This window comes from Passer domesticus, chromosome 4, assembly GCF_036417665.1.
Source record: "Passer domesticus isolate bPasDom1 chromosome 4, bPasDom1.hap1, whole genome shotgun sequence".
Lineage (NCBI taxonomy): Eukaryota > Metazoa > Chordata > Aves > Passeriformes > Passeridae > Passer > Passer domesticus.
The window spans coordinates 78,487,910-78,557,574 of NC_087477.1; the positions used below are offsets into that span (position 1 = coordinate 78,487,910).

At 47.9% G+C, this 69,665-nt stretch overlaps 3 protein-coding genes across 7 annotated transcripts; 2 read left to right on the top strand and 1 right to left on the bottom strand.

The window, feature by feature from the left end:
- Positions 1-1,711: 1,711 nt before the first annotated feature.
- Positions 1,712-28,956, top strand: SMYD1 (SET and MYND domain containing 1). Of its 2 annotated transcripts, XM_064419003.1 has the most exons (10): positions 1,712-2,120; positions 11,075-11,251; positions 12,471-12,684; positions 14,078-14,208; positions 15,921-15,959; positions 18,645-18,837; positions 22,415-22,507; positions 23,504-23,667; positions 25,168-25,336; positions 26,760-28,956. In XM_064419003.1, exons 1-10 carry the CDS (start codon positions 1,984-1,986, stop codon positions 26,916-26,918), a joined length of 1,476 nt encoding a protein of 491 aa, XP_064275073.1. In that variant the 5' UTR covers positions 1,712-1,983; the 3' UTR covers positions 26,919-28,956. The 2 variants fall into 2 exon arrangements, with proteins under 2 accessions (XP_064275073.1, XP_064275074.1); XM_064419004.1 differs by lacking the exon at positions 15,921-15,959 and having other exon boundaries at positions 1,714-2,120; positions 26,760-28,952.
- An 81-nt stretch (positions 28,957-29,037) lies between these two features.
- On the bottom strand, positions 29,038-32,142 carry FABP1 (fatty acid binding protein 1). Its single transcript, XM_064419009.1, has 4 exons — positions 31,985-32,142; positions 30,786-30,958; positions 29,684-29,776; positions 29,038-29,152 (listed from the first exon to the last, which is right to left on the bottom strand). The coding sequence occupies exons 1-4, from the start codon at positions 32,049-32,051 to the stop codon at positions 29,102-29,104; spliced, it is 384 nt and encodes a 127-aa protein (XP_064275079.1). The 5' UTR covers positions 32,052-32,142; the 3' UTR covers positions 29,038-29,101.
- Positions 32,143-41,766: 9,624 nt separating this feature from the next.
- On the top strand, positions 41,767-50,372 carry THNSL2 (threonine synthase like 2). 4 transcript variants are annotated; one of them, XM_064419007.1, is made up of 9 exons: positions 41,767-41,881; positions 42,542-42,766; positions 43,411-43,605; positions 43,855-44,007; positions 44,716-44,946; positions 45,760-45,908; positions 48,563-48,688; positions 49,615-49,754; positions 49,877-50,372. In XM_064419007.1, the coding sequence occupies exons 2-9, from the start codon at positions 42,544-42,546 to the stop codon at positions 50,109-50,111; spliced, it is 1,452 nt and encodes a 483-aa protein (XP_064275077.1). In that variant the 5' UTR covers positions 41,767-41,881; positions 42,542-42,543; the 3' UTR covers positions 50,112-50,372. The 4 variants fall into 4 exon arrangements, with proteins under 4 accessions (XP_064275077.1, XP_064275076.1, XP_064275078.1 ...); XM_064419006.1 differs by lacking the exon at positions 41,767-41,881 and adding an exon at positions 42,075-42,207; XM_064419005.1 differs by lacking the exon at positions 41,767-41,881 and adding an exon at positions 42,106-42,407.
- Positions 50,373-69,665: the final 19,293 nt, after the last annotated feature.

The following is a 69,665-nucleotide window of genomic DNA, read 5'->3' on the forward strand; positions in this document are numbered from 1 at the left end:
CTCCAAAACTGGTGCTCTTCTCCAGCTGGCTCTGAAATTCAGTGTTTTTTTCAAGGGGCTCAGAGTAGGTTCACTGCTCTAAATATGGATTGAAAAAGAAGAAATCCTTGATAGCCAGCATCTATTTTGAAAATATAGATTCTTTGTTGTAATTTTATTATCCTGTTATTCTATTCTGTATTATTTGTTATCTGGAACCAGAAACAATGCTTGGTGTGATTAATGACTGTGTTCAATATAGCCATACTCCAAGCTGTATGAATTTGGAGGAAAAACCAATCAGCGCTGATTTTGAGGTGCTGAAGTCCTTCTGGCAGTTTCTAAAAGATGCCTAGAGCCAAGGGAATAACCTTTGAACAAGAGATGAGAGCAGAGCATCCTGACATCACCCACCACACATGTAGAGCATTGCAGCTGAAATTGTAATTACTTGTAGGATTTAATTGCCTGTAGTGGCTTTTCTGGGCTGCACAGGATGGGGTGGGAGGCAGTGCTGATGGCTCTGGGACAGCTCTGGCCTTCCTCAGGAGCAGGGGAGCTGTCTGGCTGTTATGGAAATGCTGCTCACAGCACATGAGTAGCCAGATCACCCTGAATTTATGGAGCTGTGGATTGATACTGTTTGTGCTTAGCACAGGCAGGCAGGCTATAAGGCAGGGATTTGTTATGATACCAGACTTCATCTGCAGGCAAGAAACACTGCCAGAGGCTTTTAGCAGAAGCTGCTGAGCAGTCCTGTGTCTCAAAAAGCCCAGTGATACTTCCCACTGCCTTGGAAATGTAAAGGATTTATTTTACTGCCACAGGACACACAGGATTTACCCTCTTTATTTCCCTGCATCTCACTTTTGCTGTTAACCAGGCAGATTTTCCTGTGCAGCACAGAGATGTGGGAAGAGGACTGCAATCACTGTTATCTGCACAGTGCTTAGAGCAGGAAACATCAGGTTTGGAGGGAGAGATTAGCAGGAACCAGCCCTGTGAAGTGCTGTTAAATGATAAAGAAATGCTGAAGGGCAGTGTGGGCTGGGTTCAGTTCTCACAGTGAGTTCACTCTTATACATGAGGGCTTTTTCTTGTGTCCCCTGAACTTGCACTGGTGCAGAGAGTAAACCCAGGGCCTTGCTGCTCCTGACTTTAGTCTCTCCTTTGGACTGTCCTTTTCCACTCAGGAAGATAAGATTCTCTTTCACAGCTAAGCACTGGAGGTGGGGACAGCTCTCAGGTGCTGGTTCTAAGAGGTTTAGTGCATCCAGGGTGGTGAGAGTATCTGGGATGTCCTGCTTGCTCCAGCAGCCTGTGCTGAGCTGTTGGTGTCCTTCCAGCTCCTTCCACACTGCTCTGTACACACACTGCCCCTGGCATTTGGGACGTGAATTCCTCTTTTCCTGGTGGTGACAGGATGCTGAGAATGTCAAGGCACATGTTTCTCTGTTATCCCTGCCTCTAAACTCGCTGTCCATCTCTTGGAGGGTATAAAAATAAAGCAGCTTTGTGTGATTTCTAGAAAAAGCCAGACGGCAGTGCAGGGGTCAGAAATAGGCATCCCAGCCCTCCCCATCCCACTGTCTCAGCTGTTGCTTCCTGAGAGACAGAAGCATGTGGTGGCTAAAAATACCCTGTGAAGAGAATACACTCTCTCTCCAATGGGAGAGCATAAATTAAGCTGAGTTGTAATATATACAACTTCTTGTGCCTGGGAGAAACACCTCCCAGTGTCACTTTTGGAGAGGGTTTTCCTAATGAAGCAGAAAGCCCAGCCCTGTCCCGTCCCTGCATAGTTCAGGGATATTGAGCAGAGGATCTCCTGCCTCTCCTGCTCCCACCCCCTGGCCCTCCTAAGGGAGTCCATGTGGCCAGGGGAGGGGGCAGACCAGCCCTGCTTTTATAAGGCTGGACTCGCAGCACATCCAGGTTGGCAGGAGTGACAGGAGGTTTGGCTTGCTCTGAGATACCCACCTCCCAAAGCCTGGGGTCCCTGGCATGACCAAAGGAGGAATGGAGTCAGTGGAATTGTTCACAACTGAAGGCAAAGGCAGGGGTTTGAAAGCCCAGAAGGAGTTCTTGCCTGGGGATGTCATCTTCGCAGAGCCAGCCTACGCAGCCGTGGTTTTTGACAGGTAAGAGAAAAGCGCTTGGAAAACTCAGACCAGAAATAATCCCGCTGCAAAATTCCATCTAGGTGGTTGTATAAAAGTTTGGAGGTGCCTGGATGACATCAGAGAAGGGATCAGAGGGAAGTCAGAAGTGCTCCTGGGAAGACACATTGACAGCTTGTAGGGAATGTCCTTCCCAGGGCTCAGATCAGCTTGCTCACTTGCACTAGGTGCAGTTTGTTTCCAGGATGTGACCTTGCAAGGTGCTTGGTGCTGTAACCTTTCAGAAAAGCAGTGAAAGTTGCATGGATTCAGTGCCTCACAGCCCCCTGCTACACTGCAGAGAACTGCCTGGAGTCAGGGAAATTCAGGTACAGGAGTCTCAGATCTGGCTTTGCTGAAGTCTCTGATGGGTTATACATGATAAAAGTGAGTTCTGCTGTGCTCTGCTCACAGTACCATCCCCTGCTGCACTTCCAGCTTCATCACCCACTGCCCTGGAACGAGGAGCTGGTGGGGATCAGCAAGTGACACTGTTTCTGTTAGAGATTTAATATTTACAGCTGGCTGAGCTAACTGGAGACAAACGTCTGCTGTTGCTCTTTCACAAGACTGGTTTTAAATTTATGTTCACACTGATGTAGCCAAACTCTGAGTTCTGGTGTAAGGATATTTTTCTTTTCTGCTGCTTGTTTTAAACACAACATTCACTCAACCTGCACTGCTGGTGTGGCTGTAGATGTCCATTTCTGCCCTTTGGATCAGTGGAAGATTCACTTAAATAACCTGAAAGAGAAAAAATGCAAAGAATGGATTTCTATGTTGATTTCCGTTGGGTTAAATCTAAATTAAAGCCTCTGACACAAATGAAATTTCTTCAGCCTTATAACATGGTAACTGAGAAAAGAACGTGGCCCAGATTTTTAAGCTGAGGACTTAGATGGCAGCTGAAGGTTTAATTCTGACCTTAAGAAAGTCTTGAGTGCTCTTCAAGGGCATCATGGTGAGTCCTGAGACTGAATTTTTAGCCCCAAAAAGCCAGTGACTTCTGTAAATACCCTGCACACTAAAGAGGGCTGTGAGCAATTCTGCTCAGCTGAGTTTGTCTAATTAAACCAGCTCTGCTAACGAAGTCTGGGGCACAAGCAGAGGTTGTGCTGCTGTATTAGCCCTGGTCATATTGTAGCTGAAGCTGATCAGTGCCACTGTGTGATCTGGCAGTAGCAGAGAATTGGATATTAAATAGGCAGAGGAAGAAATAAGTTTTTTATGTGTCTTTCATTCACTGTTGCTTTGTCCTTTAACTGTCACTGGGTGAAAATTATTATGAATCTTTGCCATAGCAGGAATGACACCTTTAGTTTTTATTTTAATATGTCATTGCAAGAGCTCACATTAAAAATGTTGTTTTTCACTTTAAAATGTTGAGTTCTTGAAGTCTTAACCCTGAACTCAATTACAGGAGTTGGTGACAAAATAATTTCTCCTTGATGTGTCCTTTTAGCTCTTGAGTCAGTACTTCAGTTTCACTCGTGTCACTAGCTGGAATTTTCTGGTGATTTGCTTCAGAAGTGCCTATGGACAATTATTTCTCTCATATGCCTTATTAAAAATACTTTTTTTTTTAACCACTGACTTTTGATGGTGGGTTAAAAATATTTTTTCTTCCATGTGCAATGTTCCACCATGCACAGAGCAGAGCTGCCCGTGTTGAAGAGCTGCGACTTTGCTGCATTTTCAAATGTCACTGGTGTAATGTGAGATAAGGGCAGAAGCTATCACTGCACAGCTCACACTGAGGCTGTGTCTTAGGCTGAGCTTTCCAACAGAAAACCTCAGATGTGTTTCCCTGCTTCCCTGCCTTCCTCCCCAAGCTGGGCTTGTTTAGCTCCCAGAGGGCAGTCCAGAGGTTGAGCAGTAGAAGTCAAGGTAAACACAGCCCTTCTCTGCAACTGTTGTGCAATAATAATGGATTCTTATCCTCCCGTGGCACATTTCATCTCAAAGCACTGAATATGGGTCAGAGGTGAAACACAGTCCCAAAATCTCTGAAACAGACTTGTTGATTAGAGCTTGGCAGGACATAGCCTGGGTGTAAGATATAATGGAAACACACATTTTTCTTGTGGAAATTACCTTGATGCTTCGCTTCCACACCCAGGGCTTTGGTTTTAGAGGTCCCTTCTATTCAGCTGCATCAAACTCCATTTAATTAATTGCTGTCAAAGAAGGGCTGCCTGCATCCTCATATTCCTTATTCCTGCAAGATTAAATCCACGCCTGGCCTTGGTAGCTGGTTTTGCCCTGTAGGAACTGCTGTTGCCTCTGCACAGATGAAGAGCCCAGTGAAGAGGCATGTGCATTACCCAGCCCACAAACACAGGTGTATAGGTCCTAAAATTGCTGTTGAGTCTACACTATTAAAAAAGGGTCTCAGCCTGCACAGGGAAACCCAAAATCCAGAGTCCCTCATCCTAATTCAACTCAGTATCCCCCATGCCTTGCTGAAAGCACTGTGTATGTGTACTATGGAAAAGGGACTCAGATATGACAGATTGCTGGGTTTAAGTTTTTGGCTCAGGCCTTACCAAATAAGTGACCAGATTTTCCAGAGATCTGAGCTCTCTTTGTGCATAAAGACCACACAGATCCACAAGAGTGCAGAGCTGATCTCTATTTTCCAGCCCTTTGAAGAACTCAGTCCTTTGGGAAGTGTATTCCCAGTCTGTGGGTGTTGAGACCCTGAAATCCTTCCCCTGATTTTGCTGCTGAAAGGTGTTTGGAAGGCAGCTGTAGTGCAGAGGCCACACAGTGATTTCTGCACGGCTGCATAGGCTGTGCAGGCAAAGCAAAGATCTGTCTGAGCTTAGTAGGAGCAGCTCTGCAGAGATACAACACCATTGTGCTCTCCAGAGCACAGCTTGGAATGGAGACCACACTGGGATATCAGCCACCATTTACCTGGCCAATGACCAGATGGTCAAGTTTAAAGTCAGTAACAAGTTACACGTGGGAGCTTTGACAAGCTGCCAGGCAGATCAATGCCCTTCCTGTACTTACCCAGAAAGTCAGGGCTGTTATCACTGCTGGTTACCTCCACCACTGCTGGGAGATCTTTGGAGAGGCTCTTCCATCAGCCCACTGTGGATCCAATCAATATATATATATAAAAATATAGAAATAAATAAATAAAAAATATATATACAGTGGATATCACAGTACAGACTCCCACCTGACTTATATATGTAGACAGAGATGGACACCTAGACAGATACAGTCTGTCTAAGTAATTTGTCACCCAACTGCACTTTAATGATGTCTTTCAGTAGGAGGCTGTTTGAGGAATTGTGGGGATTTTGTTTGGGAAAAAGGACAAATGTTTCCTTTGACAAAACTCTATCATCGGGTCTCCCTGCAGAGCCTAACACTGGAATTCTGTGTCCAGACAGGTGAATCCAACACTAAATGCTGATATAATCAATGGATCTCCATATGTGCAGTGAACAGAGACATCTACCTTTGAGCTGAATGGCTTTCCAGACCCCACTGAGTGTGGTGAGGAATCTCTACTCACACACAGGGGGTACAGATGAGCACATTTAGGTGTCTAAATCTACAGGCTGTATCACCCTGGAAGCCTCTGAAGGTCACAGGGACCCTGAGAGCCCCTAAAGTTGTTTTAGTTGGTGAGGGTTTGTACTCTTCAGCCTCAGATGGTCATCTGAGCAGCAGTTTTTTACACAGTGCCAGAGACTTTTAATCTAGAAGTACGTAAAACTCAAAGAAAAATGAGGTTCCTATAAACACCAGCCAGCTCATAGTCAGATTTTAAGGTCAGAGTATGACTCACTAGGATAACTCTGTTCATTTCAGGGGGGTTGGACTAGAACTAGGTGACCTTTAAAGGTCCCTTCCAACCCAAATCATTTGGATTTTATGATTTTATAACTTAGTTGCTTAATGCAGTGTATACTTTGCATTGACTCCTGTATCAAGCCTGCTACTTCTACCTGAATGAGAGCAGGCTGCTTAAAGAGATGGTGAATACTGAGGGCAAAGGGGTGCAAAAGTCTGTGTGATTTCCAGGATAAAGTGTAGACACAGCCTGATCTCTGATTTAGCCTTGCTGTCACCAGCTGAAATACCACCCAGAAAACACCACTGTCAGGCCTGCTTTGCCCTGACATACAAGCAGAAAGCTGGAAATGCATCCTCTCAAGGGATTCTTTGCTTTTGTTGGGGTAGTTTTTCAATTTTCAAAGGCTCTGAGCCTCTCACTGAAGCTTTCTCTAATCCTCCCTCCCTGTTTGGTTTCTCCTTGAAGACCCCAGGTCTCCTTTCCTCCATCACCTTCATGTCCACGGCATTCCCAGTGCCTGGGCTCCATGCACTGTATGTGACCTTCTCCTCTGACACATCACTTGGCTCTCAGGCCTGCAAGAGTTTACATTTCCTATAAGCAAGGGGATGCCTCATATGTCTCTGTCAGCCTTTGCCAGGAGAAGGTTTGCTCTTTAACCAGCAGGATTTGAGGGGCAGTAGCCAAGGAAAGCAGCGTCATGTGGTGGAAAGTCGAGATCACCTGAAGTTCTGCTTGATGAGGGATCTGCAAATTGATAAAAACCTGAGATCATGCAAATTTTGCATGTCTTTTGATGTACAAAGAGGTTGAAAATATTTTCCAAGGAAATGTGGGGAGCTCTGCTATTGTAGTTAGGATGACCTAGACATATAAGAAATCCAAAATTTTCCATAACAGCATAACTGAAAAGATTATGGGAACAAATTCTTTGAGCTGACACCGATAAAAACTGAGAGCTAATGTGATTGTATTCATATTTTTAAAAAATGTTCTGGGGTTGGATTTTTTATTACTATCTCATTTGTTCAAAAGCCTAATTAAAACCTGGGAACAAATCTAGATTTTTAAAAGAAAATCTCACCCACACCTCTAAGAAAAGGAAATCTTGTCATGAAAGACTAAAAATAAAATAGTCAAAAATTAATCTAAAATAAATCCTCCTCTCAAATCAGAAAAACTAGGATATATCATCCCTGACATTTTAAAGATGAAAGTACTAAGCTCCAACTCCTTTTAAAAAGAGCAAACCCATTCTTATGCTAATAATTCATCTTTAGGTAACAGGTGCATTTTCTTAGGCTGTTGTCTTTAATGAAGTGTTACAGCCTCTGCTTTGAAAACCCAGGAGACTTTGCCCTACATCCTAGGTTGTTCTTATGCTGTTCTCTCCATCAGACTGGGGAAAGAGATGCCCTGCCAAGCAATAATAAATAGGATTTAGGTGTAAGTTGGGCCATCTCTGTGTATCATCTGTGGTGTACAGGATAGCAAGGACCCATGTTTAACAGTTTGGGAGCTGCTCACTGTGTCCATCAGCTACTCACTGAAATCCTTCTCTGTTCTTTGCACTAAAGCCATCTCACCTGGCTTTTCCAGGCCACTGAATGAGATGTTTTCTGTGCTGGATGGCAGATGTTTGGGCTTGCATGTCTCTGAGATGAGGTTAGTACATTTCCTGTGACAGTGCTCAACCCTGGCAGGTCCAACAGACCTTAATCTGTCTGAATCCAATCCAAGAAGTCACAAGAGTTATTTGTTTCTTGTGCTTTCACTGCAAGCTGTGCTTGCAGGAGCCATGGTTTAGTTGTCAGTGCTGTGTTGCCTCTTGCATTTGTTGGCTGGCACGTTGAATCACTGTTTTTGTCACGTAGCTGCATTCAGGATTAGTTGTAGTTGTGTGTCCCACCTAAGTAACACCAGAGCACGTGAGCCCTTCAGAGTTCAGCTCGGTTGATGCTGGGGTGGGAGGCCAAGGAAACCTGAGGCTCCCCAGAAAGTCATTCAGTGAGTCAGTCAGTGGCATCTGCCCTCTAAGTCAGCCCTAAATCCTGACCTGGCAAGCTTGTGATGGCCTGGAGGCATCACTGTACTAAAGAAGATCCTGCTTTTGGGGAGGGTGAGAACCAGTTCTCACTATGTGTGGAAAAGGGCACTGATCACCTCAGAGGTTGTGGTGTGCACTGAGCAGAAATCAGTTGTGTTATCCCTGTGATGAAGCAGGGGAAGCTGAGCAGCAAGACCAAAAGGGTTCAGACCTCCAGGGTTCCTTGGTGGGTGCCACAGCAGAAGACAACTCCCCAGGGTCCTCTCCAGGAACTTTTAGTGCTGCCTTTGTGCCTCAGGGTTTAGCTTTTATATTTTTCAGATTCTGTGCTGCTTTAGTGTGTAATTCTGAGCTTCATATCAGGGGATGGTGAGCTCCTGCACAGAGCAGGGAGACAAAGCAATTCCTGCTCCAGCTGGGCACAAATGATCCAAATCTCAGCCCCAAGAGCACAAAAAACATGGACTGAAGAGAGAAAAGCAAGGATGGGACTGCATGGGCTAAACTATAATTGGACAATTAACTCCAATATGCAAATGGAGCAGAACTGATGAAAGTGAGAGACTCTGTGAGCGCTCATGCATTTTGTGACCATTTTGGTTCATCTTGGGTGCAGCCCTGGCTGGGCTCTTGTGCTGCCCAAGGTGGATCCATGGAGGCCTTTTAATAAATCCCTGCTTTATTCTTTAACTCTCTCCAGCCTCTGTTCTAGGTCAGCCTTCCCAAGGCATCATCCTGGCCATGCAGCACACTGCCCACATGGGCTGCTCTCTGTACTGGAGAGGCGATCTGGGGTACCTGGACCATTTTGGGTTGTGCTAAACACTTTCTAGGCCAGACAGAGAAGGTTTCATAGACCAATGATTTCCACAGGCTGAGAGGCTTAATTTTAATCTCAGGCTGCTCCACTTGAAGAACTTTAACCTTGCAGAGGGGATGAGAGAGGAGCCTGTGAACCACTGCAAGCCTTTGGAGTCTGGGTGTTGTGTGTCTCCAGGACAGGTGGAAAAACCAGAATCCAGCCAAGGGAGAGCCCCACTTTGTCCTTCCCTTTTGGGGCATCCAGCTCTGAGCTCCTCTGAGCTCTACAACAGGAGTTTCACAACTGCCAAGGGGCACCTGGGGGATTTAGGTGCTTGCAGATGCTTAAGCAATGCTAGTTGAAGTTTTATGGAATGGATCTCAAATACTTGCGTCTCCTGATTTTTTTACTGTGTCAAGAGTTGAGCCCAGGCCTCTGGAGTACTGATAACACAGACTATCCACAAATCCAGTCTTTGAAACCATTTTGGGGCACAGAGGATCCCACAATGGTTTTGTAAGAGCTGTAGTATTTCTTACACTTGCCAGTCAGATTACTTGGGAGTAACTGTCTCTACAGTTTCAATACCACAAGGGCTGATCCTTCTCTTTCTCAGAAAGTCTTGTATTACATTTTTGGTGCATTTCTGCATCTCCTCAGAAATGAGGGATTTCCAGAGCCCTGGAAAGTTCTGCTAGCCAGGTTTGCTTTGGAAAATCTGGACACCCCATGCAATAAACAGCAAAACGCAAAGTCAGCACTTCAATATTTTTTTTATCCTCAGGGAGCAAACTGAGGGGAGAGAAGAACCTGTTGGAGGACTCGGATTTTTCTGCACCATGTTCCCTTCCAACCTGTCATTCCTCTCTACAAGGAAACCTTTTTTTTTTTTCTTTCTGACTGCCCTTAAAACACCCGGGTGGCAGGAGGGACCCCCATTCCCCACGTGAGATATCTCCCTGCTTCCTGGCACGATGTAACCATGTGGGTTTATCAGCTCTCTGGCTCTGCTTTGCCTTACAAGGAGTGTAATCTCTCTTGCACCTCTCTGCCCCCTGACCTGACAGCTGACAGAGCACAGCCTCACATTTCTCACCAGCTCCCAGCTCTTCCATTGGACACAGTGGAGCTGGCTGCATCCCCCTTCCCAGACACATTTCCCCCTGCCCCATCCCGGGTGCTGGCCTTACACTGGGCTCCCTCCAGCACTGCTCACTTTCCTAAACCTTTTTATCCAAACCTCATTTTTGCACATGGTTTTGCCTGATGTGTGTCATCCTGCTTTTAAATCTGTGTCCCTCTTTATCCTGCAAGAGACAAGGCACAGGGTAGATTATGCCAGCAGCTCACACAATATTTTCAGAGAAAAGAAAATGCATTTAAAATGTACTGTGATATAAATATAAACATGCATATGTATGTGTGTACCTATATATAGGTATAGGTGTAGTAGAGAGCAAGGACAATCTTTGGGCTGGATTCTCTGGGGCTGTGAGTCTGATTCCTGCTTGTGGCACATCCTCCTTACAGGCTCATCAATAATTTTTTTATTTCCCTGTGCCTCAGTTTCCCCCCTCTGCGCTGTGCACAATTATAAATGTTCCTTTGATCACAAAGCCTCTGTGGCCTCTGAGCTTTTTGCAGTGAGGAGAACCTCCCTTCTGGCACCAGCAGTGGCTGAGTGATGGGAATTTAAATTCTCCTGTACTGTCAAGCCTGGCTGGAGGCCCAAATAAAGTGGGTGGTTGCCTGGAGAAGCAGACAGCTGCAGACACCAAATCAGGCAGTGAAAAGCCTTTTCTAGCAGCAAGGGGAAAGTCCCAAAATTTTTTGGACAGGAGACCAAAGTGTCTCCCCCTCCTTCTCAGTGAATTAAGTTCTAGGAGCAAAAGCTGGACACCTGAAGGGGGATATGGGGGAGGTTTTCCCTCAGTCTGGGACTCTGGACACTCTCAGAGGGAGGATGTGAAGTCAGACTTCTTCATCAGTATCCTCCCCCAGCCTTGGTTATGGCTACATGCCTACAATTGTAGGATGCTTCTTGGAAATCCTGTTTTGAATCCTTCAAAGATGAAAGTCATTCCATTTAACAATTTAACTTACAGCAAAAGCACCAGGCAAGAACACAACCATTCAGCTGGGTGGGACCTTTCTCCATCCTCCCCAAAAATCTTGAGGGGGTCGTTTCTGTGCAGGGGTGCAAAACTGGCAGGACCTTGACTGGGCAGAGCTGGGCCTCGCTGACCCACGGTGTCCTTCTGTCCTTCCAGCCTGACACACGTCATCTGCCACACCTGCTTCAAGCGGCAGGAGAGGCTGCACCGCTGCGGGCAGTGCAAGTTCGCGCACTACTGCGACAGGACCTGCCAGAGAGCAGCCTGGCTCAGCCACAAAAACGAGTGCTCGGCCATCAAGAGGCACGGCAAGGCACCCACAGAAAACATCAGGTGAGAGCTGGGCCCTGCGGCCTGGGAGAGGACAGGGCAGGCCTGGGACACGCTCTTCTCATGGCAAAGAACAGCTGGGTGGCCTGATCTGGGCAAGGTGGAGGTGGGAGAAGGTTTGGGATAGGCCAGGAGGATCTCTGAGACAGGGAAGTCTTGGGAACTCCCCATGTGTGGAGGCTGGTTTATTATATTATGATATATATTATATTAAAATACTACCTAAAAACGATACCAAAAGAACAGAGAGAAAAGAATGATTAGAAGGCTTGAAAGAACAAGAATAGAACGCATAACAAAATCTTGTGACTCTCAGAGTCCGATGCAGCTGCATCTGCGATTGGCTCTTAATTAGAAACAACCAACATGCATCAATTGCACCTGTTGCATTCCACAGCAGCAGATAGTTATTGTTCACATTTCTTTCCTGAAGCCCTCAACTCCTCAGAAAGGGAAAATCCTGGCAAAAGGATTTTTCATAAAATATCATAGCTACAGGGAAGATATGTGGAGGAGCATCAGTTGTGCAAGAGGTGTGCTTCTGTTTGGTTTTTTTGGTGCTGGGCCTCAAAAACTCTGAACATGGAGATGCAAACCTACCCTGCATGGTTTAGGAAGTGTGGGAAACTGGGAAATAGGAGGAAAAGTGGAAGAAGAGATGGGTTCTTCCTCAGTTTGCCTATAGGATACATTAACTTGTCCACCATAAAAAATGAGAGGAATCCTCAAGGAAATGGGAGCAGCTGTGGAGGGCTGGGGACCTGGGGATCTGCAGAACTTCTCCAGATGAGAGCACAGGTGCTGGGACAAACCCCTGCATCTCCCTGTCCTTCAGAAGGCTGGGCATGCTGACCATCCATCACCCATCAGATGCTGAGCCTGCCTCAGCTGATCTGCCTGCACGCCATTTCCCCCCAGGAGAGGAATTTTGATGAACTTTGTGTTCTCCATGATTAATTTTGATGAATTTTGTTCTCTCCATGACGAATTTCAATGAATTTTGTTTTCTGCATGATGAATTTTGTTCTCTCTATGATGAATTTCGATGAGTTTTGTTTTCTCCATGATGAATTTTGTTCTCTCCATGATGAATTTCGATGAATTTTGTTTTCTCCATGATGAATTTTGTTCTCTCCATGACGAATTTTGTTCTCTCCATGATGGATTTTGATGAGTTTTGTTCTCCCCACGTGGTGCTGGTGCCGTGGCTGTGCCTGGCCAGGCTGGCTGCCCGCATCCTGTGGAAGATGGAGCGGGAGGGCAGCGGGCTGTCCGAGGGCTGCCTGGTGGCCATCGAGGAGCTGCAGAACCACGTGGACAGCTTTGGAGAGGAGGAGAAGAAGGAGCTGCGTGCTGACGTGGAGAGTTTCCTGGAGTTCTGGCCGCCCCACAGCCAGCAGTTCGGGATGCAGCTCATCTCCCACATATTCGGGGTGGTATGTCCAAGGGATGGCAGTGCACGTGGGGAGGGTTTGTAATGCCAGCTTGGGGAGAAGCTCTCCAGCTGGCCTCATGAGAGGATGGCTGGCTTCATCCCATTCTCCACCCGCTTCTCCTCTGCACTGACTGGGAAACTGAGGCATGGCAAGGGCTGAGACATTTTGTCAGTGTAAATGTGCAGACAAGTGGTTTGCTCAATCATAGGTGCTGCATTTTCATCACAAGTCCCACTGGGCATCTCTCTGCACCTGGGAGAGCTGAGAAAATATATTTTTAGTAACTACATCTAGAATGTATTTGAATATAGAAGATCTGTTTTAGTAGATTTAGATTTAGATGTCTATTAATATTGTGTGCATTCGATTTTTTATATTGACATAATATATACAATAAAACCAGTAAAAAATGGAAATATATTTAATAATATCAATTACAAAGTTGTTAACTACAAATTTTTGCTCTCAGTGTAGCAGAGAAGGACATTCCGGTTCAGGCTGAGCTGCTCTGTTCCCAGCCCTGGGTATCCCTGCCCTACCCCCTCAGCTCCCAACACTGCCAAGAGGGGACACAGGCTCTGCTCGCCCCTCTGCCAGTGGCTGCTGTGCAAGGCAAGCTGGCCTTTGCCACTCCCAGTACAGGAGAGGACACAGCATGCTTTGGCACCCACACCACAAAGAAAACCCAGTCCACTGGACACAGGGAGAACCTGTGCTAGTGACCAGCACAGCTTGTCTGTGCAGGAGCAAGGAAGTACAGAAAAACTGCAGAATAAGTTCACAAAGGAAATAAAACTATTAATGGGGTAAAATAATCAGCAGCTGAGTTAATTATTTCCTTTGGTTTATCCTATCACGTATCCTCTTTGCAGATATTGCCATTATTTATGCTTGTGACTAAAAACTGCTCTGTTCATAATAGTGTATCATATAGAAAAGTTAAATAATTAATTCTTGGAATATATGCCATGCAAAAGTAGTAATTCTGAAAATTCACAGCAAAGAATAGTAGCTGGCTTTAAGAGCTTTGAGGGCAACCCAGCAAACATGACCAGGTTCAATACAGCAGTCAAGGTTAATTTCTAACTGATACCTGTTTTCATAAGTGTGAACTTTGCTTTCTGCTTGAATTGCCTCAAAGTCATTTTCCTGTGACCTTTTTCTGAATTATTTTCAGGAACCAAATATAAGGAAATCAATGCATGGCCAAACCAAGTTTATCTTAGGCATCCCAAGTGAACACTGACAGCAAATATTCTGTAACACTGACTCAGCTCTGGCCTGCTCCCTCTGCACGAGCCCTGCATTGTTTCTCTTCTGATGTTTTATCCCAGCTGGAGTGTTTCAGCTTTTTCTCCTTTAATGCTTCTTCCTGCCTGTGTTTTGGGACTAGATCAGCTGCAATGGCTTTACCCTCAGTGACCAAAGAGGACTGCAGGCTGTTGGTGTGGGAATCTTCCCCAACCTCTGCCAGGCCAACCACGACTGCTGGCCCAACTGCACCGTCGTCTTCAACAATGGCAAGTGAGTGGATTTCTTTCCTTTGGTGCAGCAGGGATGCATGCTAACAGCCAACTCAGCAGGCTCTGCCACCCTCAGTGTCAGGTCCCTGCCAGAAAATCCATCCATTCTTCTTTCCTTCTCTAGCTCAGAAAAAAATCCCAAGCAGTACTTTCTTCCTGAAGACAAACTGGTTTTCCCCCTCGTTATTTAAAAAAATTTCATCTGATGCACTAACAAATATACAAGATTTGGACCCCAAATCCAGCAACCAGCAAAGAATTTTTCCCTGGTTTCTTATGAGTTTTGTAACTAGACTCAAAATAGGTAGCTAAAGTAGTAAATAGCTGTTTAACTCACACCTTATACTGAAGTCTCATTTATAGACAGCTAAGGAGTAATTCTACTTGCAAATTATCAAGGATTATGCTGAGTCTACAACCCAAGAGTTTCTCCTAACCAAAGCTTGCAATCAGTGTGTTTATAACCATCCCTAACACAACCCCCATCTGGTGAGTGTGTGACATCTCAATTAATCACTGATTAACCCTTTAGCATCCGGACCTTAGAGAAAGATTGTTATCTGCAAGCAGAGTCGCCTGAGGGTGCAGAATGCTCTCAGTCTCTGGGCATTCCCTATTCCCACCCCAGTCCTGTCAGAAAACCTCTGCAGGACGAGTGAGATGGAAAAAGATTCAGGGGGAAATGGGAGATGTTTCACCAGAGCTGGGAGTGGAGGTAGCCCACAGGAGGGATGCTCTGCCCTTCCCAGTTTCCAAGCCATGGCAGGTATAAACTGCTGTTGATTCAGAAAGTTGCAGTGTGTGCAAAACATTAACTGTGGGAAATTGCTTGCCAAAAACTGCACAGTCACAGGATTTTCTCTGATCTTTCTTCTACTATTTTACAGCTATCTGTCCTCACTAAACTTTACTGCTATAACTTAACCACCCCTCTTCCCCCAGCCTCTCCTTTTTTAACTAACACATTGGTTCTGCACTCCAGTTATCACTGCTGGTTTTCTCTGATAAAACTGCACCAGCATTTACCAAACAGCTGGTAAATGAGCCAAGAGAAAACAAAACTGGATTATTACTTTGGTGGGAAATAGGGTCTGATCCAAAGTCAGGCTGGAGTCTGTACTATGATATCCAGTTGCCCTGGATTGGATCCACAGTGGACTGATAGGAGAGCCTCTCCAAACAGCTCCCAGCAGTGATAACAGCCCTGACTTTCTGGGTAAGTAAGGAATGGCATTGATTTTCCTGGCAGCTTGTCAAAGCTCCCACATGTATCTGGTTACTGACTTTAAACTTGACCATCTGGTTATTGGCCAGGTAAATTGTGGCTGATATCCCAGAGTGATTTCCATTTCAAGCTGTGTTCTAGAGAGCACAACTGCTGATGTCAGTGGAGACCTTTCTGTGCAGGAGATCCAGTCCCCTTGTTCCTGCCAAACATCATGAGCAGGTTTTGCACATTCCCTGACCAAGACCACTCCCAAAATCACAGTGCCGGGGCAGTTCTCCACCAAATCCTCTGTGGCCCAGTGATGGACAATTTGCTCCTGGCAGCTGCACATCAAAAGGGAAGCTCTCATGCAGTGCCACATGAGCCAGGCACAGGCAACCCCCTTGTCTCCTGTCAGTACAGTGTCCAGTGCTATGCCATGTACCCATTTTTTTGTTGTTGTACTTGTACATGTGTAAACTGCAGATGTTTGTTTTGTCTTTCAGTCATGAGGCTGTAAGATCAATGTTCCACACACAGATGAGGTGGGTTGGTCTTGAAAGCATCATTCTCCTCCATTACCCTGTACCCCTCATGCCCCATGTCTAATGGAAAAGATGCAAAGACCCCCAAGGGGCTCCCTCTGTTTACTCCAAATTCCACTTTTCCCGTTTTCTAAACTTCTCCTCTTTCCCTGTGTAAAGCTCCACTAAACCCAAACCTCACTTAACTCTGCATTTTGTAGTAAATTAAAACAATAGTGGTAATAGACTGTCTTCCCCAGGGTGAATTCCCTCTCTGCCTTCCCACCCTCTCCCTTGGCTTCCTCCCTGTCAGTATTTCCCCTCTCCACTTCTCATTTCTCCTCCCCTGACCATGGCAAGAGCATGAAAGTCAGAACAAGGTCTTGCTAATCTTGTACAGCCCAAAATAAAACCTTGCATATTAGGAGATGAGAAATGACTGTGTTACTGACACACTAAATACTCCATGTTTCTCCTGCAACAAACTGTGCCCAAGGAATGTGTTGCCTACAGTAGCAGTACCATGAGATGTAGATTTCAATTCCTTTTTATCATAATCCATCATTAATGTCCCACCTTTTAATGATGCCACTGTTACCTGATCCAAACTAAATAAATTTAAAAAATATGTTCAAAAAAAGTCTGCTTAACTCACGGCATTTGGTATATTATAGTCAGTGTTGTTAAGGGGACACTGTTGTCTTTAAATTTTAATTTCAAGCAGGCATGCATTTTCCTCAAAGAAGACGTGAAATACATTTGAAGTGCTCTTCTTCACCACTGAATCTTACTCAGTACATTACAGATAGGGCCATAAAAAAGGGGGAAAAGACTTTCACTTCTGATTAGAGTTGCTATTTGGGGCAATTTGAGTTTTGAGCTATCAGGCACTCACTGTGCCTGTGCATGCAGCTATCAAGGTCCCTGCTGCTCTGGCAGACGCTGGGGAAAGAGCCCTTGACAAGCTCAGTGGCGTGCTCCTGGCTGACAGTGTCCCTTTAACTACAGTATTTAAAGTATGCCATGTGTTTCCTGGCTTACCCCAAAGGCTATCAACCCCCTCCACACAAGGGATGGCTGCTTAAAATACCCCCACGGTGCTTGGGCTATCAGGGGCATCATGAAAGTCAGAGGCTTGATTTCGCTTCTCTGGTTGCATGACTCACTTTGACAAGGATCCTGTGAAGTGTGAACAGGAATGTTTATATGTGTAAACTTCTCAGATGGGAGTTGCTCTTTTTTGTGCACTTCCTCCTGGAGTAGCTGGTTGCACCTTTCTCTGTCTGGCACTTTCCTGTGGTTGTGACATAACTAATAGCTGCCCTTCGTGACAATGGCATGTTTGGTGGTAAATTGTGTATGGAATTTGTTGCTGATATGGCAACACCAAGAGAAGATCAAGACCAGCCTCGGGGAAGAATTTTGACAGCAGCTTTAGCAGAGCTGGAAGACGCAGAGCTACGCCCTTGGTACTGAGAGCCTGTAACAGGAATTCCAAGGGAATTTTAGAAGGAATTACAGGAGAATTACAATCCCTTTGCAAAACATGATGACACAGAATAAGGCATGTCCTCCCCAAAAGGCTAACTTCTAAAGCACCTGGTGATACCTGTGAGTCCTCTGCCACCTCTGCCTTTAGTGAGGCTTTTGTTGGGTTTCACCTAGAGCACCTCATGTTCAGGTGGGAGCCAGCAGGTCCCCCCCAGCTCCATCTCAGGGCAGATACGTACATTAAACACACTGTTGAGCTCACTAGTAGTTGGGAGAGGAGGTGGATACAAAAGAACCACCTCACTGTTGGTATTTGATGGATTTTTTTCCCCATTCTGGCCAAATTCTCTAGCCAGTGTGCCTGCTTAGCCCCCACATCTGAGAGGTGGCCCAGAGTAACTGGGACATTTAGTATGTAGAGTGAAAGAGCAAGGGAACACTTCTAAATCTCCACATTATTTAAGACCTTTTGCAGGGAATGACATGAGGGAAAGGCAGGTACAAATGTCTGGATTTCCAAATCCCATCATCAGGGGCTTGCCATGGATCTCAGTAATAGAGATTGGCAATTGAACTGTGGTAATAGGTCAAAAGAGCTATTTAAAAATAGACTCTCTCCAGATAATTACTTCTAAGCTTTTATGTGGAAATGTGTGAACAAGGTGAGGGCATCTCTTATGCAGCACCCAGAGGGAATTTGTCTTAACTTTTCAAAGTGAAAATGATACCAAAGGCAGCAGAGCTCAGGATCTGGGAGTATAGCCAGGGGTGTGTGGGCAGCATGCAAAGCAGCACTTAAAAAAAGATTCCAAATCCAAACTCAGCATTTTGGTGTGTATTTCTGATCTCAATTTTTTTTTTTTCTTCTGGTGAGATCTCCTGCAACAACCTAAAAGTTGATGTCCAGGTTGAGCTCCCATATGAATAAATTAATGGAGCCATAACCTCTTTATAGCTCAGACCTTTACATATTCCTACCAGGGACTTACAGAGGGGCAGGGAAAACTGATGTGACAGTGTTGTTGCTCTGTATTCAGTTAACCAGCCTGCTGTTCACCTCTGCACTGCCTCCCTGAAGACTTAAAGCAGTGCCTGAGGGCGAGGGCTCACCTCTGCAAGGCAGGGCAGGCTGCAGGATTGTCCCTGCCGGCTCTGTGGCTGCACTTCTGCTTCTGCTGCTTCTCCAAACGCACCTCCCATCTCCTGTGCCCCCAGGATCGAGCTGAGGGCCCTGAACAAGATTTCCCCGGGGGATGAGCTGACGGTTTCCTACGTGGATTTCCTCAGCCTGAGCGAGGAGCGGCGGAAGCAGCTGAAGAAGCAATATTACTTCGACTGCACGTGTGAGCACTGCAAGAAACAGCTCAAGGACGACCTGATGCTGGCAGTGAAGGCAGGGGAAAGCAAGGTATGGTTTGTTCTGCAGTCTCCAAACCCAGTGGTGGCCGCATCTCCTCCACCAAGGCATCTGTGGGTCTCTAGGACTGTGGTTTCTCAGCAGTCTCAGGAACGTATTCAGATTTTGGCAAAAGCATGACCAATGCCAATGTGAAAAAAATGAGAACAGAACTGACCCTTGATTGGGCACAACAGTAATTCAAGCCCAACACGCAAGGCCAGCTTAATCCTTATTATGCAAGATAAGTACAGTTTTTAATTTTAAAAAGCCCCCAGAAGTTGTCTTTAACCTAAAAGTCCAACAATAGAGAGGAAGTATTGGAAAAATATTGGAAAATTAGGTCCAGAGCTGAGAAAAGAAAAATGCTGACATTTAGATTGTGGAATGGGGTGTTTTTTTTGTGTTTGGTTTTGTTTTTTTTGTTTTGGTTTGGTTTTTTTTGGTTTTTTTTGTTTGTTTTTGTGTGTTTGTTTGTTTGTTTTGTTGTTGTTGTTGTTGGGGTTTTTTGTTTTGGTTTGGTTTTTTGTTTTTTCCTGAAACTGCAAGGGAATCTACATTTTGAGTGCAGAAAGAGAAATGTGTTGTAGGTGATCCATGGTGACAGGACTAATGAGAGCTGCTGAAGCTCTGTGGTTTGTACCATCACTTCAGTTCCAGGAATGTGGGGAGCCTGAACTTCCAGTCCCTCTTTGCAAAGGCCTGTCACAAGGAGTTTGCACCATCGCTTGACATTTTTGCACACTTGCTGTGGGCAGACTGACTGTGAGGAATTAACATGTTGAACTGCTCATTTCTAAGTAATCTTTCTTTTCCTTGGAGGTCTCACAAGTCATCCAGCAGGAGGGTATAAGGCTGTGTCTTGCTGTTGGCAGTGGGATGTGTTGCTTGGCCAGCAGCTCCAGTTTATGAGTGTGCTGGCAGCTCTTATTAGTTCCACGGCCCAAGGATATAATTCTCATAGGTTTTGTGATCTCTGGCAGTGTTAGCTTGGGGATTTCTGCTCCTGGAAGCCTTATAAAGTGAATAAGGGAAGGTAAAGCAAGGCAGAGCAATAAGTGCATCATCAAGTCACTGGTCTGCAGTGTTGAGCAGTCCCACCATGAATCAGAGAGTACAGCCCAGGGGATGATGTGGAGCAGCTGGGAAACAACACAGAAAAGCTGGGATGAGGAAATGTGACCTCCCAGAAGCAGTGCCACCAGGAGAGGCCCAGTGAGATGCATCTTCCTGGGAAGGAGCACAGAACTCTCAGCCTCCCTCTCAGGAGGTGCCAGGAAGCCAAGCCCAGTCCTGTAACTCTTCTTTCAGAGAGATGGAGCCAGGAAAGGCTGGATACTGCAGAGTGTAAATCTGTCCTTGAGAAAGGCTTAGAGAATTAGTATTGAGCTGATATAAGGGAGCTCCCTTATGGGAGACAGGAGATGGGACTAGAGGAGACCCTTTCCTTGCTGGGTCAAGTTCTCCTCTGCTGCAAAAGACCCTGCTATAAACACATTTTAAATTATCAAGCTTCATCTCACAGATAATGCTGACAACCACACCTCTCCACTTGTAACATAGAGCTCTTCCACAGCTCCATTCTCTGATGCAGAAGGATTTTTATCTGGCTTTCTGCAGGAGTATTTTTGAACACATGCTCCAGTAGACAGCATTAAAAAAATCTCATCCCTCATTCAACACCTGCTACCGAGTCTTGTCTGAACAGTGAGACCATGAATCACAGAATGATTTGGCTTGGAAGGGACCTTATAGATCATCTCATTCCATCTGCCCTACCATGAGCAGGGACTCCCTTCCACTAGGCATGCAGCATCCCCTTTTTGTGAGCATCAGAGGTGCTGTGCAGCACACAGCAGGAGAACGTGCACTTCTGGGGGAAAGTCCTCCACAGGCTGAAGTGCTTGTGCAGAAAAAGCCTGTGAGTATGCAAGGTGCATGATTTCAGCTATTAAAAATACACCCCATCCACAGACAATAAGTATCCAGGCTGACCTCACCCGCAGAGCACGTTGGCTGTGTCACATTTCCTGGGCTCAGGCACACTTGCCTGGGGGCAGCAGCACTCACAGCTGCATGGAAAAAGTGCTAGGAATACATGGGAGATGGACAGCTTCCATCCTCAACAGCTGCTCTGACCTCCAGTCCTTCACCCCTTCCAAAGAGTAGCAAAGCTCCCATTGTTTTTAGTGGCAACTGACTTAGAAGTCTAGTAAAGGCAAGGGAGGTTTTTTATTAGACAAAGCCACAGTGGAAATGCTGTTTGAGGTGCTTATTCTGGGAGTCTTGACTCAGACAGCACAGCAATGTGATTTGTACTGACATTAACATTGCCTTTGGATGTGCTCTGTGCCCCAGAACACCCTGTGTGCTGCTCAGACAGCTGCCCAAATGTGTTTAGCTGCAGTGGCTTCAGTATAACGCAATAGAATAATAAATCAAAACACAAATGTTAACATAATAACATCTGTAACAGATAGGGGTAAATGGATATGAAAATTATGGGTTTTCCTTCAATACGACACTTTGAAGAGGATCTCCCAACTAGATGAATTTCAGATTCCTCAAAAGTCTAATTGACCAGGTGTGGAAAAAAGACAATAGGACAGTCCTACAGTCCTGACTCCCAGTCTTTGCATCCTTCATTGCATTATTGGGACTCTGCTTTTGATCTACACCCAGAGATCTTTCTTGGCTGCTGGCTCTGCTGTGTGTTTCCAGACCAGGCTCTTCCCAAAAACTCCCAGAGTCACATGACTATGGGCTGTTTTCAGATTTCCTCATTTATGAAAAGGAAGGTCATGATAGCTAGAATAGTTGGGAAATGCAAATTTGAAGGGCTCAGAGAAGCAGAGGATGAATGGTTGTGCTGGATATCATGTTATATTTCAGTTTTAAGGGAATAAAGAAGTGGCAGCTAATTATGAGCTCAGTAGTGTTTTGCCAGGTGTTCCTAGATGTGCTTCATGTCTCTAAATGCATGGTGAAACACAAACTTCTTTGAGGTGTGCAGGAAAACACATTTCCCTATCGGGGTGCAGCTGAAATCTGAGCTCAGCAATCTTAGGTTATTTGGAACCAATGACAGCATTTCTCAGGGTAGGTAAAATTCAGGGTTCTTTCCTATTCCACTGAGCTCTCATTCAAGAGCCTCATTTCTCTCTAGCAGCTGCACTAAGAGCACCTGATTCTCACCAGCTGGTGGCTTTCACAGCCTCTTTGGTATCTCACAAGACCTCCCAGTTGCAGGGTGAATTCTGCCCCTTCTCCAGAGGGGAAGAGTGGTGGGGAGGGTTGAGGACCCTACTCATGCATGTCAGAGGCACATGGCCACTAGCCTGATGGGCAACACTCTCACTGAAGTCAGCAGGACCTTCACCTTGTGACCTGGAACTGGGACATGCAGCCCATTGCAGCCCTAGCAGGTCTGTAGGGCACACTGGGATTTGCAACCAGCAGTAGGAAGTGGTGATGTGGGAAAAAAGCACCCCACCAAGCTGATTTGGACCGAGCATTCTTTCAACCAGCTCCTCTTGGCATGTGTGAGGCAGTGCCTTTGCCTCACTGGTGTTCCCACTGCTGTCCCCAGCCCTCTGCAGACACGGTGAAGGAGGTGATCCAGTTCTCCAAGGACACGCTGGAGAAGATCAACAAAGCCCGCATGGAGGGACATTACCACGAGGTGAGTCCTGGCACTTTGCTCTCTTGCTGCACACACACTGCCCAGGAAAGGAGGCCTTGTCCCCCTCTACACTCACAATTTATGGATGAAACTGTAAAGCACAGCCATGTCTGAGGCATCCCAGACTAATTTCTTTTGATGGCACAGAGAGATTCAGGTGACTTCCAGCACCTCTGACCGACACAGATGTTGAACCCAGGGCTCCTGGGTGAAACTCATGAGTTACAGGGCAGGTGTAACAAGTCAACTCTGCCAGGTAGCCTCAAAAAAAAAAGAAGGACAGTGTGTTTGGAAGTGGAACAAGACCATCAGGGGTCTTTGTGTTGATCTCTTCAGTGTTCTGTGTTGCTCATTTGTGGGGTGCTGAGGATAGGTGTGTGGTTTGGGTGAACCATGTCCCACCTTGGGCCCCAAGCTGCAAGGGCAACGGGTGAGAGAACTCAAGTAATTTCTTTTTTTCTCCCTCTTCTGCTCACCCAGGAAATATTTAATTGTTCTCCTGAGAGAGCACTCCAGGTTGAGTAATGACCTCTGGGTTTTAACTGTCTGGGAAAAGGCTGAAGCTCCCTGGAACAGAAATCTGGGCACTGACTCATGGCTAGAGCAGGCATGGAGCAGTGCAGCTGTGTCTCCAGCCCCAAGGGGTCATTAAGAGTATTCCTTGCATTGAATATTTTCAGGAGCCTGGTGGATGGCATTGGGGTGTGAGTCTATAGGCACTTGGTGTCTTTCTTCTCCTGAGCAGCAGAAATCACATTTTCCTCACCAGTTTTAGGAGTGTAACCATGGGAGAGAAAGCTGTGAGTTCCAATAATTCTCCTAGGCTGATGTTTCTCAACAAATCAAAGCACATCCTCTCTTCCCCAACCTTCACAGAGGCTGGCTCAGCCTCTGGGGCTGGTATGGACTGTACAAACCACAGGGTCTTGGGGTGGCAGCTTCAGGCCCAAAGGTGCTTGGACTCACCCTTCCTGTCCCTGCTTCCTCCACACTCAGGTTGTGAAGCTGTGCCGTGACTGCCTGCAGAAACAGGAGCCTGTGCTGGGGGACACGAACATCTACCTGCTGAGGATCCTCAGCATTGCCTCCGAGGTGCTCTCCTACCTCCAGATGTTTGAGGAAGCAGCTGACTATGCCAAGAGGATGGTGGATGGCTACCTGTGCGTCTGTGCCCTACTCCTGGCAGCTCTCTGTGCTCTCTGTGCCATGTTCAGCAGTGTGTTACAGCAATAATTTTCTCAGTCTGCTCCCATGAGGGCAGTGGTGGTAAAATTCATATGGGAACCTTTTTGTACCACCAGATTGAGAGGGGTCCCTTAAATCCACAAGCGCTCCCAAACATCTTGATTTACTAAACTGGAACTGGCAAATGTTTTAGGAACATCTTTCACCACCCTTTTTGTTTTGTCTCAGAGGCATCTCAGGGCTGCCCTGATAGCAAGACACAGAGCCTGGCCTGTGTCTGCAGGAGATGCCTGCTCCCTGCACCCTGCAGGAAGGAGAGGTCAAAGAGAAACTATGTGAAATGGCTGTCACTCAATATATCCCCTCACTCCTGAATATTACATGGATTTTGTCTTGGCTCACTATATAGTCCTGTAGTAAAAGCTTAGTGAGAATAAAGAGATTCAGTTTTAGATCCAGGGTAAACCTCACATTAAAAATTATGTACTTTATTATTACTGAGGTTTTATAACAGGAATGATGAGTATTTAACGGGAGGGGGAAAAAAAGAAAAGACAGAAAAATAATGGAAACTGTTGAGTAGAGAGAAAAGCATAATTTATCATCTCATTCACCCTCCTGATGAGGACATCTTACACTCATTGCTTGTCTTTCTGGTCAGTTCTACCCCAAAGGCCTGTTATATTTTGTCCTTTTGCAGAGGGGTGACAGAGTCACCTCCCTGGCTTGCAGGCCTGACAAGAAACTTCAGGTCCTAGCCCTGGTGCTGAGCTAATTGACTGAGAGAAAATTCTTTCCCCTCTGTGTTCCTCAGTTTTTCTGACCATAGTGAGGATCTCAGTAGTTTCCTTTCTTGCTTTAAGTGCAAATTCAAAATTCAAAAGAAGCCCTTGAGGGCAGGTTTCCAGCTAAGTCTAAGCAGCTTCTAACTCTGCTTCAGCTTTCAAAGTTGCATGGAGAGGAGAGGTTTCATTTTTCCCATCTTAGGCACTGAAAATTCCCAGATGAAGGGATGCATCTGCAGAGGGTGAGATGAACATTTCTGGAGGTTCTGGAACCACCTGTTTCTCTTCCTGCTTTGAATGAGGAGCTGGTGGTTGTTGCATTTTACCCCACTAAGTGTGTCAGGTTAAGCTGGTGCCAGCTGAGCTGTAGGGTCAGATCTGTGCTCTGCTTGTGTCAAAATATTGACAGAGTGTGGTTTTCTCTTGGCATGAGATGACAGAGCTTGGCTTTCTCCAAGCCAGGAGTTGAACTTTCCCAGTTCACATCCCATCTTGCATAACTCACGTCCCTGTACAGCTCTGTCCTTGAGTAATGTGTCCCAAATCCCTTCTAAGAGGGGCACAAGGGCACTGGCTGCAACAGACCCTTCACCTGAGTAAACAATCTGCTCTTTGGCAAACACATCATGTCAGTGACACTTTTGGGAACCCAGATTTCTCCTGAACTAAAATTACCCAATGTTTTTCCAGGAAAATTTACCATCCCAACAACGCGCAGCTGGGGATGGCCGTGATGCGGGCGGGAGTGACACACTGGCACGCTGGCCTCATTGAAGTTGGCCATGGCTTGATCTGCAAAGCCTATGCCATTCTCCTGATAACCCATGGACCTTCCCACCCAATTACCAAAGACCTGGAGGTAGGTGCCATCTCCTGTCTTGTCTCTGCTCTCTATCTCGGCAAGATTACAGCCAAGCTGTAGAAACAACCGCCCAAAAGAGCTGAGAGATGTAGTAAGTGCTGGCTGCTTCTTACCAGTGCTGTGGTTTTATCTAGATTATGTTACATTCTGCTGAGAAATGCATCTCCTTTCTTACTGGAAATTTTCATCCCTGGAAAACAGCTTTTATTCTGCACCAGAACATACATGAGAAATGGCAGCCGAGCCCCTGAATCTTCTTTGAAATTGCTGTGCCAAAAGACAGAGCCCCCATTCTTCCAGCAGGCTGATTTCACTACTCTCAGATGGATGACATTGCAATTTCAGTATATCAAATTACACGTGGTGGATGTGCCCAGTTTCCCTCCTGATTTTCTTTATTGGTGTCCATTCTTCTGTATTTACCACCCCCCACTCCTCCTCAGCAGCAGTGTGTTTTTTCCTCAGATGACTGATAGGTGCATTTCCTAGCAGAGTCAAGAGTGGAGATCCCAGGGAATTGCATCTGCTCAGATGTGAGGAATTATTTACAATTGCAGCTGGGGATCTATTATTTCTTTAGCCCCTAATTCACTTCATGTGACCTGGTTGCTTTATAGCATTCTCCTTTATTACCCCCCCAAAAATTATAGGATACCAGATGAAATCCTTTATTGATGTTTAGTCCCCATATAGCAGAGCTATAACCTTTACTGGTGCAATTTTACATGTTCAGAAAAATTAATATCTACTACCTAAAGCAAACCTGTCGACTGCTTCCATATGTGTAGCAAAGGATGAGATACCTCCATTTTTTTACTTCCCTTCACATTTTAGGAAGAAAATAGCTGATATATGATGCATGCTTATCTCTGTGCTGCTAAATAAAGGGTTGAATAAATACCCAGAGAGGTGTAAAAATACATCCTAGAATCCCTTCTGATTCTCTGCTATAATGCAGCACAGGTATGACTGCTGCTGATGAATCCTGGGGTCTAAAGGGTGCAGCTGTGGGACTGAGCAACTCTCTTCTCCCACTTGAGGTGACCCCACCCTGGTGCTGGGCCACCCCAGGGGCCTGGCCCAGGGTGCGGATGGGAAGTGCACTCATTTCCTGGCTCTGCACAGCATCACCTCTAGGTCCTGCATCACTTTTGGGAGCGTGAGGCTTCCCAGTGGCCTCTGGAAAAGCTGGATGTGGGACAGGCTGATGCCTTCTTCAGCACAGAGGCAAATGAGAGTGAGAAAGGAGCAGAGTATCTGTGTCCAGCCTGCTTTGGTCCTGCTGGTGGGACACCGAGGGCAAGGTGCCTCAGTCACTGCATGGCCTAGGACATCCCTTGGGGACAGTGCCTGAAATTTGGCACATGTTTTGAGGTCCCCTGAGTCACAGGGTTTGTAACCTGCTGTGTGTGTCCCGCAGGTCATGCGCGTGCAGACGGAGATGGAGCTGCGCATGTTCCAGCAGAACGAGTTCATGTATTACAAGATGAGGGAAGCTGCCCTCAAGAACCAGAAGATCCAAGTCATGCCTGAGCCCAGCAATGAGAATGCACCGAGCCTCTTCCACAAAAAGGAATAAACCCAGAGCTTGACACCAATTCGTGCCTGCAGGGTAACATCACCCGTGGCACTTCCAAACATTGGGAATGTGATACAGCAATGGGATATATCCACAAGGATTGTTTCCAGTGGCACAAGTCTGACAGCGTGGACCTGCTGTGGGAGCATCCTGAAAACTCTTCTGAGGGCTTAAAGTGGAAGAGGTCCTGGCAGAAACAACATCCCTTTTTCTATCACTAAGGCATTAAATAATCAAAGAAAAAAACCCTGTCATAAAATTATTTACATTTTTATTGGAAGTGTGTTTCTCTCTACACACGTCCTGGTTCTGAATTCCTTTGTTATATTTTGATGGATTTTTCCTAAGGGGTTCTACCACTTCCTTGGCATGACATAATTTCTTTCCCGTGGTGTCCAAGGGATGATAGAAGCGGGAAGCCAGTTCCAAGAAGTGTCATGTACACCTATGGGCAATGAATGCAAACTGAACAAGACCCACAGACGGTGTTTTGTGATAAATGATATCTTTTTCTGATGAAAAACTGCTGGAAAATTATTTTGCAGCTGGCACAGGTGCAACATCAAACTGTGGGCGATTTGCAAGTGAGACTAACTGGAATCCTTACATCAAGATAAGTTAATTGAGATAAATTATTCTTCTTAGTTACAAATCAGAAAATGCCCAAAGTGATGGATGGTCATGGGGCCATGCCAGAAACCAGTTGCTATAGTTTGGTGCACTGGCTCTGTGGATTGTTCTAACTGCACAAGCAGTTTCCAGGGAGGGGAATCCACTTTTCCTCATCTTTAGGGTGAGCTGGGGGCTCTGTGCCTTAAAACACCTGCCTTTTATCTTAGGTGTTTAATCAATTTTGTGCTGAGAAATAAGGGATAGTCCATAAATGAGCTGCCAGTGGACTGCCAACAGAATTAAGGAGAAGTCTAATGGCTGAAGTTGGATTTCTAGATAAAAAAATGTATTTGTTGTCTGCCCATATGTCTCAAAATCCAACTGATTTCCTGCAGACTTTCAGTGGCAGCCAGGAGAGGAAAAGGTTTATTCAAGAATCCCCTACTTGCTCCTAAGCACAATAGCAAGTAAAAAAACCCAGATCTTTTCCTCTTTGACATTTCTCAGTAATTTTGCTGATGTTTCTCCAGATCTGAGTTCACTAAAGACCAACACCTGATTTCTAGGCACTATTTAGCTAAGCCCTCCCATTTGTCTGTGAGGTGCCTCTGCTGCCTTGTGTGACAATTCATATTGGTTCAGTTCCTGGCATGAGGATCAATGTTGATCTGTAATATCAAAACTTTTCCTGGGCACAGAGGAGTCCTGGCAGCATCCTTGGAAAAGGCAGATAAGAGGAAAGAGTTTCCTTTCCTGTGTGCAGCAGAAAACCACCTCTCCATTTGGCCTGAAGTGCCAAGCAAGAGTACAGGAGATGACTTTGGTGCTCCCTCTGTCTAGACTGTGAACACCCAGCCCAATTCTCCTGCCAGGAGAGAAAACCTGTATTTCACCCTGGAAGAAGTGTTTAATTCCCCTTCAACCCAATTTATCAGTCTCAGCTCGGGGTGAAACACACACTGGATACCTGAAGGGAGTTGTGACCCTCCTGCCGGTGGGAAGGGGTGGGGAGGAGAAGGGGATGGGGTGGCCAGAGCTATAGGGATGGGTCCCACTGCAGAGGTGTGAGGATGAAGACAGCAGCTGGTAGCCCATGCTGCTTCTTTCCCAAGGCAGCTTTCCAAACAGGATCACTGGCACTTCCTTGACTCCACTGAAACCACCCCAAATCCTTTGGCCCTGCTGGTCACTCTGATCACTTGGGCCATGTCTGAAAGGAAAGGGAACAGAGCCCTCTTCCTGCCCAGTGCTCCCCAGCCCAGATCTGCCGTGGGTGCAGGACCCACCAGGGCATCCCCAGCAGCACCTGTTCCCAGGAAAGGGCTGGAAGAACACTCATCAGCATGTGTCCCTCAGTGGCTCTGAGCCTGTGCCTCGCCTCAACTCCATTCTCCAATATCAGTACCAGCCTTAGATCAGTTTGTTCCCCAATTTCTACCATTGCTTCCACGAGCTTTGGAGGCTTGTGTCTATTTATAGTAGCAATGAAGAGGTTGATGACAATGAAGAGGATTCAATACAATTTTTATTTTAATGGCCACATTGTACACTGTAAACTGTGTGTAATGTTTCTAGATTCTCTTGCTGACTCTCTTCAAGGTGAGGTCACCCATGGTCATTGTCTGAAAAAGAAATGGAAAGTGTTAGCTTTTTATGAATTTGTAGAATCATTGAATATCTCAAGTTGGAAAGCACACATAAGGATCACCATGGTTTTTAGCTCCAAACTGTACTTAGGATCTGGTCTTGCAAATCAAAACAAGACTGATCTCCAGTCTATCTCTCATAAACTGGATTTTTAAAGCTTTGGATTTTTTCATTAATACCCCAAAGCACATAGGGAGAAGCTGGCATCCCTCAGCTGGGATCAGTTTGCCACATTTTCTGCTCTAAGAGTGCCAAGCCCTGGCACATACCTGTTCCTCTGGGTGGCTGAGAACATGCCCTCACTACCCAAAACTTTGAAAAGCTGTGCCTAAACTGGGGTCCTAAAAAGTACTTTCTGGATCATACTCTAATGAGAAACTGCCTTCAGCTGCTGGCTGCAGAGCCTGTGTGCAAGCACGTGCTCTGCTCCAGCACCTCCCAGTGCCTCTGTAGGGCAGGCTCCTGAGGCAGCCCTGCTGTTCCAGCCATTGCCCTTCTACACTTACGTAGGTGATGGTGTCTCCGTTGAGCTCCGTGACGGATTTCATCCCTTTCACCTGTGTGACCAGTTTGTTGTTACCCTCCATCTGCACAACAGCCTGGTGGAAGACAGAAGCATTCATGTTATTGCTGGAGACCACCTCGACCCCTGCATGTTGTCCTTCCCCTGCCACAGCAGGAGGGGACTGCAGAGACACCTGAGCTGCACATCTGAAAAGGCTACAGACAGCACCAGCACCCCCAGGGCAGATGTCACTGATCAATGAAATTAATCAAATAAATAAGACAGCAAAGCCCATTTCTGTTTATCTGTCTTGCTCAGATATAAGATGTGTTCATTTGCCCTTGAGCTGCTGATGTACAGAGGCTAAAAGTCTTCTAATAACTGCTTCCCCCTGGTTTATGCCAAAGAGAGTGCAGTGATGCTGAAAATCATGATGCAGCTCATAGTGCTCTCAGGGCATTTATTTGGTGATCACCCTCCTGCTTTCAAAAGTCCCTGCAATTCCATCTCCTCCTGAGGCAGCGATGAGAGGCAGATTTTGCCAGTGCTGTTGCCTTGACATTCATTGGAAACTAATGTCCAGGAAAGGGAGCACCCAAGTTCAAGGGTGGTAACTCCTCACCTTGCCAAATCATCTCCCCCAGGGTAACCTGAAGCAATGGGAAAGGCTTGCAGAGAAGCTAACAGCTACTGGGACTTAAAAGGAGAGATTTATTGGTTTATGATTGATTATCTGATTTTCTTGCACTACCATTGAGTCAACAAAATTAAGGCAGAGGTATATTTTATGTTGCATCATGACACAAAGTCAATCCCTTTCCACCTCAAATCTTTCAGAACTCTTCCTGTCAAAAATTTTTACCGAAGCATCTCTATCCCCCTTTTCCAAATGGGATATTAAAACACTGGTTTTTAGTGTTTTCCAAAATTACTATTGAAATAGATTCAGAAATACAAGGCTTCTTCTTCGGGAAGTGCAGTGCATTAATTAATACCTGTGGTATGGTCAGTCCCTTTGCTCATATGCAGAGGGAATGGCTGGAATGGAAATTTAACATCCCTGAGCACCCATGGCCCTGGCAGAGGAGGGGCTGCTCACTCACCTTCACTTTCTCTCCAGTCATCAGCTCTATCTCACTCTCCTCCCCAATGGTGAACTGGTTTTTCATCACTTTGGAGCCAGTGGTCACAGTAACCGTGAACTTTTTCCCATCCTGCACAATTTCTGAGATGCTCTTGAGGTCCTTGCCCTTCTGGATCTGGTCCTCAGGGAGCCCTGCCCAGGAACAAGAGACATTTAGTGAACGGTGGAGCCACCTGTGGGCAGATTGCTGCTGCTGAACAAATCAATGTAGCAGGATTTGGGGATATACAGCTGGGAAAATTCCTATTCTAGTGTGGAAAAACCTTTCAATGACGGTGCTTCTCCAAGAACCTGAGTCTGCTGGGGAGGAAGATTAATACTGTCATCCTGAATTTTGTGTGGGAACTAGACATGTCCCGTGTCTTGCTGACCTGACTGGGAGCACAAACACCACCTCCCTGTCTAAGAATAAATCCTGCTTTCCTTCCTTCACTGACAGGCAAGGAAAAATGGATTAAATCAAGATGAAATAAAGGAACAAAGTGTTTTTTTTTTTTTTTATGAGATTCAGGGTTACTCAGAACCAATTTATAAAATCTTTTCCCAAAGCTGAAGGTGATCTGACAGGTAGAGCCCTTCTGGCACATAACTGTACAGAAATAATGCAAAGCCCCTGGATCCCTGCAGGACCACCTTCCCTGTCACAGACACAAGTGAAAATCTATCAGACACATTCATCATCCAGCATTTAAACAACACCAGCTATTTTTCTGATGAAGGGTGGGATGTGAGGCTTTGCAGCATCGCAGCGCAGTGGCTGAGCAATGTCCTGCTTTGCTCTCAAATTTCACAGCCTGATGGAGCAGGTCTGCAGTGCCCCTAAGCCACCAAGGTCCTGCTGGCTTATCACGTGTGTGCAGCACTCAGCCACACTGGCCAGTGGCTGCAGAACCTGCCAGGACTGACTTCCTGCAAGCCATAAAACTTCACCCATCATCTCCTGACCCCCCGCCCCAGACAGAGATGCTTTCTCTTCTATTTGAGATCACATCTCCACACAAACGTATTTAAAATCCCAATAATTACAAGGTGACAGACAGAAATAGGAAATCTCAGAGATGTCTCAATCTACATCATCAGCACATCAGCACAGCTGGCTCCCAAAAATCAGTGGGATCTGCAGAGACAAAGCAATACATAGCACATGCAGGCACATACCAAGGGCTCTCATAAAGGGCTCAAAGTTTTCCTGGTGCTGAAGCTCGTATTTTCCAGTGAAGCTCATGGTGGAAAAGCTCTCTGTGCTCCTAACACAAGAGAAGGTGCCTTGTTGGTGCACAGAGCTTGGTTTTATATCATCCTTCTGCCTTAAAAGTTGGCCAGAGGTAAGATGATGTAATTGGTTTATTGGCATGTTCAAACATTAACGTAAAACTGGGCAATGGTCAGTGATAAATTGTTCTACATCTTACAGACTACAATTTACAACGTGGGGGCAGGGAAAACCCCATAAAATACATTTTATGGAGGTTGCAATATGGCATCCATAAACAAATGATTAAAAAAAATAATAATTGTGCAAAGAGGCTCATTATCAGAGGAACAAGCCAAATCATCTAATGAGTTTGCAGTCTGGAAGCACGTATGCGGAGGAGGAGAATGGGGTGACTGCGTGTCCCCTGGAGCTGACACTGGGGGATTTCTGCTCACTGGTGTGTGCATGGTGGGTCATTAGCCCTGGCAGAATAGTGGCTGCACACTGGCGGGGACTGACTCACTCACAGACCTGTGCAGCACAAACCCATCGCTGTCCTCTAAGAAAAATACTCCAAATCAATTCCTGGCCTTGCACTGGCCCACCTGAAGACTGCAGTTTGAATCAGGCTCCATCTCTATGGTCCTGTGTGGAAAGGGAGCTGGTGCCATTAGTGATCTACCAAATCACTTTCATCTCCTTTTTCCACAGGAGCCACAGTCACTCGTGTTCTGAAAAAGCATTCCAGCCCTTGGAGCTGCAATTCTCCCAAGTGCCACATCAGAAGGAGGGCCAGCAGTAGCCTCCAAGCTGAGCCCAATTCCTACCTCCAAAGCAGGACTCAGAGCTGGGCTCCTCTTCCAGCCTGTCCCTTTGGCTGAGCACCTCAGGATTGCTTCATGGCATCTGAGCATCCATCCTCTGGATCTGAACTCCCAGGCTGGGCTTCTTGCCTCAGTAAATTCCTCCTCCCTCCCAAAGTCAGCTCACATCTTTGTCCTTTTTTGAAGTGAAATAATGTATAAGAATGAAAAAGACCTATCTTCTTCCAATTTGGAGATGCAGTCAGAGCCTTCTGCTGCCGTCTGTCCTGCTGCTGCCACCTCAGCCCCGCTCTCTGGGCTGCAGCAGTGAGCCTCAGTTTCTGGTTAATTAGTCCAGGCAAGATGAGGCAAGAGAGGGAAAACCTTGGCTGGTGGGACGGATAGTGGATGAAGTTGGCTGGGAGGGGGGAAAATCCGCAGGGACATCATCCCTATGCACCATGGAGGGAGCCAGGCAAGTTCAGAGAGCATTCATGGAGGGGTGGATTGACTCAGTAATTTCTCCAAAAAGCTTTTTGTTTTCTTTTTTTTCCCATTTTACCCCTTCAGGAATTATGTCACGTTAGGAACTGCATTTCATTTTTATGCCTGCCTCAGGTGAATAACCCAGTGTCACATGGGGCTGTGCTGACATGTCCCTTTTCGGTGTCCTCTTCATGGGGACAGAGGTGACTGACCTCTTTTGCTGTGTCCTGGCACCACCCTGAGCTGCCAGATCCCTGCCTCCTGTCAGCCAGCATTTTCTGGCCATAGGCTACCTGGAAGCACATGTGTGCCTCCCACATTTTCATGCCCTGGACCTCCAGCTGCTCCTCCAGGCAATTCAGGTTCCCTCTCTTTGCATGATGGGGAGAGAGATTAGGCTTGAAAAAACTGCAGAGTTCCCAAGCCCACAGTGTCCACGGAGATGAAGATCCTAAGGGCTGGATGTCACTCATCAAATGTTAAAAGGGGAATATAATTCTCCAGGACTCTTGGTAACAGGGCAGAAATTTTTCCATTCACAGAAATGGACAACTCATGAGAGAATTCACCCCATTTGGAACCCAAGTTGTTTTCTGTAGGTATCCTCTCCTCCTCTGCTTGCTGTAAATAGCTATAACAAACCTGTGCTCCTTATTTGCTATTGCTAAGTGGGGTCACTGTTAGAAAGTTTGGAAATGTGACCAGCTGATTTTTGATCAATGAACAAAATTAAAACCTCTTTGTGTTCTGTTGGACTCAACGTTCTTTTATTTTCTTTAGCAAAGATATACAGTTCTAAAGAAAGGAGAAATGTTTATTGAATGAAATTTGGCCAAGGTAATTATTATCTAGCCGGGCCTGCTGAGCAAATGGCAGGTGAGATAAACTTAATCTCAATAGCAAAGTTCAGAATACTTGTACATCTCCCCAACAGAATATAGCATCTTTTAAAATATGATATCATTTTAACTTTCCAGGACCAAGAAAATGCACTTGATTTGCATTAACACAAGGCCATGTCAACTGATAATTTGATTAAAATAAATCCATACCCTAAAACCTGAATCTGGTTTGTATAAAGGGAAAAGGCATAGATCATTTTCAAAAATTTTTGAAGAAGCTACATCTTGAGGGAAGCCAGCAGGTACTTCTGTCTTTAAGGTGCTTTGAAAATAAAGCAGATGGTCTTAGAAGCTTGTCAGGAAAAAAAAAAAAAAAAGAAAAAAAAAAGAGTGAAGTATCTTATTTTTGCACCTGAAACAGAGATAGGAACATGCAGAATGTCTTAGGCAAGAATATCACCAGTGGATCAGCCACGGTTTTGGCCAAATTTTAAAAGCCACCTCCTCTGCCTACCTGGGCACTTATTCTGGCTCTCCAAGACCCACTTCTTGAAGGAGAGGTGCTCAACCCAAACCTCCCAAACTGCAATTTGTGGCTGCTGCCTCACGTTACATCTTCCATAATAAAGAAGAGTTTGTCTCTGTCACCTCTGCAGCTGCCTGTGGAGCAGTTGCATCCTTTTATGACACCCACTCAACCATTCCCTGGGATTCCTGAGCTCAGCTCTCACTTTCACTCAGTGTCTGGGAAGCCACCCTCCTACCCGCACCCCTTGGTGAGTTGGACATTATACCTAGATTTTGAGGTTTATGGCTCCTAGAGAAGAAAAAAGTCTCTCTGCCTCTTCCAGTTCAAACTGAAACTCTTAAGTTGTGAAGTACAAAAATGACTTTACAGCCAAAGTATGGGGAGAGGCACTTCCTGTAGCCCAGGGCAGGGTCCCTGGCAGCCTGGAAATGTCTTCATGCATCTCTCCTCTATCACCTCACTTGCTTCTCTTATCTATCCCACCAGTGACTCCCCAGACTCCAGTAAGCCCAGTGCCTCAGTGCTTTGGGAAGCCAGGGTTGGGCTCTACACCAAGATTTTCTTGGCTCAAATGTGAAAGACTACAAGCAAGGACCTTTGATGATTCAGTCCTGGATTTTTCTAGTGCAGGTCCAGTTGAACACCTCAAAACCCCTAGCCATTTTTTAAAAAGCTTGGTCTCAAGCTTGACAGTCACGGATCCCCAGGTGGGCTCCCCTCTGTCTCAACCTGTAGTATTCTTGGGTAATTCTAATTCTGCTGCCCTTGAACCTGGAATCTTGGTCTGCTGCCAGGTTTTCACATCTCTGGTATGATTATTTTGAACCTTGAGGAACAAAGGTTTCTTCATCAGGCCACATGACTGCATTGCTTTGAAAGGTTGGATGGGATGGAGAAGATGCTGCTGCTGCTGCTGCTGAGAGCCCTCCATCCCTCTTGGATTTCCTTGTGCTGTGCTACCAAGACAGCTCTGAGATTAAATACAGCATCTTTCCCAGATTCTTCTCTTTTTAAAATGGCCTTGGCTGTCTGCTGAGATTCCTGCCTCCAAGCTGCAGATATGCAAGCGCCATTTCCTATAGGTTTAGATTAGATATGTCATTATCAGAGCCTTGATAAGAATGCAAAAGCAGTAGCTTGTGCAGAGAGCTGCTGCTTGAGAAAGCTTTCCATCCATGCTGATATTCAGAGAAGAGCAGCCCTCAGCCCTCGTCATCTTATTGCAAAGATGCCAAAGAGAGCAAAGGGTTTGTATTGCTTCTTCAAGGTCAAGGTGGCTCTATCACTGATAGCACAAGAGCCTAAGCTCTGCTTATCAATGATCACCTGGGGACCAGAGCTTACAGAAGAGTTGGACTTTGCTGCTGGGATCTTGCTTTACAATAGGAATAAATCTGCTGGCTCTGCCACCCACTTCTCATTTTCTTGCCTCCAACAGTGGTGTAGAGCTGTGGCCTCTCTCCAGGCACAGGGACTCTCTGTTTATGTCCTCAGAGAATGGGTATTGTCTCAGCAGGTTTGGCTTTGGTGGGGTGAGGCTGCCCTCCATCCCACAGCACAGCTGGTGGAGTCAGGGTAAAGGACTGAAAATGGTGCTCATTGCTTATGGAACTAGTTTGTGCCAGGACAAGGAAAGAAAATGTTGGGATAAAAATGGAGCCATTAGCAGTCAATGTTCTTGAGTGAGGAAGGTCTGGAAGAGACCCCCAAAGCAGAGCCAGTGAAGATTTAACCAACAGTGCATCTTACCCCACCACATATCTACAGTGCAAACATTTCCCTCTGATCCAGGCACATGAAGAGCCCCTGAGACACAGTGGGGACAGGAAACTCTTATCTGAGCAAGTGCAGGAGACTGGAGTGTTGGCATGGAAAGGGCAGCAGCCTCCAGGTGCCCACAGGTGGTCAGATGAACTCCAGTCCTGGAGGGACACCTGGCTGTCACTGAGGGCCAGTACTCACCTGTCCAGCTGTGCTCCCCTTTGTCCTGATTTATCAAGCACAGTGGCTCCCTCAGTGCTCCTCACAGAGGGTTGCAAGTGATTAGTCAAGGAGAGCATCTCAGGGCCAGACAAGCGTGGGGAGGAGCCTGTTCCTGTCTCTTCCTGAGGCAAATATATAACCACAATCTATAATCTATAAAATGAAGGAAAGTCCAAGCAATAACCAAGACCTTCCCTAGCAGACAGTGATCCTTGGCTGGGGAAAGCAATGAGCCAAGAGTGATGCATCATGCAGAGGGTCAGTGCTGAGGCAGGACACAGCTGTGAGGAGGGCAGAGAATTGCAGGGAGTCTGACAGCAACTGAGCCTTCACCAGGTTCAGGGCCATAGAGGTGCTCCATGGGGAACAACCATGGTGCCAGCAAGACCAGAGCTGTGGACAAAGCCCAGGATTGTCACTATCCATGTTCCACTTGGTCCTGTCGTGTTTTTATAGTCGAAGTGCCTCCCTGAGCTCAGGTATCCTCATTTTGCACCTTATGGAGCCTGACTTTTGCAAAGTCACCTGGAGAAGCTGATAAAGCATCTTTGTCCACTCCCTAACTGGGGGTCACAGAGCCCACATGCTATGGGATTGCAGATTTTGATAAAAAATGTGGCTACGGGGTACAATGTGAATTTCAGCATAGTAGAACCAGATTGCACAACCTTCTCCAGGACACAACAGTTCCTCAAGTATCCCACCAGGGATGCCAGCACTGCACAGTTCCTTGAGCTCCCTTTCTGCTCCTGCCTTTATGAGTGGGTCCTGCACTTTGGCCTACAAGACCCAAACCACAACACAGATGTCCTTGACTGGTTGTGAAACACCTTGCTCTGAAGCAAGAGTGCTGCACCCAAATGTGGGGAAAGGGCCAACATGCTGGCAGCTCCTTGCCCTGCAAAATCACCAGAGGTGGAAAACTCTCTGTGTGCACATTTGCAGATGAGAGGAGGTGATCCATGTGGAAGTTCTGCCTCACGTCAGGTGAGATATTGGCAATTTAGATCAGATTTAGAAAGTGGGGGAAAGAGCCCCTTTGCTGTAACAAAGATGCAGCTTTGTCCAGTTTAATTTATTTACAGTCATACATTTCTGTCTTATATCTCCTTGACACGAGGCTCAAATAAACAATTCGGCGTGCATGTTTGCCTGTGCAGCTGCAGACATTCTGCAAACTTCCTTAGCCCCCTTCCTGGTGTAGATTCTGACTCTGACCAAGTTGTGCCTGCCTCTAAGAAGGAACAACTGAAATACTCTGATTCCTGGCCAGAACCTTGCAGTTTTTACCTAGAATCTCCCTGTTCTCTCTGTGAAAGTTCACACTTCTCTACATGAGAGGGCAGGGGACACATAACTTCAACAATCCCCAGTGATAAGCTCCTGTAATTTTTCTCAGCCAACGTAACACACTTCCCACTGGGAAGTACTCTGTACAGGGCAGTAAATGGCATTGCAAAATCCCAAATATCCTGGTCACTGCCTTTCTGGACCTGCCTGGTGTTGTCTGGGTCACCTACATGTCTGAAAGCTTTTGCTTGAATGCAGTTTTCAAGCCCCAGACAAATTGTGGGTAAAGACGGACTGGGAGTATTGGGGACATTTTTTTCTGCTCAGGGTTATGTGTTACTTTCTTATGAAACGTGGTGCTTTTTGGACCTGCATGAGAGTTGGGGTCCTTTCTGAGTGTCTCACTGGGGATAGGAGGAATGGAATTCCAGGATGGAATTCTGGAGAAGATGGGTATACATGAAGAACCTGAGGAATTCTGAAGAACCTGAAGAATTCAGGAGAAGGTGGGTGGACATGAAGAACCGATGAGCTCTTGCATCAGCTTTGTATCCAACCTTCCTGCCGCAGGACACCACATGCTTCCTTTTACTCAGCTCCAAAACTTTGTTGAGGTGTTTCCCGGCTTTCCTTGGGACAGCATCAGTAACGTGAAGGGCGGAGGGACCTGTGGGAGGGTGGGAAAGGCTGGAGAGGATCAGGGAAAGGGATGTGCACCTCCTCCAGGATGCCTGGACGCAAGGCACTGCCGCCATCTAGTGACTTGGGATTCGCTGTGGCTCCGGCGGAGCCGCTGGTCCACGGCGCTCCTGGGGATGCTCTGCCAGGGAAATGCTCCAGGGACCCCGGCACAATGTGCCTCTTGTGCTTGGGACATGTAGAGGGGGACACTTTGCTGGAGAGGATGGAAAAGCTGCTCAGCAAACACGAAGTTGAGAGTTTTGCTGTGCTTGTCTTTGAGTGCTGCAACGCTCGGGGCTGAGACATGCTATTTTAGGGGGATTGGTGCAGGAAAAACCCTTAATTTTTGTTGTTATGCATGTCTTTCTGCTTCCTCAGTCCTCATCATGCTTTGGGATGCCTTTGGAAGGTGGAGAGGTTGAGGAAATCCCCTGGAGGGATGAAAAAAGATGCATTCCAAAAAAGGAAAAAAAAAAAAAAAAAAAAAAAAAAAAAAAGAAGAAGAAGAGGGAAAGGCAAAGTCTGATGGCAGCTTCAGCTGGGGTTTGCAAATATGAGTGATTCCTGACATATGAGTCCAGAGACCATGAACTGTTCAGGAATGGGCAAAGTCCAAAGTAGAATTGCAAATCCCAGCAGGAATATGGAGGCAGTGAGTAAGACCAGATTAATTAGAGGCTATTACATTTTCCAGCTCTTCATCTGTTGCTGCAGTGGATGAGTCCTGACAGGCAGCATGGGCACACTCCTCCCCTCCTTTTCTTAAAAATTCAAAATAATATTAAATAATCATAGAGTGAATCATGGAATCACAGAATGGTTTGGGCTGGAAGGGACCTTAAAGATCATCTGGTTCCAACCGCCCTGCCATGGGCAGGGACATGTTCCACTAGATCTCAGAGCTCCACCCAAAATGAAATGCCACTCTAAACTGGAGTTCATGGAAATTGTAGGGCTGAGCTTGGGAAAACCTCTCCAAGTAAATGGCAGTGTCATCCTGGTTCGTGTCCCAGGCTGCGTTCTGTGCTCACCTGTGACTGCCACATCAGCAGTCCCTGCACCCAGCATTAACCACTGACCTTGTTAATGAGGGTTGTCACTGCTGATAAACCCAGGGCTTGGACAGACTTGTGGCAACAGCCTCTTTGCAGATACAAAGCAGCAGGTAACCTGGTGTAATAAATTTTTTTTTTACAGGGCTCCTGCATCCCAGAGGGATGTAATGCTGAAGGAATCATCAATCTCATTGTAAGCTCTTCACTTGGAAAAAAAAATTGCATGCATTAATGAAGTAATTTCACATAGCTAAAACATACATTAAAAGAGTTAAACATATGGTAAGTGAATGCCCAAAGGCATGAGATCCCATGCTGGTGGGAATAGGTGAGGTCTCATTGAAGTGTGCTGGGTGACTCTTGCAAAGATGTACATTAAATACTTGCATTGGTAATAAAAACTATCAGCTTGTGCAGTTCTTCCTATGGATTTGCTGTCCTTGTTCCAGCTCAAAGTGTGCTCTGCCTCTGCATGGGCAAGGAAGGAAAATCCTGAGTTCACCTTGCCACACCATCATGGGAAAGGTTAGAACAGTGGTTAGAACAGAGGAGGCAAATCACATATCCTGCAGCTTTTGCCATTTCTTTTATTTCTCTGGACAAAACATAAATAAACATTTATTTATGTTTTGTCCAGAGATACTACTTGCAGTCTTTTTGTGTCAGGTACCACTGGAGCATGTTGAGGAGCTGAGACTCTGTTTTGGAGAGATCAGCCACTCCCCTCAGCATCTAAGTAAATCACCACTGGGAGCTTCCAGTGACTCCAGGGATGGTGATGGGGAGATTTCACCATCAATTTAGGACCAATCCCTGAAGAAGAAGGTCCAGGCATTTGGCTTGCTGTTTTATCCAGAACCTTCTGAAAAGACCTGGATCCACATCTGAGATGGGGACAGACCTCCATTACAGGGTGAGCTCCCCACTGCATGCCTGGTGACTACAGGTACAGGGAGCACTGCAGGGCCACAGCAAGTTTGGGTGGTTCAGGCCTCAGCTTTGCAATGTCATGAGGAACACTGAGCACAGAGATGTGGGGAGATGCAGGCTGGCTGGTGATATAATTTATATAATTATAGATAAATAGCTCCCTTCATAGCTGATTTCCTAGAGGTGTGCTCTGCTCTGGCCCACTGCTTGAGCTCAGATATATTATTAAAACGCTTCTGTTTGCTTCCTGCTCTGCTACAGCTGCCCTGTTCAACCTTCAGCAGCACCATCGCAAGCAGCTCTGTCCAGAGCCTGACATTTACCTACTGTTTCTAACTAAAGGCCCTGCAGAAAGAGTCTTTTGGGATGTTGGGTGTAGAAAAGTCATTTTTCACACCACTGCCCAGGGCAGTGACTGGACCACTCTCCACCAGATGTTTTTCTCATTTCTCCAGTTAGAACCATAAGAATAAAGAGAGGTGATGTATTTAGTGTCAGACTCCAGTGCTTTGGCAGGTGGCATGTCCTTTGCTGCAGATGTGGGCTCCGTGGCTCATAGCAGGCTGTTATCAGCCATCCTTTGTACCTCCGCTCCTGCCTGGCTGGGCTGAAGTCCTTTTGCTTTCTCCAGCACTGAGCTGTGTCCTGGGTTTGTGCAGCCACCGGCCCTGTGCTGACTTTGCCCCTCAAAAAATGCTGATTATATTAAAATGAAAAGCAGCTAAGGAATGCACAGCTCTTCCCTGCAAAGAACTGGATTTTTTTGCACAAGCCCTCCCATGTCTCCTCTCTCCCCCGTGCCTCAGTTTCCCCGTTGATGTGCCAGGGCTGTTGGGAGGCTGAGCAGAGCTGAGCTCCAGACTGATTGTGCTTGCAAGGGATTTCTGGGGTTTCCTGACCCAGACCCTTCTTTAAGTAGCTTCAATCTCAAATTTAAGTCGAAACTCTCGGTTCAATCAGGTGTCTCCACGTTTCCCCACTCGAACTCGGAATGTCTCCAGGATTATGACCCTGGACAAGAGACCACAAGGTCTCCGTGCCCTGTGCCTGATCACTCTCAGGTTAAAAGCTGTCTCCTAATATTTAACCAGATTTCCCCCGAGCGGCAGCTCGCACCTGCCGCCCCTTGTCCCGACTCCTGCCGCCGGCAGAAGCAGCAGAGCTCCGTCTCTCCCGAATATTCCCACCCCAGGCTTGCTGCAGGCCGTCTCTGCCGGCGACACCGGGAACACGGGCGGGTGGCACCGGGGACACGTTTGCCGTGAGCACAAGGGCAAAGGGTGGCCGGGCTGGACGCGGTGGCCGCAGCTTCTGTGGGCTCTTCCCTGCCGCGCTGAGGGGCGGCAGCGCTGGCCCGGGGCCTGAGGCGGGCACAGCCCAGGGGGACACAGGGTATGGGGCACGCACGGCCGGTCCCAGCAGCGCCGCCGGGATTTGCGCCTGTCCGGAGGGTTTAGCTCAGCCCTTCCTGTGCTGCGTCAAATCCTGTCCTTAGTTTAACCCCTTTGTACAAAGTCAGCCTCCTCTGAAAACGCAGCGATCTCTTTTTTAACTTAAAGCTCCAGCTTTTGCGAACAGCCCACAAAGGTTCATGACCTGCTTCTGCAGCGACTTGTGCGCCGTCAGGGCTTTTCCTCGGGCGGGAGGTGTCTCCCCGGGCAGGGTGCAGGGACAGCCGGACAAGGAGGCTCCAACCTTGGCACAAACCCAGGCAGCCTTTCCACCCTCCTGCAAAATGCCGAGTGCCCTGCGCTGACCCTGCCTGCTCCAGCTTCCTGTGGGAGGAGGTGGTTTGTTCCCTGGGGAGTTCTCCCTCTGCCCACAGGGGAAGTTTTGGAGGGAGTTCTTTTGGGATGAGGGGCTGTTGCTGGTGTGGGGGTGCTTTGGGTCGCTGGCAGTGATCGCGGTGCCTCCTCAGCAGCCATGGAGTATGTCAGCACACGGGGAGGCGCGAGGGCCGTGGACTTCGAGGGAGCCCTTTTCTCGGGCTATGCCCCCGATGGAGGCCTCTTCATGCCCCGGCACATCCCCTCGCTGCACAGGGACACCCTGCAAAGCTGGAGCAGCCTCTCCTACCCTGGGCTGGTGAAGGAGCTGTGCTCCCTCTTCATCCCGGCCACGCTGGTCCCACGGAACGCGCTCAGCGGTGAGCAGAGTGGGGAGCTGCTCGTGGACAAGGATTTGTGGGGTGTGGATGCCTCTGCCTGCCTTTCCCCCATCCTCTTCACAGCCCCCAAGAGAAGGAGCCTGCTGTACATTGCCTGCTCCTTTCTGTAGCCTGCTCTCCTCTGTCACCTTGCTGGCACTAGTGGAAAAGGTGTCCCCTGTGTAAAAATAGGGGTTCTGGTGACAGCAACAAGCTGATGTTGTGGCCCTGCTCACTGCTGGGGCTCCCTCTACGGCTTTCTGCTGCTACACGCTTGCCTAGACATGTTTTTAAATGTTCTTAACACTTATAAGCTATCTTTTCCACCAGAGGGCAGCTGCAACCTCTGTCTCAACAGCTCGTTGGTGTAAAACTCGGGTTTCCTGTATTTTATGTATTAATATAGTTTTCTGATTGTATGGCATGCCCCCTGGGATTACTTAGCACAGAGTTATCAAACAGCATGAAGCTGGGCTGGTTCATTGCTAATAACCACAAATAACCTTTAGGGTTTCTGTCACTGCACAGAGCCTTTGGTTGTGCAGAAAGGTGCCCAGGAGCACAAAGAGCACAGATGCAGGAAGCCACGGGTCAGAAAAAACACTCCTTTCATTTAACAGGCTATTTAACCATTTTCCCTCTAGAGCTGATCGACAGGGCCTTCAGCAGATTCAGACACAAGAATGTTGTGCATATGTCCAGGCTGAAAGATGGGCTGAACATTTTGGAGCTCTGGCATGGTGTTACCTATGCATTTAAGGACCTGTCCTTGTCCTGCACAGGACAGTTTTTACAGTATTTCTTGGAGAAAAAACAGAAGCACGTCAATATTCTGGTGGGTGAGTATGACTCCTTGGAGGTAAGGTTCTTGGGCAGGCCTTTACCTTGAGAGCCATCATCCTACAGCCCTACCCAGAGATGACCCAGCATGGTATTGCCTCATAATCTCCAGGCAATGCCAAAGTGGCTGCTCTGGCCACAAACATCTCATGGAGCATCTCTGCATCTTTTTCTTGAAGTGCAATGATTCCGGTTGGATTGACACAGCAATTTTTTGCTTTTCTTGGTGCTTCCTCACTTTGAAACAGGGACTTCAGGGGACACGGGGAGCTCGGCCATCGAGAGCGTGAGAGGGCAGAAGAACGTGGACATCTTTGTTCTGCTGCCCAAGGGGCTCTGCACCCAGACACAGGAACTGCAGATGACCACTGTCATTGAAGACAACGTCCACGTCTTTGCTGGTTGGCACTGCTGTTTGGACTGTCCAGCTTATGTCTCTGCTGTGTCAAAACCTTGACCCTAAAAGTCTGAAGGGGCCGCTCAGTGGGATTTGCAGCTTTAGCAGCTGCAGCCAGCTGAGTCATTGCTCTTACCATGCCCAGACATCTGGCTAACAGGAGACAACATCCCCAGTTTGACAACCAAGCAGTTTAAGGCTTCTTTTTCTCCTGGCTGTAGATCAGAGCTGCCTCCATGCAGGTGGTTGGTGTTTGGCTGAACTAAATTCAGCACCATTTTTTGTCACTAAAAGGATTTGGCGCCACCCCTTCCCTCTGTCCTCTTGCCTTCATGGGTGATCCACCTCCTACCACTGTGCCATCTCCATGGGTTGGCATCACCACTGGGCACTTGAGCTGCTTGAGTTCCCATGGACTCCTCTCTGCTCAGCCTGGTCTCACCTTGGGATCTCACAAGGGGATGCAGCATTTGCCTTCCTGGCAAGTTTCTATTTGGTAGAAGCAAGAACCCAGAGTGCTGTGTCTGCAGAAACCACCTGACATCCACAGGGTGCCACTCAGGCCCTGTTCACACAGCCCCCAGGGCAGATGGGCACCTCCTGGCCACAGCAAACCCCAGGGCTTGAGACCAACCGTACTTCTGAGCAGAAACACCTCGTGCCTGATGCACTGCTGCTGGCAGATCTAATCTTTCCTTTCTCCTTTTGACAGCTCATGGGAACAGCGATGAAATCGATGAGCCGATCAAGGAACTGTTTGCTGATGTCGATTTTGCTGGAAAATACAACCTGATGAGCTTGAATTCTGTCAATTGGTCCAGGATTATGGTGCAGATTGCCCACTACTTCTATGCTTACTTTCAGTGCACCCCATCCCTGGATACCACCCAGCTGCCAACGGTGGAAATTGTTGTGCCAACGGGAGGAGGAGGAAATATCACGGGTAAAGGGAAAAAGAGATGGGTTAGATAAGAGAGAGAGAATGCTCTGATCTATGGACCAAAAGCACTTTGCAGATACTGGGTATTGCTATTTATTAAAACACCCACTCTCTGGTAGGATTTCTTCAGAACCACTTATATTTTATTACTCATGTATGGTTATTACTCAATTTAGGTGTCACTGATGATTTGCAAGGTGCAGAAAAACCCAAACCACTCTTTGATGATGACTGTAACTATCTTGAGGATGGGCACATTAGGAGAGGACAGAATGCGTTTGATGCAGAAAAGAGGGAAAATGCTGTGGCTCTGATTTCTTAAGTGAGACATTAACAGAGGTGTGGAGTCCTGCCTGGTCCTCTCTGGTTTGCATGGTAATGCATGGTCAGGACAACCACTCTTAATTGCATAATCTGGCCTTCTAAATGAGAGTCCTTGATTGCCTCAGTCCCAAAATAGGTGTAGAACTGTCTTATGAAAGCAGTGAAGGATTTTATATATTCACTGCTCTTCCAGGCTGCCATCAGAGAGGCAAAAACCCAAAAACTTCATCTCTCTTGCCTGTCAGCTGCCTGAACTCTGTGTCCCCTGCCTATCCACCAGCAAAAGTGGAGATAAGCAAGGGTCTGTGTTCAATGTGGAGCGTTGCATCCCTGGATTTTAAAGTCAGATATCTCAGAGTCCACTAGGGAATATCATTTGTGCCTACTTCTGAACTGGATGCTCAATCAATTTGTACAATGATTTCTTTGCTAAATCTTCTTCAACTGTTTCTTCATCAAGCACTCATGCATTTTTTCACTTTTTTTCCCTAGCTGGCTGTATTGCCCAGAAAATGGGTCTCCCAATTAAACTTGTTACTGTGGTGAACAGCAATGACATCATTCATAGGACTGTTCAACATGGAGATTTCTCACTGGCAGAGAGTGTGAAAGCTACGTTAGCATCAGCCATGGATATCCAGGTATGTAGTGAACTGGGCAAAATGCAAAAATAGAAAATATTGCTGTTTTTTTTAATCTTGTACTCTGTTCTGCCTGTCAAATTCTGCCACTCGATGCATTAGGAGGTGTGACTCATATTGACCATTTATGCTACAGACTGCTGAGCTGAGATAGATCAAACTCCTTCTCCCTCACTTTTCAGGGTCTGACTTTCTGATCTTCGTTGTTGAGTTCAGGGTTTCTGGGGATCATTCTGTGCAAGCTTAGCAAGACAGGGACATTTCTACAACACGAGACAACTAAAGAAGTAAAAATGCCATCATGTCAGAAGGGTTTTGTTGATGTTTCTGAAAAGCTCCACAAAGAGCAGGAGGAGAGACTAGGAAGGAGGTAGAGAAGTCCAGAAGAAATGTCTTGTTCATGGCTGCCTGCAGCTTGCTCAGAGCAAAACAAGTCCCAGCAGGCAGGGAAAGCCCTCAGAAAGAAAAGTCATGGAGGTACAGAAACCAAACACCTGGAAGCACATACCTCCCTTTTCATTCCCACCCTGGGATCCCCAGGGATTGGATCTGCTTCCAAACAAGTGATCAAAGTGGGAAACCCTTGGTGTTGTATCTCTGTGGTCTTAAGCTACCTGGATTTTCCAAAAGCTATTCAAACACACAGGGAGGACTTGGGAGTCTGGAGGGACTGCCATGCTTTGTAGTCACTAAGTCCCCATGTCCCTTTCAGCAGGCTGTGCTCTGCAGCTTGGCTTTCCTCCTGAGCCAGGAATTTGTGGGGCTTCTCAGAGCTCCAAGGATAATTTGGCATCTCTTTCAGCCCGTCTCCCTTCAGTAGCACTGGTCAGCAAGTGCCAGACTTTGGGATCTTGGGGACAGAGTCAGGTGAGGACATTTCCTGAGATGCCTGAGGAGCTACATGAGTGAATCCCTCTGCACATTCCTCTCCTTGGCCGCATGGGATGTCACTGTTCACATATCTGAAGCATCCATGAAAATATTTCTGTAGCTAAAGAGAACACTTGTTCTGGAGGGAAATTTAGGAGGTCTCTGTTTGGGACTTGTTTAAAGCAGGTTCAGCCTTGAGGTCAGGTGGGATTGCTCAGGGCTTTGTCCATTTGGGTATTGGAAACCTTCAAAGTTGGAGAGTGCACAGCCTCCTTAGGTTGCTGCTTCTGCAGACTGGGATAAGGCAGAGAAAACTTTCCTGTTAGATGCTGCCTGAAGAGTTGAAAGTGAAACAGAAAGTCTGGTGTGGATGAACCTTGCAAGGAGCAATCCCAGGACAATCCCAGCAGACACTGTGTCTCTGCAGCCAAGCAGGCACTTTTCTCTGTCCTTGAGGTCAGGAAGAGCCACAGAGCTCATATCCACACTCCAAAACTTTGTCCCCAGCATGACCTGGCCTCCAAACTGGGCCCCAGCATTCTCCTGGAGAGCTCTGGTGGTGTGGGAAGAAGCAAAAGCCTTACTTAGATGGTGAGGCTGGTACTTCACCAGTGCCCTGGCCCAGTTCAACTTACTGGTGTCAACATAGTGTTCTGTAATGGAAACCATAAGGCTGGTGGGAATGGAGGGTGAAGGGGAAATGTGGGAAGAATGTGGGAAAGATGTGGGAACAGCAGAAAGAAGGACAGGAGAAAGGGTGTCAGGAGCACAGTGTTGGAGGCATGTCCAGGAGCAAGTCATGGAAGTCCAGGCACACTGACCTGTATCTTCTCAGGACAGCCTAAAACAGGGGACAGCCTAGAGCAAAGGGCAGGATACACCTAGACTAGACTGAAGATTAGAGGCTGGAGGCTCTGGGAGATGATGGTGGGAAGATGAAGAGCAGAACTGAGCCCATAAGACACCCAGATAAGGACACAAAAGGCTGAGTAAGTCCCGATGACTCGACCAGGTAGGACACAATGGAGTGACAAAAGGTCACAGGTACTGTCAGCTGCTAAAAATTATGAAGAGTTTGTCCAAACCCAGCACTTGAGCCCAGGAGGTGAGATGAGGACTCTGTAAATTGGTGGCCTTGTCCTGTCTGTCCCTACAAAGTATCTCGCCAAACCACCTGGATGAATATTTCTTGGTGCTTGTAAATGTGCAGGAATTAGGGCAGAGAAGTTGGTTTGGGACCCTCCTGTATGGCCTTACACAGAGTTCTGCTGCAGTGTTGCAATGCTGATTGCTACACAGCCATACAGGCCAGTCAGGCCCTATATGTGCCCTATAAATTCATGGAGATTATCAGGCAGCCCTGCAGCAAGCTGGGTGTCTCATTAAGTCACGCAGGAGCTGGGTGACTCACAGCAGCATCTGCAACACTGAGTAAACAGCTGGATATGTCTGGTTCTCCAATACACAGTGTGTTATTAGCCTGGGCTCCTCACAGTGATGGTACAGATGTGGTCAAGCTGTTGATTCATCAGCCATCCCTTCATTTTCTGTTTTAATCTGATGGTCACTGTCAGACTGCTCTGACAGGTCAGAGGTTCAAAAGACATTGTGTTCCCAAAGACTTGTCCTCGGATGTAGGTGAGCAAAGGGAAGACAAAAAGCCCACCCTGGCTTACACCAAGAAAAACAGTGGTAGGACCTCAGCCCTAATGAGACATCAGAGAATCCACAAGGATGCTTCCCCCCCTGTTTGAATTTCCTCACCTCTTGCCTTGTTATCCCAGGAACCTTACAATGTGGAGAGGATCCTCTGGCTGCTCTCAGGCTCTGACAGCCTCCTGATAAAAACTCTGATGGAGCAATTCAACATCTCAAAAAGGCTGAAGCTGCCAGAGGATTTGCACAAAAAGGTCAGTTCCTCATCCATACAACACTGTGCCTGTGTGTGTGTGTGTGTAGGATTATTGCTACCAGGTATTTCCAATTCATTTTCAGAATAAAAAAAAATCATAGTGGAGAGTATGCAACCAAAAATTTAAGCATGACTCCAGAACAGTTTTATATCAATATGTGTGCATGGAGATACTAAAAATCCCTTTTTATTTTTTTTTAAAGGATGCTCTGTCTTTTTCACAAAAGTAACTTAAAAATTACCGCAGTCATTTAGGTAGCATATGTAATTGGCCAGTCCTTGACTGGCCATGCCCTGAGGCATTGTACAGTGGATGCTGGCACAAATTGGGTGTTTGGGAGTGGGTCTGTTGAGTTTGGTGCAGTTCAGCCTTGCTGTTACAGCAAAGGGGAGCACAGACACAAAGCAGAGAGAGATACAAGAGAAAACCAAAGATTTGAGTTGTGATAGGGCCAGGGGCAAAATCCTGCCTTTTCCTGTCCAATTTCCAGTGTGCTCTCCCTCACAGAGCAGCCTTTGCCCAGTGCCTGCTCCTGCTTGTGCTGCAGAAAGATAAATGCTAAACAATTTTGTTATTAAAAGCAAGAAGAGCTGTTACACTGAGATGGATTTTACAAGTCCTCAGAAAGTCCCTCAGAGCATGGAAATAGCAATGCAGGAGGAGGAGCTGAGCCCTGGCTCCTGCTCACCCTCACTCACAGCACCTGTGGGTGGAAACCCCTTGCCCACACTCCATCCCTGTGGTTTATTCCAGCAGTGCCTCATCCCCAGGCTGCAGCAGACCCCCTTTTCCTTCAGTCTCTGGGGGAACCCATTCTCCAGCCTCTCTACTTCCACCTGCTTTGCTGAGTGCCCGTAGCACAAAGCCAGCTGGGCACACATTGGGTGGTGGAGCCCTGTGTGAACTTCCCTGTTTCCCCACAGCTCTCCGAGACCCTGGGATCGTGCTCAGCCTCTGACCAGGACATTGTGGGAGCCATGCGGCGCTGCTGGGAGGAGAACCAGTACCTGCTGTGCCCCCACTCTGCCGTGGCTGCTCACTACCACTACTCACAGCCACACAGGTAGGGAGAGCCATGGTCAGGAGCACCAGGGGCTGCACCATCACTATCCCCTTGCTCCTGCAGCATCTCCAGCCCCAGCTCGCTTACACCATAAATTTTCTTTGCTTGTCTTTCCTTTGCAGCATCCCCCGGTGTTGCTTGGCTCCAGCCTCTGCAGCCAAATTTCAGGATGCCCTTCTCCGAGCTGGCCTGGCTCCCCAGATCCCCCCTGAAATCTCTGCCCTGTCAGCAATGGAGACCAGGTCCACTCCCCTGGAGCGGGGACAGGACTGGGCACAGGTGCTCCGGGGCTGGATTGAAGCTGTGGCACAGCAGTGGGAGGCACAGGTGGGTCAGTCTGCACCCCTGGGCAGGTAGTCACACGGACCTGACTGCTGGGCACAGCTGGACAGTGCCTCCCAGGGCTCATTCTCCCCTCCCAGAAAAGCCCTGTCTTATGCTGGGAGTCTCCATGCAATGATGTATTAGCAAGAATTCACTTCCCTCTGTAATTGTCTATCTCATGACACTTTCAGTAAAGAGTTCAATTATATGGACAATTTCATTTCACTAAAGAGCAATGCAATTGTATCCCTTTTTCCTAATAAATCATAAAATCTGGTTGAAACTTTGAGTAAACCTGTCTGTTCCATTATTACTGTTCCATTATTCTGCTGTTACAGAAAGCTGTCAGCACTACCCACAGCTGCCTGCCTCTTGAGCATTATCCAGTGATTCTGGCTCTGTGCTGGGATGTTCAGCTAAACAATTCCAATATCACCCAAATGCTCAATAGGAAACACATACAAGAGTGGAGTGGATCCACTTTACCCATCCCTGTAATTTAAGCAGTGCCAGGGATTGTTCTCAGGCATTGAAACTTGCTCTGAGATAGTTTTAAATAGCAGATGTTTTCCCTGGACAAGTTTATCTTAAAGAGCTGCTTTCCTGTGCTGTATCTCACAGCTTTTGGTCCTAGTCCTGCTTCAGACTCTTCCCAGGCAACTTCCACTGTAACAAGTAGGAAATGGGAAATTCCCTTTATCTTCTGCCTGAAACTTCAGGTCTTTCAATACCACGTTCTCATCATATACATATAAATACATAAATACCTTGTGTGGGAGCTGCCTCCACAAGTCATGCATCTGGCAGGAATCTCTTGTGCCTAAAAAAGGGGGAAGAAAAATAGGAATAATTATACCAGGGGGGAAAAATCCCCCTTTGCCATCAAAAAAAAATTCCCCCTTTGACATCAAAGGAAGTCCTGTAATGGGAGGATTAATTTGAAGGTTTAGTGGCATTTAACAGGGTAAAAGTAAATTCTGTGAAGTGATTCAGCTTGGGATGTTGCAGAATGTGCGGGAAGAGTGGGAAGCTTGGCCTGGATTGCAAACTGCCTTGCTGGCATCCAGGCAGCCTTTTCCTTGGCTCCCTCCAGCACTGCTGGCTCTGTGCCACCTCCTTCCATCCCACCGAAACCCTGCAGGAGAGGAGGGACCTGTGCCTCCTCCAGGGTGGGGGCTGAGGCTGCCCCATCCCAATTATCAGGGATGAGGGAAACAGCTTAGCTGAGAATGATGTAAAACCCACAGCACTTGGATGTTTTTGATGCTAACAGCTCTACTTGCATGGATTGAGCAGCTGGGAGGTGGGGTCCAGGAATGATGTTTCATGAGGCCATCATTTACCCTTCTTTAAGAGCCAAACCAGCAAAACACCTCTCATTTAAGCAGCACCTTCATCCTCACCAATAACCCTTCCCCAAAGTACAGCTTTGCACTGGGGGTGGTGCAGGACATCTCTGGGGGTGGCAATAAAAATCTTCTTGATCGCTTTTGACCCCCATGATCAGCTTCCCCTTTCACTGATGCAGTTGTTATGCTCATTGGACCCCATTGCCCTTAACAGCTGCCTCCCCAAATCTTGCTGTTCTCAGCCAGGCTCAGTTGCAATTTAGCCCTTAATCATATCTCAAGACACCCTGAGAGAGGGGAGAGGCCTGAAATTGCACCCAAGTGACAGGTTGCAAACTTGGCTGGCAATTCCCCAGCCCCTCACTTGGGAGCACTGTGAAGGATGGGGTGAGTGGGGCTGGACTTGCAGCCTGCCAAAATCCTGGTGTGTTTTGCAAGCAGAAAGTGTGACGAATACATTCCATGCTCCCATCCCAGTGCCCTCAAGCAGTAGGATGAGTAAAGGGTCCAGCCTCATTGCAGGGTGAAAAGAAGTTTAATTCTCAACCATCCCTGAGGGTACCCTTATGGGGTGAGGATGCTACATCTCCCCCAGCCCAAATCAGACTTTTTTCAGGGCGGGACACTATGAAACCCTCTCTGAGATCTCTGGAGCAGAAGAACAGCAGGAAAAGCCTGTTCCATGCCTGGAGCCAAGGCAGAGGGAGCAAGACAGGCTTGCCTTGCAGGGGGCTGTGCTCCCACAAAGGGCAATGCACAGCCACGTGTGCCAGCCATGGGATGTGGGAATGAACCTGGCCCCATGGGCGTGCTTTGTCCCACCACCTGCTCAGGGACCATGGCATCAGTGGCCACTCTCACACCAGGAGTTCCCACTCTGTCCCCAGAACTGGTGCTTGGGGCTCTGCCTGCTCATCCTTGGGTCTCTGGCTGAGAGGGAAGGTCAGCCTGGTTTGGTAGAAAGATGGAAAATGGAGGGAGGAAAGTCACACAAAAAGTGGTACCTCCTCACCCAACACTGATGGGTGGCTGCAGGCTCTGGCAGCTTCACACGTTCCCTGGGTTAATGGTATTTTAGTCCTGCACCTTCCAGAGCTGATTGCAAATCCAGGACAGGCTTATCAAATAATTGATCTCATACATCAACTGCTCGTGCTTTTCTCCAGCAAAAATTCCAGTTTCAGGTCCCTGACCCCAAGCCTGTCTGACATGTTATCCAGGAGAGAGTGATGCCCACAAACTGGTGACCATACTCCATGGGGACACTGTATTCCCCCACTGAGGGACATGGCTGGGACATGTTCCCAACTCCTACCTCAAGGAGAAAGTCTTAGGAGAATGTCTTAGGATGGAGATGCAGTGTGGTGAGATAGAGGAATAGGGTCATAGCTCAGCTGGAGTTTCTACTCAATAACTCACATGTACCAAAGCAACTTGCTGTCCTGAGCCAAACTCATTTGTAGTTGGTGTGTCCAACAAGGGATTGGGGCACCTGTCCTCGTGTGGTTTGGGATGTGTTGGACTACAGGTGGGGTCTGCCCTCTAAGCCATCTGCCTCTGTGCCCCATGGGGACTTCATCTGCCAGCAGAGCCGTGCTGTGGTTCAACACTCCAATCATTGAGAGTGCCATTAAGAGATCTACTTGCTACAGGCAGACATGGGATGACTGCTGCTCTGCCTGAGATAAAATTGTGAGGAATATAAAATCTTGAAGGAGCTGTGGGTGAGGAGTCTCTTTCCCATGAGCAGAGCAGAGCAGTCCAGCCTTCCCCTGTGCTTTGTCACAATGTCCATCCCCATCTTCCAGCTTGTGGCCACACAATGAATTGATCTTTGGACAATTACTCCACTGACTGGGCTGTCACGTCCTTCTACTCCATTTATGAGCTGGGAGGAGCCCACAACGTGGTGAATTATATGCCAATGCTTTAAAACAGTGTTCTGAAGGTTTGGGAGCTGAATTATTATTTATAATGCCCTGGGGGCCCCATGTAATTTATGGACAGGTATGAAGACAAGTAGACGCTCAGACATGGGGATGAGCCCGGTGTAAATGCTGAGATAGAAGGATAGATAGATGGATGGATGAAGATAAGCTTCTTAGCCAAGAGAGTTGGAGATTGAAAAACTGGAGATGGAGGAGGCTGCTCAGACATCTCTGCTCTCCTAGGGTGACACCTACTATCCTACTACTCTCACTCTGAAAAATGTCATCTCGAACGTGGTGCAAATAATTTGTTTACTCTTATTTTTTTGAATTTATCCAAAGTGCAAGGAAAAAAAAGTAAAAAGGAATTGCTTTGTTGTTGCAATTTGCTGCTAGGCATTCCTATGTGTGCTAATGATAAGTATTAATTAAATAGTTTTCTGTTGTCTTTTAAATGCAGTTCTTTCAGGCTGTAATTAAAAACAGACACCCAGCCCTTTCTGTCTGCATAGGAAGAGGCAGGTAGGCCTCTGGAGCTCTGCACTTCTTTCCTTGTAACAAGAGAGAAGTGGAAAATGAGGCAAAACCAGTTTCCATTGAAAACTCACTACCCTTGACAGGGAAGGCAACCAGCCCAAGGAAATTAAAGGAATGTGACTTCCAAGATCTCAGCCCTGCAATCAAAGTAAGTTTATTTGCCCTTAAGATCTTTCAGCTTCATACATTTAAAAGGCAGAGGAGATCACTTCGTTTGATCTCTGGGCTACACAGGCTGCTGAACATCCTCCTGATGCATTCACCATGCCCAGAAGAAACTTGTTGCCTTATGAACATTTTGATCTGAGTAGCTGGAGATAGGATTCCATCCCTGTCACTTGTTTCTTTCTTTCCCCAGTTTTTTTTTTTTCACTCTTGCTGTGAAAAACCAGGCTCTGCTGTAAATCCCCATCCCTGTGCTGCTCTTCTGGTCATTATTATTCTCCCAACTTAGAGTGTGCTGCTCAGGGAAACTGGAGCTCTCCCCAGCCCTGCTGCCCTCTCCCTTTCCCAGCTTCAAATAGACTAAAGCCCTCTAGAAATGCAAATAAAATGTCAGACACTCACATGATGCAAAGCAACCACCAAATAAAATTTCCCATTTGCCCACAACACTAAATGACACCTAAGCCCAAATTTTTTCTGCCCTTAAAGGCAACTGGGCTTCACTTCTCTAAAATGCTGCTGTTAATCAATAAATACATGCAAAGACAATGGCTGTCTGCTGTGCAGCTTATGAAAGTGGTGGGGGAAGATGCAGCTCACTCAGAAGATGCCTTGGTCAGAGATGGCTCATGAAAGAAAGGTTTCTGTGTTCAACAGCTGCATATACCATTTATTTTTTTGTTAATGGAAACATTTAATTATGCATTTGAGTAATTTATAACCTGAGGTGTGTAGAATTTGTGTAATAAATACACAGAGGATATAAGACAGACACATTGCCTGTGAGGGGATCCTCGATTTGGGGCAGTGCAGCACTTTGGTCACCCAGGGTGATGTTCCTCTGCCTTGGTAACTTCTCACACAGTTCATAAAACAGCTACAGCCCTTTTGGGGTCCTAACAACCCAAGGCCGGATTTGCTGTGGGTTTTCCTGTCTCCCTCAGCCCCATAGCTATGTCTGTCTTGTGATTTTGATGCAGCTGGACAGGGATCCACAGGGAGCTGGGAACACAAGAAGGGGTCTGGGACACTGCAGACTCCTTCCCTGGTGAGGGGACCATGGGGCTGGGAGCATCTTTGGGGCTGGTGGTGGCAGCAGCAACAGAAGGGGCTCAGAAGGGAATTTTTTTCTCAATTATTTGCATTTTAAAAATGAGAAAGGGGAAGAAATGGGATGAAAAAAGCAGGGAAAAAAGGTAAACATTCAGAAGTTAAATAATTAATTTAAAGGTAGTTTGAATTTGTTTGAATTGAATCAAAATATTTTTTTTTCTTTTCAGCAAACACGAGCTTCTTTTAAGCAGAAACTGAAAAAACAAAAAAAAAAAGAGCCTTAAAGAAGGTTTTTTTACCTCAGCAAAATTACTCACTTTTAGCCCAAATGGTAAAAATTATGTTTCAATTTTGGGAAAAAGAAGGAAATGTAGAAATTTTGCAAATTCTAGGAATATTTTCAGCACCATATCACAAAAAAAGAAGGTGTTATGGGGGAGATGAAAAGCAGAACAATAGGGCTGGAAAAGACTAGCCAGCAGCTGCCCTGTGTGGCTCTGTCCTTGCCCTGACACCCCTGAGATCACCCCGAGCACTTTAAGATCACGAGATACTGAGAACAAAGAGTTTTTGTTCTCTTTTTTGCTCTGTAGTTCGCTGCATTTTCAGGCTCCCAAAGCTGGTTCAGCACTTTTAGGGCAGGTTAGAAACCAATTCTTAAATAAAGCAGAGCAGAAAGTCAAATATAATGTGGCTCCAGGAGGGTGATGCTTAGTGAAAAATAGTGAAACTAATGATTCCTGAAAAACAAATAAATAAGTGATGAGCACAGGTCAGTGGTATTTTGTGCAATTCCTCACTGTTCACCTCATTGCTCTTGCCTTGGGATCTCTCAAGCAAAGCATCACAGGTATTTGCAGATATTTTTCTCATGAAATGAAACAGCAGCATGATGCTGCAGTAAAAGATGAGGGAAAGAGAGAAGGGGCTGTGTCTGAATGTGGCTTTATTTTGGTATCTGACAGAGGGAATGGAGCAGGACTCATTGTGATAAATCCTGGACTGACATGGGAAAAGGAAGATTAAATATTTTGGCATTGATATTTTCAATCAGAGCTTAAACAGCAGGTTTTGAGTATGGGGTCTTTCTGCCACTGACTTTCTGTGTGACCCTGGGAAGGGTCGAGGTGAGGAGCAGGGGGACCCTCCTGCAGCTCCCCCAGCCTGTTCCCTGCCAGAGGGGGACTCCCGGGGTCCCACAGTGCCTGGAGGCCCTGCTGCCACCTCCTCACCCTGAGCTTGATGCCCTGCAGCTCCTCTTGGTCCCTACCTGCCCGGCAAAGCACCAGCGCCCTGGGAACTCCTGCTTCCTTCCGCTCCTCCGGGATGCTTGTGGGGATTAGCCAAGCTGTGCTCCCTAAACCCATCACATGTGTTTCAATAGTTTTAATTGTTGCCTTTAAGATAATTACAGGCTGGAGAGCGCGGACAGGAAGAGCCCTGTGGATTTGCACCGGGGCTCGGGAGCACCGTTGTGTATGGAATGGGATATCTGCCACTTGGAAGTGTTCTTCCTGCTTGGGAGAGTGGTTTGCATGCCAGAAGCAGGGAAGGCCACAGATCCCCATTCCCATGGCTGGAACAGCTGGAACAAGGTGTCCCCCTGCCCCCCACTCCACCTGCCCTGGGGAAAGAATCCTCCAGCACCTGGCTCAGCAGTTACTGACCCTTGCTCATCTCATTTAAGCTGCAGCTTTTTCCTCCTTCCCACATCTGTTCCGAAGGGAATGAGGACCTGAAGTGAGCAGGATGCAGAAAATCAGGCTCAGAGTGGGGTAAGGAGCATCCAGGGCCCACCTTGCTTAGAGATGAGGAGCAGCAGCCAGCTCCAGCATTCTCCTTGGCTCTTAATGGGGTGGACCATACTTGTTTTTTATTATGGTTTGTCCTGGTCCCTTGCTGGCTATCCAGCCTTCATCACCGGAGAAAACACTTCCCTGATTTTAAAGGGAGATATCTCTGTCCCTCCCGCAGCCTGGAGTAATTCAATATTGAGTGAGAGGATTGCAGTCACTGCTTTTCCTCTGTTTGCACCTTTCTTGCAATTATTTTGTTGGAGCTCCCTGCTGGAGGGCAGGGCAGGCAGCTCTCAGGAATAGCACAACTTCTTGGATGCCGCCTCACCACAGAAGAGCTGGGGCAGCACTGAGGACCCCTCTTGGGGCACAGACCTTCCCCAGGGGTCACCACACAACACAGGATTTCTCCTGAGATCTTCTCCAGCCCCTTGTGTCACCACAAAACCCAGCAGGGGGTTCTTGCCTTTGTACTTGCAGTAACTTTTTTATCACTGCTGCTTTTTAAAACAAAAAATATTTCATTTACATCCAAGGGTTTGCTCCAGTGCAGCCTCCTGGTTGCAGGATGGCTCATGGCTGGTGTGGATCTGGAGGATCTGGCTGGTTGCTCCCAGACATTGAAACCTGCAGTAACTGGAGGGGTGATGTGGGGCCTGGCACACCGAGGGTGGGATTAGTTTTAGCATTCAATCCATGGAATTCCATTTAACAGCACTTCCCCTAAAGTGCTGCCTTTCTTCCACCTGAACTCCTAAAATGGAAATAATCACGGCAGGGAAAAAATTTGGAACAACTCAAATATTAAAATGCAGTGAGGGTGAACTGGCTCCTGGGTGGAGGGGACGGGGATGGGCCCCGTCGCTGCTGCCAAGGTGAATTTTGGGGATCTGTTCAGACCTACATCTGCTGGCAGTGGATTAGAAGTCAAACCCCCCTGAAATCCAGAATGAGCATCCTGAGGGGCTCCTCGAGGATGGGATATTCCCCTCCATGAGCTGCCGACTTTGCCTCAATAATCCTTCACATCCCATCCCACTTCTCCCTCTCCCCTTTTCCCTTCCCTTCCCCTGTGATATGACGCATTGGCAGAGGAATAAAATAATCAGCTATTGCTTTATTACTTTTTCCACCCCTGCTTCCCTCACGGGCAACTGTATTTCGGCAAATGTTTTTAATATTTGCTAATAAAAGCAGCTCCAGTAATGACATGCTCCCTCCCAAAGACAAAATTACCGGGACTGGCGTTATCTAACAAACTCGTTTTGGCACAAGCGCGTCTGCGTTCGAGCCATTTCTGCCCATTCACAGGATTATCAGCCATCTCTGCAGCCAGCCCCAGCCCTCCTCTCTCATTCCTAGTTAATTGGTGTGAAATTGGAGCAAGTTCTCAGGTGATAATGTGTTTGCATTTACTGCTTCACTGAACCACCCTAGCCACTCAATCCCAGCTTCATTAAAGCTTCAATCTCAGCTTTTGCTCCTGGCTGTGAGCTTCAAACCCTATTTCCTGCGTGGCAGACATACAGCCTAACACATGTCAGGAAGACAGCTTGAGCAGAGCTGCTGGGAACAAGCACAGCTACTGCCCGGGCGCCGCTCCTGGAAAATCACGTTCGCGGTGGGAAAGATGCTTGGAGTCCCCACGATGGCTTCACGCTGCGTTGGTTGGCTCCCTGCTCTGGAAAAAGGCATCTTTTATACCCTTTAATTATACTTGATTAATGAATTAATTTTAATTTATTTTTTTTTTTGCTGCAGCACTTTGAAGATAAAAACCCCCTCGTCTGAATTCTGTGATTAGTATTTAAAGACCCAAGTGAAATATTTGTAGGCAGAAAAACCTAACCGAGGAATGCCTGTGTTCAAGCATTCAATAGGGCCTATTCACAGGATAGATTCCAGGGTTATTATTAGCAATAAGGTTATCTTTGGCATAATCTTTTTATGCACAACATGCTATTGGATTCCACCCTCCCTTTTCACTCAGGCCCTGGGGCAGAAGGTAGACAAACCAGAGCTGGTTCAAGCCTTGCAAGTGTTTTTCATGCAAGTGGAGCTGAAGCCTGGCAAAGTCTGCCACGGTTATATTTAGGACAAACCATAAAGGGTTTTTTTTTTGGTGCAAGGTGCACGCCCCAGAATGCTTCTGCATGGAGGGAGAAGTGTGCTGCCCCTGGGGTACCTCCAGCCCTGCCAGCACACGCTGTAGGGGACCTGCTGCACACTGGGGACAGCTGTGACACCCTGTGGGGGGTGAATGGAGAGGGATGGGTTAGGCTGGTCCTGTGCCCGCAGGTCATGGGGGCAGCTCCGCTCCGAGCATCCCCCGGCCATGCGAGATTTCACAGGTCCGGACACAGCCCTGGCCTTGGACAGGTCTGGACACAGCCCAGCCAGCCACACCACCGGGTGAATCTCTTTTGGGGAGCTGGAATCGGCTCTCTGCTGGGATGGATGTGCCCCGGGGGTCCCACCTGCCCCCAGCCCCAGCCGGGAGGGCTGACACGAGTGGGGCTGCAGGTCCACAGCTTGATCTGGGCACGAAAGGAGAGAGCAGCTGTCGCCTGCCTGCCTCTTAATTTGGTAGTATTTCTAGCTCTCATCGGGCTAAATGTAGGAGGTGGGGGTTTGCAGTTGCTGGTGGTGCTTTTTGGTGTTTTGTTGTGTTTTTGTTTTTTTTTAATGGGTGGTGGGTGTGATTTTTCAAACGCGTTCCCTTTGGCACGTCTGTGCCAGCAGCGTCGGTGAGAGCCCCAGGATGCCTCTGCTGGAGCCCGGGAACACCTTCCTTTGAAATTTGCCCTCTGTCTCCCCAAACCCACCACTGAGCACCGGGGGTGGGAGCAGGTGAGGCCACCTTTGGCTTTGGTCCTTTACCCTGAACAGCTCAGCTGCTGCGCAGGGTCCCCAGGTCACCCCATAACCCTCAAAAATTGATCAGGGCTGCTCCTCCATGGCCAGGCTCCCCAGCCTGGATGCAGGCAGAGCCAAAACACAGAGAGGCACATTAAAGGATGGCTGGTGTGGCTTTGAAACAGAGCGGCAATCCCCTGTAGCCTAGTTTTTAGAGAAAGTATTTTGTAGCTGGTTTTTCTCTTTGTGACTAAACATGGTTATTAAGGCCCCAAGTGCATCATTAAACCTGTTATTAAAAGTAAACACGCTAAGGAGAATATGCTGCTGTGTAGCAAGCTCATCCAGGGCACTGGACCCTCTGGAAAAGTCATTAACATTTGTATTTAAAGTGAACATAGTTAAGAACATATTGGACTAATTCAGGGCCTTAGAGCTATTAAAATGACTGCCATTAAAAATAAATATGTTAGGCAGAATATGTTGCATAATTGAAATTATTACAGTGTTTACTCTGTTTTTTATGCTGGCCTCTAGTTTAAGAGGTTATTTGTATGTATGTAAAATATATATGTGTTCTTTTATATTTATACCTACACGGTAATATGTCTAACTATATATATTTGATTACCTATTGTCTTAAAATGACTCTGTAGGATAAATTTGACTTCCTTGTTGCAGGATGAGACAGATTCCTAGTGGGATGAAGTCTTGATTAAAACCATGGGGGAAAAATAATAAATAAGTCTTGGCTATATGTAAGTGTTGTGGCCGCAGTCCAGTGGCTGTTGAGTTCAGTGGGAATCTTTCCTTGACTTTGCCCTGCTGGGTCAGACCTCAGGAATGTGTCTCTTGCTTTGATGGTTTTGCCATTGGTAGGTCAGCTTGGAAAATCAGCAAATCAGCAGCTTTACTTTCCACGGGCCATTCCCAGGCCGAGCTCCCCCGGGTTCTCCCTTCAGCCTGGTCCCCTGCAGGGAGGTGGCAGGGTGGGACCATCTCCCTGTCACAGGGTCCTTCCCACCTGGGGCCTCGTGTCTCGCTGTGTGGGAAAAGGTGCTGCCAGGGAAGAGTTTCTCCCAGCAGTTTTGGACATGAGCAGTGACTTTTGCCTTTCCAGTGCCTGAGACAAGTGGCCTCTCTTGTCCTGGTGTAGCATACATCCAATCCATATAATTTATATAAATGTATCATAGAGCCAGAGAATAGTCCAGGTTGGAAAGGACCTTTCAAGGCTGTCTCGCCCAAACTCTCCTGCATCTTCAGCTAGACCAGGGTACTCAGACTCTGTCCAGCCTCACCTGAATATTTACATGGATGGGACATCACCACCTCTCTGGGCAGCCTGTGCCAGTGCCTCACCACTCTCCTTATTAAAAAAAATAAAAATCTCTTCCTTATATGTGGTCTGGAACTCAAGCAGGGGCCATCATGCCAAATGCAGTTACCTCCCAGGGACTTGTATGGGAGCTGAGGCTTTGTGATTTTGGGAGGGTTCATGGAAAAAAAAAAAAAAAAATCTGAGCTGTCACCATACCAGCCAAGGGCTGTTTCCCAGTAATTCCTCTGGGAGTCCCAGTAACTCCAGCACCCCACAGGATCACAGGTGGTAGGACCACAGGTTGGTGTGGAAGAAGCTGTACTAAGGAATTGCATGGGATGGGGGACGTCCCTTGAAGAGCAGCCTCTTGGAGGGGTTTCACTATGCTCATTAATTGCTGTGAAGGGGTTAATTAAACCCTGCTGGGTGGCTGTGACCAGCACCTTCCCCTCCAGCTCTTCTCCCGGGAGTGCTTGGGGTCTGCATTCCCAGTAACCACAGGGCCACGCTGGATGTCTGGGGGGTCTCAGGTGCCCGCACACCCCAGGGCTCACCTGCGGGGATGCTCCTCCAGCGCGGCCCCTGCGGGTGTTTCCCAGGCTGGCACGCCCCCAGAGGCCGATCACGGGGGGAGATAAGCACCCCTGGCTTTCGAGGAACGGGACGGGAATGTCAGCAGATGGCACTATTTCTTCTGCCATAGGAGCTGCTGGTTCCCCCCGGGAGTTTCACCAGGGGAAGCTCCAGGCTCAGGGCAAAGCGCTTCCAGAGCCCCAGGATGCGCCTGTCGGGAGCGGGGCAGGGAGCTCACAGGGTCCCCACGGAGACCTGTCCTGCTGGAGGTTGCCTTCCCATCGGGGTCGGTGCCCGACTGTGACTCAGTGATCGCCAGCACAAACCTCAGGCCGCGCTGCCAAACCGCTGCGCTGCCTTGTTTTGTATCGGCTCGGTTTTTTTAGGTTTGAAAATCGGTGTTTGTTGCTGACTCTCCACGCGGAAAGGGAGGAAAAGAGAGTTTTGGTGGCCCTCCTTGCTCCCCTTCACCCGCATCCCACTCCCGGTGATACCGCTGTGACCAATGTCCCCAGGTGCTGGAGAGATGCCTGCAGCCGGGGTCTCAGTCGGACGAGTCCCAGGGGGGATCTCACCACCCGGATCGGCCCGATAAGATTCTTATATCCGCTGAAAACCCCCTCACCCAGCTGTGCCCCAGCACTTCGGGGGCCGCAGGACCAGGGGCTGCTCTCTTCTGCCCCATCCTTGCTCTGACCAGCACCGGGGCTGCTCCTGTGGCTGTACCTGTGCTGCAGCAGTGGCTGCCAGGGGCAGTGGGGGGACATTTTCCACCTCACTGAATTAAACTTCATCTCCGAGAGGTGCTACCGAGCGCAACTGAATATTTGAATACTAAAACGAAACCGTGCTGGTGGGAGTACAGCTGCTATTACACTTATTAGTTAATTGTGGCGGTGTTTCAGAGCCCTAGGCATGCACCTGGACCCCTCGTGCTAGGTGCTGTACAAACAGGACGGAGGAGAAGACTTTGGCGTTTAAAGGCACTGAGTCATTCCTTCGCCCTCTCATCTGAAACCTCAGCTTTGTGTAAAACCTTTAGGATTTTGTTTAATGGGCGCAGCTAATGGTGAGGTAATCAGGGAGCCTTTCGACACAAAACCCAGCGATCAGTGGGTTGGATGCCTTTTGATCTCTCTGCGGAGCAAAGGCATCGAGAGGAGAAGCTGCGCGCTGGGGTACCGGGAGATGCTCTGCGAGTGGGCGGCAGAGACCGGCCCGGGGCAGCATCTCCCGCACTAAGCCCCTCGTGTTAGGATCCAGCTGGGGACCATCACCCTCATGCCACGTCCTGGTGCACGCTGGCACATCTCTGACACTGCTTAGATGTCACCCAAGAGGAGATGGGGACCACTAGGGGTGACTGTCCCTCCCTGCCTCCTGCAGAAAGGAGATATCTGTACAAGACTTCTGCTTGCAGAACATGGGTTTTGACCTATGGTTTCTGAAGGCACCCAAACTGAGCAGTGGGTGCAAACCATGCCCTTCCCAGGCCCCTGGATGTCCTGCTGTTGTTTGGCCATCTCTACAGCTTTGCTTCCCAGAGGAAACCATGGAAGGAGGAGAAGGTCCCCAGCAAGTTTCTGCAGCAGAAGGGTGGCTGGTGGGTGCTCACAGAAGGGGTGGATTGTCTCCTCTGGGTGGTTACCTGGGGAGCCCAGGGTGTCCCTCCTGTGGCTGTGTGTACAGTGCACAGCCAGGATGGAGCAGAAGTCCTCCAGGCTGCTCCTCTCCTGGGGTGACTCCACCAAATCCTTTGGTGTGTGGCAACATCTGGCTGGGGCGATGGTCTGAGTGGCAGAGGCCCCAAGGTGAACCCGTGGAGCTGTGCTCATGGGTGCATTCTTTCACACTGATCTTGGCCTGGCAAGCTGGTACAAGCTACACCTGCAGGACTCCTTTCCCTTTCTGCTGGTGTGAGCGAGGTCCAACTCTGGAGATCCACCTCAGGGTGATGCTGCTCCTCTCCCATCACCTGGCACCTTGGCACATTGTGTGGGTGCATGGGTCAGCTTTGTAGCCCCCTCCAAGATCCCAGCCTTGTAGTTTTTCCACTCATCTGGGACCAAACTTTGCCAGGTTAGTGTTCAGCTGGATGAGCCACTGCATGGTCACAAGGAAGGGGAAGGGGATGGGGATATATGGATCGAGCAGGGGACAGATGGTTTTGGGATACAAGTTCCTTCTCAGAGCTAATGCTAAGGCAATATCCTTGGAAAGACCCTTGCAGGAGTGTGTTTAGAAGTGCTAAAGTGGAAATAGCAGCACTGAGGGTCTCCTTTTCAGTGGCAGCCAGCTCATGGGATGGGGAAAGAAGATTGGTGGAGATAGAGCTGCTCCTGCTGGATGGATGTCCCAGTCTGTTTAGGATGTGCAACATAAAGAATAACCTCCTCTACAGTTATTACACCTGACATGCAACCAAGAATAAATAACATGGAAAAAAATGATTATTTTATCATAATTTCTTCATCATAAGGAAATGGAATGAACAGAGTAATGGAGAGGGCAATACAACTGGAGATCACAGCTAAAGCTGTAGCTGAGCACAAAGTCATCCTGTTCAGCACTGGAAGGGAAGGTTTGCTGCTCTGCTTTGCATTAAATGTCAGTGTCTGAAACATAGGGATGCCAGGCTGGGGGACCAGGCTGCTCACAGAGGTGCTTCTCTAACAAATATTGGGGTAGTCCTGACAAATGACATCTCCCTTGGGCTGGCACCAGTGACATGGGTTGGGTTGGTGCAGTGGTAGGTCAATTTGGTCAAGCTAAAGCCAGAGATGGTCTGTCTCACTGTGTCACTGCATGGCAGTGCTGAGAGCCCAGGGGGTGCCACTCACCCTGCAGGGTGGCTTTAGGTGGGGCTAAACACCCACTCTGTCCTGGGAGCTGGCATCTGCCACTGGATGTGACAGCTCTGCCCTGGGCTGTCACCAGCGCAGATCCCATCCAAGCAGGGGCATCTCTGTGGGGCAGATAAATTTCTTCACCCATTTTGCTGATCTTTCTCCTTGTTCCAGCCATGGGGACCTCACCTACCCTGGCTAATGCTCCACTGATGTAAATCCTTATCTCAACCAGCTTCAGTCACCAGGGGTGGGAACTGTATCACCAAATGCAGACAGGTAAAAGCCCCAGAGGTCTTGCTCTGTTCTTTTCATACTTAATGGAGATTTAATCTGCACAGCCAGGGGAACTGAAGGTGCAGTTCATCTTGTCTTGAAGCAGTTGGAAGCAGGCTGGGTGAATTTTACCTCCAGAGGGCCTTTGGTGACTACAAAGGGAGCTGAGATACCTGTTGTGCTCCAATTCAGTGCTGCAGAGACTGACTGTCGAGTGATGCAAATGTCACCCCGGTCGCACTTGGCTCTGGGCTCCTTCAGCAGAGAGTGGAGAAAATACCTGCAGGGCAGCTCAGCCTGCCTGCCCTGGACACGTCTCCAAAGATGGAGCAGGATGGGCCTCTGGGGCATGCTGTCTCTTGCTGCGGACAGTAGATGTTTTAGGTGGCTGAAAGGTGTTAGAGGTGGGTTCTAGAAGGTAACTTAGGAGATCAGCATCCTCCCTACCTTTAGTCTAGGATCACTGCCCCTCAGCAGGCTGCAGGAGAGCTCATGGGTGCAGATCCACCACTGCAAGAGGGTGGCTGCAGGGCAGAGAGCCCAGAGCTGTGTGCTGCCTCTCCCACTGCAGGGCAGCCCCGGGTCCCACCAGCATGCCCAGTGGGTCCCAAGTGGGGCTCCAGCCCTGCACTGAAAGGCTGTGGGCCCCAGGAGAGCTTCAGCTGCCCACAGGTGAGGCCTGTGGCTTGGAAAAGGATGTGAATGAGGATGGAAAACCTAATTTGTCACGAGAGGACACTATCAGGGTCCAACAAATAAACCCTGGGGACCAGTGTATGAGGGTAGAAGACATCTTGTAGCTGGTTCTCCTGTATGTTTCTCCTTCCTGGATCCAAACAGGTGACACTTTGAGAGTTTTTGGGAGATACCATCACCCTCTATATCCATGACCATGTGGCCAGGGGTGTGGTGTCCACACATGGGACCTGCCACACCACTGACCTCATCCCTGGCTTTCATTGATAGCCGAGGGCTTTGGGCCAGCTCTCAATAACATGACTAAAAAGAGACCTGCAGACCATCCCAGCAAGGGAGAAGGGCAAGTGGCACAACGTGACTGGAGCTGGGTAGTGGCATGCTTGTTTCAAAATCCTGCCATTTCCCCTGGTTTCAGCAGCTCAGCTGAGGGTGAAGCGTCACACGAGTGTCCCAGGGCCAGTGCTCTCCCTCCCTCCCTCCCTCCCTCCCTCCCTCCCTCCCTCCCTCCCTCCCTCCCTCCCTCCCTCCCTCCCTCCCTCCCTCCCTTTATCTGCAGATCATGCTATGCTAACAAGGCACACGTACAATGTTTGTGTGTGCATGTGAGACACGGCGCTGACTCTGGGCCAAGTGAGAAAAATCATTAGTTACAGGCTCTGCAGGACTGAACTTGACGAGGAACTTGGGGCTTTGCCCCGACAGCGCTCGGCGCTGGTGCATTATTCAGTTTGTGGCTATGTTGATTTGCAGATCTAATCACTCCAACAACACATACAGAAAATTAATTTGGACGTGGGCCTGGTTTCTAGAGAAAGTTGGACCTAAAGGCGGGAGGTTGGTCGTGTGGCTCAGGCAAAGGCCCAGGCTGGGGAATATCCCATTTGCAGCTCTTGAGCCTCACAAAAGAGATGGGATGGGGATGGAGTGGCAAGGAGAAGTGGTGTTGAGTGGTGCTGAAGCATGGGATAAATAGGATTTCATTCCCACTGAGTCTTTCAAAATCAAAGCCCCAATCGCTCAGCCCTGGCTTGTGTTCATACCTCTTGCATTCATGGGAGATGAGTTGGATGAAGGGGGAGATGCTCTCCATACCCCAGCCAAGAGATGGCCCCCAAGAGGTGTTGTTTCAACAGAGTGATTCAACACATTTCTAAAAATACCTCTGGTTGGAGAAACATTGCTACTGAGAGTCAGACCAGATGCACTATTCCTGGACTGCCCAAGCCTTCAGACCTTTCCTCTTCCTCACCTTGCTGACGGTGCCTGCCCCCATCAGAAAACAGCATCTCAGTGGAGACACAATTCCTCCGTGGAGAATCCATTGGTTTGGGTTGCTTCCAGCTGTGAGGGATGCTGCCTGCCCTCCTGCCCAGCCTGTGTGAGCTGGTGCTGTGAGAGCTGGTAGCAGTCTGCAAATCCCTCCGTCTTGAATTACCTGGTGAGCACTCTCCCTCCTTTTGATCACAGACCCCTTAACTTTGCCTTCAGCCAGGGCTGTCTCAGCCCTGGACATGCTGAATGGTCCCCTTTTAAAATGGGATTTAAGAGGGCATTAGGGACTAATTAGGTCTAATGAACAGCAGTTGCTGTTTTAGACCTGGTGCCTCCAGTTGACATCAAAGGGTGGAGGGGATTGGGTGAAGCCGGAGGAAGTGTTATCAGCAGCAGGAAAGATTTAGACCCTGCAAAATCACCCCCTAGCAGGGGGGTTTGTGTTTCTAATCCCTCTGTGCCTGTCAGGCAGGGAGGTGGTGTGGTCCTCTCCCATTGGAGACAGGTGGGAAGGAGAAATCCTGGTGGGAGCCCATCATCACCATAGCTGCCTCCTCTGCCGTCCCTCACCATGTGATGGATTTGGGTGATCTGGGGCCACTCCCAAGGGAGGAGGTGAGGAACAAGGTGGGAACAAGAGAAAGGAGGTGGAAGGGGACATGGGGACACATTCAGAGCTGGGAGAAGGAGGCAGCTATTTGCCTTTCCTGGGAGCTTCCTCCAGTGCAGGCAGGGGTGAGTCAGGGCTGCTCGTACACAAGCTGCTCATTAGCAACGTGAAATGCCGATGCAGGACCCTGAGCCAGGCAGGGTTTATGTACCCAGGGTGCAGCAATAGCAGCTGAGTCACACACCCTACCCAAAACATTTAAGCCTCTCACCATTTTCTGCGTGTCAGAGGGACCTTCATTGTGAGGGCCTGCATTGTCTAAACGCCACGGCGCGGTCTGAGGGCGCAGGCACTGCGCAAAGCCAGCGGTACCTGCCTCCCATCTAAAGCACCACCAGTTATCTCCTGCCATGACTCGGGTGGTTTCGCCACTGCTGGGAAGTCAGGGGTCAGGCCCGGCACCACGGGAGCCGTTTCCTGCCCTCTGCCAAAGCCGTGGTCCGGGATAGGAGAGGTGGAGTTTGCCAGCAGCAATTCTCCCCGTGATTCAGTTTACATGGCAGTATCGAACAGCGGTTTGGTCGGGGGGGATGTTACAGATATCAAATCCTTTCACTGGAAAGTCAGATCTCGGCAGACGGCATTTTGGAGAGTGCAGGGAAAACAACAGCTATTTACGGTTGTTGTTTAGGGTTATGGACGCAAATGCCCTTGAATGATACAAACCGTCTTAAGGGGAATTTTTGCGGCTGATTAAGCGTAACCACAAAGCTTCAAGAAAACATGTGTTTATTTTAAGTAAGTAATGTTGATTACTAATGAGAATACTTAGTAGATATGATCAAAGGTAGCTGAAGTGCCGTCATGATATCAAAGACTGGGATGGAACGCTTAATTTAGATGTTGAAAAGCCAATCTAAGGTGAGCGTCTTGAAAGTAAATATCATTAACAGTATCTAGATTAGACCAAGGTATAAAAAGAGTTGGAGGTAACAGCTTTCAAATCTCCCGTATAAAAAGGCAGGTGATGCTGTAGCTGGGGGAGGCGAGTCAGACACTGAGCCCAGGGTAGGGGATGGATTGTGCATCTGGTGCACGCAGCCCCTGGCCGGGCTCCCGGCTCTGCCCATCAGCATCTCAAGGGAGCCGGCTCTCAGAGCCAGCGTGGCTCCTTTCTGCTCCAGCTTACCCAGGGGAAAGGGATGGAAATGAGTCCCCTGCTCCCAGCATCTTCTGCTTGAGCCCTAGTGCAGGGCTCTGGCTGAGGAGGGAAGGCTTGTGAGGGACTCTGGGTGGGAACTGGGTGTCCTCTCTGCCGGCTGACCCAGGTCAGGCAGACTGATAGAGGGATGAGTCTGACAATGCAGCTCAGTGCTCAGCATCCAGGTATCTGCATCCTGCTTCTGAAGCCTGTTTCTCTCTACTGCCCCTGTCTTAATCTATTAGCCAGAAGGTTCTTGGGAAAGGGCTCCACATGTCCCCACCATCACCAGCTCTGCTCCTGGATGTAACATTCCTGTAGTGAAACACTGATGGGATTTGGGACAGGCAGGATCTTATATCTTATATCCCCTTCTCTTGCCGATTGTGTCATGTAAGAGGAAATACATTATTAATTTACCCCATATCCATCTCAAGCTCTCAAGTTAGAAAAACAGACAGTGTTAATTGGAAAAAACTTTGAACGTGGCTGAGCTGTGATCCACAGCATCTTCTGCTAAAAACCTGTTCCAAGATCCATAACCTGGCTACCTCCGTGGTGGCTTCAGATCTCTGTCCTCCCTGTTGTCTCCCCAGGACCATTGCAGTCAATCCCCTCCCCATCTCTGCTCCCACTGCCCAACGCGAGCAGGGACTCCCCTTGCCCAAATACCCTGATGATGGCCAGCACTCCCCGTGTCACTCCCACGCTGCCCAAGGGCCACACTGGGATACGCTCAGCTCCGCACGTTTCCCTGGACCGAGCCCCTTTGATGGAGCGCTGCGGGGCAGTGAGAGGTGCCAGACTTCTGCCCTGCCTTGCGTGGGCTGGGGGAGTTTTGCCTTCCCATTTGGGGCCCAGGGAGTGCCCGCATCACTGGGCCTGCTGGGCACCCTGGCTGGCCACACGTGGGCCCAACAGGCTCTTGTATGAATCATTCCCCCCTGGTGGTCCCACATGGTGTCAGGGATGCTGGAAACAGAGAGGTGCTTCCCAGGGATAAGCCTCAGAAGGGTTAAAGGAGGGTGGCTTTGCAGGCAGGAGTGCCTGCTGGGTGCGGGCAGATACCATTCAAAGAGCTGGGTGCTGGTCCTGCACAGGCTGA

Bases quoted from the DNA above. Each gene is read 5' to 3' on its own strand.
- FABP1 (XM_064419009.1), bottom strand. From the start codon at position 32,051: ATGAGCTTCACTGGAAAATACGAGCTTCAGCACCAGGAAAACTTTGAG. The intron at 30,959-31,984 runs GTATGTGCCTGC...GTTCCTGGGCAG, and splicing joins GCCCTTTATGAGAGCCCTTG to GGCTCCCTGAGGACCAGATC. The intron at 29,153-29,683 runs GTAAGTGTAGAA...TTTCTTTTTCAG, and splicing joins ACGGAGACACCATCACCTAC to ACAATGACCATGGGTGACCT.
- THNSL2 (XM_064419007.1), top strand. From the start codon at position 42,544: ATGGAGTATGTCAGCACACGGGGAGGCGCGAGGGCCGTGGACTTCGAG. The intron at 42,767-43,410 runs GTGAGCAGAGTG...TTTTCCCTCTAG, and splicing joins CCCACGGAACGCGCTCAGCG to AGCTGATCGACAGGGCCTTC. The intron at 45,909-48,562 runs GTATGTAGTGAA...TTGTTATCCCAG, and splicing joins CATCAGCCATGGATATCCAG to GAACCTTACAATGTGGAGAG.
- SMYD1 (XM_064419003.1), top strand. From the start codon at position 1,984: ATGACCAAAGGAGGAATGGAGTCAGTGGAATTGTTCACAACTGAAGGC. The intron at 14,209-15,920 runs GTGAGTGGATTT...TTTGTCTTTCAG, and splicing joins GTCGTCTTCAACAATGGCAA to TCATGAGGCTGTAAGATCAA. The intron at 25,337-26,759 runs GTAGGTGCCATC...TGTGTCCCGCAG, and splicing joins CAATTACCAAAGACCTGGAG to GTCATGCGCGTGCAGACGGA.